General features: G+C 37.2%; 1 protein-coding gene across 3 annotated transcripts; it reads right to left on the bottom strand.

The window, feature by feature from the left end:
• Positions 1–24,842: 24,842 nt before the first annotated feature.
• KATNBL1 (katanin regulatory subunit B1 like 1) lies at positions 24,843–46,903 on the bottom strand. Of its 3 annotated transcripts, none has more exons than XM_077771674.1 (10): positions 46,743–46,903; positions 38,450–38,580; positions 37,484–37,524; positions 35,995–36,175; positions 31,291–31,409; positions 30,345–30,395; positions 30,165–30,254; positions 29,742–29,831; positions 28,827–28,920; positions 24,843–26,847 (listed from the first exon to the last, which is right to left on the bottom strand). In XM_077771674.1, the coding sequence occupies exons 2-10, from the start codon at positions 38,564–38,566 to the stop codon at positions 26,815–26,817; spliced, it is 816 nt and encodes a 271-aa protein (XP_077627800.1). In that variant the 5' UTR covers positions 38,567–38,580; positions 46,743–46,903; the 3' UTR covers positions 24,843–26,814. The 3 variants fall into 3 exon arrangements, with proteins under 3 accessions (XP_077627800.1, XP_077627798.1, XP_077627799.1); XM_077771672.1 differs by having other exon boundaries at positions 35,995–36,271; positions 46,743–46,901; XM_077771673.1 differs by lacking the exon at positions 46,743–46,903 and adding an exon at positions 42,599–42,709 and having other exon boundaries at positions 35,995–36,271.
• Between the last annotated feature and the right edge of the window lie 25,186 nt (positions 46,904–72,089).

Below are 72,089 nucleotides of genomic sequence, written 5' to 3'. Positions count from 1 at the left end.
GGTAAGATTGTAGAGAAGCTGAAACCTTTATGTATTGCTGATAGGAATATAAAGTGGTGTGGCCACTCTGAAAATAGACTTCCAGTTTTTTGAAATACTCAACATAGAGTTGCCACAGGACTCAGCAGTTCTCCCCCTAAGTATATACCCAAAGGAATGAAAACGTATGTTCAAACAAAAATTTGTTCACAAGTGTTCATAGCACCATAATTTATAATAGTCAAAAAGTGTAAACAACTCAAAGTGCATCTACTGATGAATGGATAAATAAATGTGGTATATCCATAAAATGAAATATTATTTGGCTACAAAAAGGAATGAAGTAGTGACACAAGCTCTAATATGAATGACTTTGGAAACATTATGCTAAGAGAAAGAAACTAGTCAAATAGAACCACAGATTATATGATTTCAGTTATATAAAATATCCACAGTAGGTGAATCCACAGACAGAAAATAGATTAATGCCAGGATCTGAGGGGAAGTGAGGAAGAGTGATTCCTGATGGATATGAGGTTTCATTTTGAAATGGCAAAAATGTTTTAAAATCGTAGTGATGGTTGCATAGTTCTGTGAATACACTAAAAGCTTTAAGTGGATGAATACAATGGTACATGGCATAACTCAGGAAAGCTTTTAAAATTCTTTGATGTCATACAATTTGTCTATTTTTACTTTTGTTGCCCATGCTTTGGTGTCATCTCCAAGAAATCATTGCCTAATCCAATGTTATCAAACTTTTCCCCTGCATTTTGTTCTAAGAGTTTTATAATTTTTTTACTGTCTTTTTATGACCACCTCTTCATTTGTTGGAAGATGCCTCTGCTTCTTGTGGGATCAGAACTACTCATTTTTTTGATGGGTAGAGGTGTTGATCAAGAATTTCTTTGGGGCGCCTGGGTGGCTTAGTCGGTTAAGCGTTCGACTTTCGCTTAGGTCATGATCTCACGGTTCTTGGGTTCGAGCCCCGCATCGGGCTCTGTGCTGACTGCCAGCTCAGAGCCTGGAGCCTGTTTCAGTCTGTGACTCCCTCTCTCTCTGACCCTCCCCTGCTCACGCTATCTCTCTCTCTCTCTCTCCTAGAAATAAATAAAACATTAAAAAAAAAAAACAAAGAATTTCTTTTTTTTCTTCACTCAATCATGTCACTTTTGGAGAATTCCTCCTTATGAGAGGTTCCTAGATATAGATTCTAAAATGGACAGTGCCTCTCGACAAGGATTTTGTAAAAAAAATGTATATTCTGATTGTGAAGCTCTGGGTTGGGTTTAATGTTCTGCATTTCTAACAAACTCCTTTATGCTCTGGACTGCATTTTGAGTAGGGAGGTTATGGGGGAGAGCTGTAATAACAAAAAATGGCCCTCCTTTCATGGGTAGACTAGAAGTATCCTCCAGAGTAGAGGCTAAAATACAAGTTCTTTCTTTAGTTCTTATGATCACACAGCAAGCAATTCCACAAAGTTTCATAGAGTACTGAATGCTATATTTTGTAAGTTAGTAAGAGCCATTAAAATTTGGTATCCATGGGCTACATTAGCCAAGTATTAGAGTTTGCCACAGGGCCTTATCATTTGGGGAGGTCCTAGTCACTTTTGCCTTTGTTGACCCCTTCTTCCACACACAAAAAAATTAATTTTGGGGTGCCTGTGTGGCTGAGTCGGTTAAGCAGCCAACTTTGCCTCAGGTCATGATCTCACCGCTCATGGGTTTGAGCCCCGTGTCGGGCTCTGTGCTGACAGCTCAGAGCCTGGCACCTGCTTCGGATTATGTGTCTCCCTCTCTCTCTGCCCCTTTCCCACTTGCACTCTATCTCTCAAACATGAATACTTGTTGAAAAAAAATTTTTTTACATTTTATTTTATAACTGCACTGGTATAAAGACAAATATAATTTAGGTAGATTCATTGTTGTTTTATTTTCTTATTTTAAAAGAAATTAAGGGGGGATAAAAAAATAAAAAGAAATTGAGATATTGTTGTGGGCTCCTAAAAGTATTCCGGGCCCTAGGCATTTTGCCTACTGTGCTTAATACATAAGTTGGCGTTTGGTTTGCCAAAGACTCTAAATCAGAATTCCATGAGGACTCCTGGCAGTCATACAATACTTGGCAGGCTGCCGAGCTCCCACAGTTAATGAGCAGTCAGATAGTTAGAATTCCTACAATATTCAGACAGGATGCTGTCTGAAACAGAGCATCGGTGGTGCTGTGAGTTGGTCATAATTTTCAGCTGCTGCTCTTCTTTTTAATTATAAATCACAGCTAGTGTGCTCTGTTAATTTGTGTGAGAGTTAACCCTAGAAGATTCAGTGGTATGAATCAATCTGGTTTTTCCAAAAACCAGACGTTAAGCCATGTGTTAGATTTTGGTCGTTCCAAATGTCATTCAGTCCCTTTTGCTAAAGCAGGTATGTAATTTCCCACAGTATAATTTTCAGTTGTCAGGGAATGTCTACAAGTTCATATTGTTCCTTGTAAAATAAAGACAAATGACTCAAAAGTGGCCTTTTGTTATTGCTGCTGTTCATTTTACATTTGCATAATCAACTAGCACGCTTAAGAGGTCATTGATGATGGTTGGAGTGTGGGTACAACCAGATGCTGACAAGGTGGTGGCAAAATATCTTGGTTGGCTAAGAGACACAAAAAGATCACAGTAATTTCAGGAAAGAAGATCCATGTTAGAAGGTCAAAAGTCTGGAATATCAGGAGAGACAGAGGAGAATGGTGGTCTCTCATTCTGGCCCCAGGAAAAGGGTGTTGGAAAAAGGACTATCTCAAGTTCTGGTTTGTAGAAAGGATGAGGAAATGTATTCCTCGAAGAAGGAATGTTAGAGACGGAAGTTCTTGGGCCCTAAACACATAAATGTTCTTTTCCTTTCGAGCTTCAGAGGAGCAAATCAATCACAGGAAGCTGGAGTACATTTTATTTCTCATTTAGAAGAGACCTATTAACAACCACCGGGTTTTTAGAGGATTCTGAACATCTCACAGAAAAAGGAAACATCTTAAGCTTCAAGTCTGGATGATACATCTAACATATCATGCTAATGATATTAATGTAAAATGAAATGCTTAGAATGCTTGGAGAAAATGTAAGATCACATTCCTTTTTCTGTCCTTTGGACCTCTATATTTAAACACCCCCCCATACATTTCTTTATAGGGAAGTACAACAATTTTTATTTATTTATGCATGCATGCATGCATGCAAAGGAAAAGATTAGCTTTTTTTTTTTAATTCTCAAGTTAGTTAACATATAATGCAGTCTTGGCTTCAGGAGTAGAACCCAGTGATTCCTCTCTTACATATGACACCCAGTGCTCATCCTGAAGAGTGTCCTCTAAAACTTTTTTTTTTAAATAGTATGAATCATTAATTTAGTCTAAGTCCTAGCATTCTAAGTGCCTCTATCAGAAAATAGCCTGACAGATGACCTGGCTGTGGAGCAAACAACTTATGTCATATCATAAGGCGTCCTGTGAACTTCCAGAAAACAGCAATCAGAGAGTTACTTTCCTGAGGAAAGGTTTTGGCTGATTTGGGTGAAACATTCTGATAGATAGGTTAGAACTAGGACAAAGTATGAAAGCTCTAGTGAAATAGGTTTCACCTAATTAAAGGGAAGAATTTTTTTTTATACTTTGTCAAGTTGGTTTCCATATAACACCCAGGGCTCATCCCAACAAGTGCCCTCCTGCATGCCCATCACCCCCCTTCCCCTCTCCCCCACCCCCATCAGCCCTCAGTTTGTTCTCAGCATTCAAGAGTCTCTCAAGGTTGGCCTCCCTCCCTCTCCCCCACTATTTTTCCCCTTCTTCTCCCCCATGGTCCTCGGTTAAGTTCCTCCTAATCCTCCTATAGGTGCAAACATATGGCATCTGTCCTTCTCTGCCTGACTTATTTCGCTCAGCATAACACCCTCAAGGTCCATCCATGTTGCTACATATGGCCAGATTTCATTCTTTCTCATTGTCATGCAGTATTCCATTGTATAAATATACCAAATCTTCTTGACCCATTCATCAGTTGATGGACACTTAGGTTCTTTCCATGTTTTGGCTATTGTTGAGAGTGCTGCTATGAACATTGGGGTACATGTGCCCCTATGCATCAGCACCCCTGTATAAAGGGAAGAATTTCTAAGTCAGAAGGAATAGACTGTTCCCAGGAAGTCCCAGCTCTGCAGCAGGAATAGGCCACTTAGGCACTGGGTAGAGATGTCGTAAAGGAGATTTCAAGTAACATATGGCTTCACATGCTAACTTTAATCTTGGGGTTTTGTGATACTTTATTTGGAGTCTGCACAGTTGTTGTGTTAAACTGCTTGAGATTTTATTCATAGTGGTTACCCAAACACACACAAAACAGAGTGTTAGCTATTATTAACAATTTTTCAACAGGGAAAAGAAAAATGAGGTGACAATCAGTTCCATTGTGATAGGTCATACCATAGACGTTGCCAAATGACAATTATTCTACAAATTTAGATAGGATGAAGGTTTGAAATTTATGCATAATTTAGCCATTTCCAAGCTTTTCCAGTGAAGCCCTCAGTAAAGCTATGAACCTGAGAATGATCATTCCTGAAAAAAGCCCTCCTACCATTCACAGATCTCAGTGATTCTCAATCTTCTATGTGTGTCAGAATCAGCTGGGAAGCTTATTAAACATCAGGTGCTGGTCTCCACCCATGGGGATTCTGACTCAGTGGGTCTGGGATGGGGGCCCTGGGGTATCTCCAGGTTTATAAGCTCCTCAGGTGATTGTGATGCACCCCAAGTTTGAAAGCTGCTGACCTAGCTCAGAAGAAAGCATTTGCATTAAATAAGTAAATTTAATCTACTAAAGCTCTTAGAAAACAAAGTATAATATAAATACTGAGCTCTATTTTTAAGCAGAATGTTTCCTGTGTGGCTATTGTTAGCAAATTCCCAGGAGCTAAAATTATTATGTCCATATATCAGGTTAGTAGCAAATTTCTCTTTAGCTCCAATTCAACCCTTAAAAGTATAGGGGTGGAGAATACACAAACAGGCTTTGGAGTTAAACCAGGTTTGAATCTTGGCTGTGTCAATTACTAACAGTGAGACCTTGGCCAAGTGGCTTCACTTTGCCAAGCTTCCATTTCCTCAGGTGGAAGAAAAAGATATTAGAGTATTTATTTCACAAGGTTGTTTACGAGGATTAAATGAGCCAATATGAGGAGTGCCTGGGTGGCTCAGTTGGTTAAACGTCCGACTTTGGCTCAAGTCATGATCTTGCAGCTCGTGAGTTTGAGCCCTGTGTCAGGTTCTATGCTGACAGCTTGGAGCCTGGAGTCTGCTTTGGATTCTGCGTCTGCCCCTTCCCCAGCTCACACTCTGTCTCTCTCCTTCAAAAATAAAAAAAAAATATTTAAAAAATTTTTTTAAATAAAATAAATGAGCTAATATGAGTGAGACATTTAGTATGGCTACAGGTATGTGGAAAGCACTCGATAAATGGAAGCACTATTATTATGACTAATCACTACATGATTTCAGCGTGACCTTACTGTGATTAATGCAGGATTGGAAATAGGATCAATTTAATGAGCTTTCTGTGACCACAGATTTGTTCCATGGGAGGATGAAACATATGTATTTCCATTATATACACACTACAATGTTTTATCTATTTTAAAGTAAGTCATTTTATCTAATCCTTTCCATTCTTCATTCTATCATTTCAGAGTTAACGCCTCTATTATCACAGGGATATGATTTTAAAGAAAGAAATTAATGCCCTAAAAGGGCTGCCTGTGTCATATCCCAGACCACATGGCAGACACAAGCTATGGAAATCCAAAATTTGGATGACTGATTTCATATTCCACACCAGAGCTTTCCCTCAAAACAGGATGTTTTCCTAAAACAAAAAATAAATTAGTCTTTCAGTAGTGAGAAGCATATGTCCTAAAACCAGGCAGAAAAGCAGTAACATAATCAGCAAACAACACTAATCATTGTTCTTTTTGCTGGAGTTCTCTGACCCATTAAATTACAATGAATATGAATAGTTTTTGGATAAATAACCTTCAACAACTTTATTTCCAATAGAGCAGTTCAATCTCCCTATCCCAGACTTACCCATCTCTTATTCTCAAAGATCCCTAATCTTTTTTTCTAAAATTTTTAATGTTTATTTTTGAAGGAGAGAGACAGAGCGTGAGTGGGGGAGGGGCAGAGAGAGAGAGAGAGAGAGAGAGAGAGAGAGAGAGAGAGAGAGAATCTGAAGCAGGCTCCAGGCTGTCAGCACAGAGCCCATGTGGGGCTGGAACCCACGAGCTGTGAGATCATGGCCTAAGCTGAAGTCAGATGCTTAACCAACGGAGCCACCCTGGTGCCCCTCCCTAATCTTTTTCTATAGGAAAAACTTTTTCATATCCCAGATCCTATGATTTTGTATGCGTAGGGATGAGGGTGAGGAAAGGGCAGAAAAAGGCTCAGAATCTGACAGTGAAGACCCTGAACAAAGGCAGATAGTGCTGGAAGTAGCGGCGCTGAGCTCCCTACTCACATTCCTCCCTGGGAACCAGTCAGAGGAGCAACCAATGTGGTGAGGGAATAACCTTCACGCCAGATCCTGATCAGCTGCTGGCAGCCCCCTCGGTTTTATCACAGTGATCAGCACACATCTATCAAACAATGAAACTGTAAAAGGTACTGTGTTGGGTACCTTACTGAGCAACCACCTGCCATTAAATCTGCAACAAAATAGTCCCACAATCAATGATCCAGGTGTAAAGCGGCAAATCCCAATGGCAATAACAAAGGGTTTGAATATGTGCTCATTGACAGCCCAGCTAGGTCCTGTTACAGGCGTTCTATTACTGGGTGAATTGTCTCTTGATAGAAAAACAGGTGTTAGCTGGTAGCTATAGCCAAGAATGAATGACTGATAAGTACAGGCACCTGGGTCTTATCTAAATATTCGAGTTTAATAAAAACACCCAGGAGCCCTTTGTTCCTCTGTTTACTCATTTATTCAACAAACTTGTATTGACCATTTATTTTCTCTTTCTTTAAAAGATTTTATTTTTAAGTAATCTCTACACCCAACGTGGGGCTTGAACTCACAGCCCCATGATCAAGAGTTAAATGCTCTTCCGACTGAGCCAGTCAGGCGCCCCTCTATTAGATGTTTCTTATTTAGAACATACAAAGCTGGGAGGTGGGGATAAATGATAAACTGATCCTGCCTGAGAAGCTGCTGACAAGTAAATAGGTAAAAATACAGTATACTCAATTATTCTATGTCCCACAACAGGGGGAGTACAGAGTACCCTGATGTATACCAAATTGGAAGCAAAGAATACGCTAAGACTCAAAGATTCAAGGGAGAATTTTTTTTTTAATTTATTTCTGAGAGAGAGAGAGAGAGAGAGACAGCATGAGCAGGGGAAGGTCAGAGAGAGAGGGAGACACAGAATCTGAAATAGGCTCCAGGCTCTGATCTAGCAGTCAGCACAGAGCCCAACGCCGAAGTCAGACGCTTAACAGTCTGAGCCACCCAGGCGCCCCAAGGGAAAATTATTTTAAGAGAAGTTGGGAAGGATGACTGGAGGGAAAAGGCAGAGAGGGAGGGAGACGAGTTCTTTGCAGAGGGAACAGAATGTTTGAAAGCTTGGAACTGAAATTGCAAGTGGTTCAGACATACTGTCTGAAGAGTGCACTGGCTCCCAGTGGTGCTTGTGTGAGTATGTGTATGTGATGTCAAGATGAGATGAAGCTGGAGAGGAAAGCAAAGCAAAGAACATGAGGCATCAAGTAAGTCAAGGTACTTTATCCTGAGACAATAGACAACTACTGAAGAATTTCAAATCAGGAAATGAATGATTGCATGTTGGAAAGATCCCCCTAGTTTTCTGTTACAAAAGATAGGGGAAAAGATTTAGTCATTCTCTTAAACCCTGTCTCAAAGAAACCTGCCAAATAGGTTCATAAAGTTTTGCCATCCACAAAGAAGTCAAACTTTCACTCTTCGCAGATGACATGATAGTCTACATGGAAAATCTGAAAGACTCCACCAGAAATTGCTAGAGCTGATACATGAATTCAGCAAAGTCGCAGGATATAAAATCAATGTACAGAAATGGTTGCATTTCTATATACCAATAATGAAGCAACAGAAAGAGGTATCAAGGAATCAATCTTAATTGTACCAAGAACCATAAAATACTTGAGAATAAACCTAACCAAAGAGATAAAAGATCTGTACACTGCAAACTATAGAAAGTTTATGAAGGAAACTGAAGAAGACACAATGAAATGAAAAAACATTCCATGCTCATGGATTAGAAAACAAACATTGTTGCTCAAATAAGATGTTATAGGGGAATGACATGTAAAGGACGACATATTAATTTGATGGAGAACCACCCAGCCATTTAAAATAATTTATGACAGGGACGCCTGAGTGGCTCAGTCAGTTAAGCATCCGATTTTGGCTCAGGTCATGATCTTGCGGTGTGTGATTTCAAGCCCTGCATCAGGCTCTGTGCTGACAGCTCAGAGCCTGGAGCCTGCTTTGGATTCTGTGTGTGTGTGTGTGTCTCTCTCTGCCCCTCCCCTCCTCATTCTCTGTCTCTCTCTGTCTCTCAAAAATAAACGTTAAACAAAATTTTTTAATAATATGTGACACAAGTCTATGAAATAACCTGCAAACATGCCTGTATGATATCTTAAATAAAAAAAAAAAGTTTAGGAAACTGAATAAATGTTAGGACAACAGCTGCCAAAAAAAAAAAAAGAAAACACTGTTAAACTCTCGATAATATCCAAAGCAATCTACACATTCAATACAATCCCAATCAAAATAGCACCAGCATTCTTACAGAGCTACAACAAACAATCCTAAAATTTGTATGGAACCACAAAAAAACCCAAATAGCCAAAGTAATGTTGAAAAAGAAAACTAAAGCTGGAGGTATCACAATCCTGGGCTTTAGCTTATACTACAAAGCTATAATCATCAAGACAGTATGATGCTGGCACAAAACAGACACATAGACCAATGGAATAGAATAGAGAACCCAGAATTGGACCCACAAGTGTATAGCCAACTAATCTTTGACAAAGCAAGAAAGAGTATCCAATGGAAAAAAGACAGTCTGTCTAGCAAATGGTGTTGGGAGATCTGGACAGCAACATGCTTAAGAATGAAACTGGACCATTTTCTTACAACATACACAAAACGAAACTCAAAATGAATGAATGACCTAATGTGAGACAGGAAACCATCAAAATCCTGGAAGAGAAAATAAGCAACAACCTCTTTGACCTTGGCCACAACAACTTCTTACTTGATACATCTCCAAAGGCAAGGGAAATAAAAGCAAAAATGAACTACTGGGACCTCATCAAGATAAAAAGCTTCTGCACAGTAAAGGAAACAGTCAACGAAACTAAAAGGCAACCAACAGAATGGGAGAAGATATTTGCAAATGACATGTTAGATAAAGGGTTAGTATCCAAAATCTATAAAGAACTTACCAAACTCAACACCCCAAAAACAATCCAGTGAAGAAATGGGCAGAACACATAAATAGACAACTTTTGCAAAGAAGACATCCAAATAGCTAATAGACACATGAAAAGATGCTCAACATTGCTCATCATCAGGGAAATACAAAGATCCTATGGAGATACCACCTCACACCTGTCAGAATGGCTACCATTAACAACTCAGGAAACAACAGATGTTAGTGATGATGTAGAGAAAGGAGAACCCTCAGACACTGTTGGTGAGAATGCAAACTGGTGCAGCCACTCTGGAAAACAGTGTGGAGTTTCCTCAAAAAATTAAAAATAGAATTACCCTATGACCAAGCAATAGCATAACTGGGAATTTATCCAAAGGATACAAGAGTGCTGATTAATAGGGGCACATGTACCCCAATGTTTATAGCAGCACTGTCAACAATAGGCAAATTATGGAAAGAGCCCAAATGTCCATTAACTGATGAATGGATAAAGAAGATGTGGTGGGGCACCTGGGTGGCTCAGTTGGTTGCACATCCGACTTCAACTCAGGTCATGATCTCACAGTTTGTGAGTTCGAGCTCTGCATGTGCCTCTCTGCTGACAGCTCAGAGCCTGGAGCCTGCTTCGGATTCTGTGTTTTCCTCTCTCTCTCTCTCCCCTTTCCTTGCTTGTGATCTGTCTCTCTGCCTCTCAAAAATGAACAAATGTTAAAAAAATACTTAAAAAAGAAAAGATGATGTGGTATAAAAAAAAGATGTGGTATATATGTACAATGGAATACTACTTGGCAATGAAAAAGAAATGAAATGTTGCCATTTGCAACAACAACAACATGGATGGAACTGGAGGGTATTATGCCAAGTGAAATAAGTCAGTCAGAGAAAGACAGCCATCATACATTCATATGTGGAAGTTGGGAAACTTAACATAAGACCATAGGGTAAGGGAAAAGGGAAAAAATAGTTATAAACAGAGAGGAAAGCAAACCGTAAGAGACTCTTAAGTACAGAAACAAACTGAGGGTTAGGGGGGTGATGGGACAGGGAAAATGGGTGATGGGCACCGAGGAGGGCACTTGTTGGGATGAGCACTGGGTGTTGTATGTAAGTAATGAATCATCAGAATCTACCCTTGAAGCCAAGAGCACACCTTATACACTGTATGTTAGCTAATTTGACAATAAATTATATATAAAAATAAAAAAATTAAAAATATAAAGTTTTGCCATCCAAAATAGTAGCCTGTAGTATTTTCTAAATTTGCTAAAACCATATTAAGGTTGCCACTAAGGTCCAATTGGGTCACTAGCAGCACTGGGGTGAAGTGATTAAATCTGAGCAGATTCTGAGTCAAATTAAAGAGGATTAGGCCTTTTCTGTTTCTACTGCAGGTGTTGGTGTTTTCACTCCATATCTTTCTAAAGCCTATCTAACCCCAATTAACTGTAAAACTGAAGAACACAATACTTTGATTTATATCAGTAATAAAACTATTCCAATTAGAAGACAAAGGTGAAGATATTCTATCCACAATAAGCTTATGAAGTATTTGAACAAATTTGGTATTTGATATATACTGCCTGCAATTGCTAATGTGAGTGCAGACTGAGATTCCCAGGTTCTCTCAGGCGAAAGTAATCAAGGTCTATCTAACCACAACCACCAGAGGAAAATAGAAATGAAAACAGTAACACACAAACACTCTGCTCCCTCCACTTGCTTTATGCCACTTAGATTTTTCTCCTGGGTGCTTCCTTCTAGAGCCCACAAAACTTGTACACAGCAGATACATTTAACAGGGTCTTTTTTCAAGAGACGTGTTTTTACACCTGTGCTTTTATGTGCATAACAATCCGTTGGTCACAACACACACACCTGAAAACTTAATTCAGAGTTCATACTCTCCCAAACTTTGGTGTTGAATTGGACAGGATAAGTAAAGTAGTAGGAACTTCTAAACAGAACAATTCAAAAGATTTCATTCCCAACATGGACAAGAGTGTGGCCAAAGGGACCCTAACTGTGCTGGTTTCATGTGTCCCTCCCATTAGAAAACTGTACATTTTAAATTAATTTTCGTAGGTGATATGAAGAGTTCAAATTCATTTTTTTGCATGTAGATATTTGATTGTACCAGCAACATTTATTGAAACGATTATTCTTTCCCCATTTGTTTTGCTATCCTTGTGGAAGATTAACTGACCATAAAAGTGCCCTCGTGGAAGATTAACTGACCATCAAAGTGAGGGCTATTTTCGTGGAGCCTCAATTTCATTTCATTGATCTACATGTCTATTCTTGTGCCAGCACCACCTGTCTTTTTAAAAAAATTTGTAAGTTTTATTTAAGTAATCTCTACACTCAGCATGGGGCTCGAACTCACAACTCTGAGATCGAGTCATGTGCTTCTCTGATTGAGTCAGCCAGGTGCCCCATCACCTGTCTTGATTACTGTAGTTTTGTGGTAAGTTTTGAAATTACAAAGCATGAGTCTTCCAATTTTATTCTTCTTTCTCCAGGATTGCTTTGGCTCTTCTAATTCCCTTGCAATTCCATATGAATTTTAGGATCAGCTTATCAATTTCTGCAAAGTTAGCTGGGATTCTGATAGCGATTGCATTGAATGCATAGACCCAGTTCGGGCGCATGGCTATCGTAACAATATGTACTCCAAACCATTAACCTGGGACATTTTTCCATTTTTCTAGGTCTTCTTTGATTTCTTTCAACAATGTTTTGTAGTTTTCAGAGTTTCTTAGGTTACATTTTTTTTTTTTTAGTTTATTTATTTTTGATACAGAGACTGTGTGAGTGGGGGAGGAGCAGAGAGAGAGAGAGGAAGGGAGGGAGAGAAAATCCCAAGCAAACTCTGAACTGTCAGCACAGACTCGAAGTGGGAGTTGAACTCACAAAACCATGAGATCATGACCTGAGCTGAAGCCAAGAGTTGGACACTTAACCCACTGAGTCACTCAGGAGCTCCAGGTTACATTTATTTCTAAGTATTTTATTCTTTTTGTGTATTATAAATGGAAGAGTTCTCATAATTGCGTTTTCAATTTTTTCATTGCTATCCTACGTTGACTTTGTATTCTGCAACGTTGCTGATATGCCAATGTTTCAGGGCAATGGATAACTGGAACACCACTCATTTACTTACTCCAAAAATGTCTATGTTAATCTCACTCTCATTCTGTTCTTAGTCCATTACCTCTGCTTTAGTCCAGAGCCTCTCCCTGATCCACCTGGGTCATTCCCTAGTGTTTTAACAGAGCTTCCTGCTTCTGTTGAGCCCCCTGAAATTACTCTTTTATATCACTGCCAGAGTAAGATGCCTGAAACATAAACTTGCATGCATTTACTTGCTTTGAATCATGAATATTAACTCAAATCTAAGAAACTGGAATGTTACTCTCAAAGCTCACAAAACGTCTTTTATCTGGCCTCTCCTGTCACCTTCCAGTGTACCTTTTGCTTCAAATCACAGTGTCTTCAAACACCCCGCTTCTTTTGCCCAGACTACCTTTCTTCAGCTAGCTAGTCACCCCTGCTCCTCTTCCTTCAACTTGGGGGAGATATTTCTATGAATTATTTATTTATTTATTTATTTATTTATTTATTTATTTATTTTCTGTGAGTGAGTGAGGGGGGAGAGGGTCAGGGGAAAGAGAAAAAAAAATTTTTTTTTTTTTGAGAGAGAAAATCTTAAGCAGGCTCTACACTCAGTGTGGAGCCCAACTTGGGCCTCAATCCCACAATCCTGGGTTCATGACCTGTGCTGAAATCAACTGGCTGAGCCACCCAGGCACCCCCAAATCTTTCCCATAGTCTGTTGAGATGTTTTTGCTCTGTGAGCCCATAAAGTTCTAGAGTTCCCTCCACTGTTAGCACACTATGCTGAAGTTGGAAACTGCTTGAGGGCAGAGAACAAGTCTGATCTTTGTATTCCTAACACCTAGCACACCGGTAAGTAGTGTCCAAATGAAACAGAAGACAGTAATAAATTGAAGCTTGAAAAGGTTGTTTTAACTTCAGAATTCAGTCTCCGGATTCATGTTTAGGTTAAGAGGCAGAAAATGGAACCATCGATTCCTCATCCTGGGGCTTTCTGTGATCAAAAGAGGCAGCCTTTTGTGAAACTGATTTTCAGTCAAGAAACGTGTACTTGGCAATAGATACCCCAGGGAAATTAGCTTCCTCTTCATTGTAAGGATATTGGGGGGGATGGGGTTGATGAGGGGAGAGGTAGACAGAGTCTGTAAATTCTTTGTACTTCCATTCCCTCATAAGAGCAATTATAGTACTTACCATGCTGTTGAGGACAAAATGAGTTGATACCTAAAAAGTGTTCAGATCACCGCCTGGCACACAATTAGTATTCAGTAAGTGTTAGCTATATTCATCATCGTTAGAAACTTTCTCTTCTGAGGTCCTTCAATTACAGCAAGGACTTCTAAACAGTGAAATATTTGTGTTATCATGATCTTTGATCTTCAATAACACAGATATGTTCAATGTCAGCATAGGTCAAATGATAAGAAAAATATTTATTAACGTAAAACTGCAATCAAACACTAACAACCCTTGGGAGAAAAACTAGGGAGCAGGAAGGAGAAAAAAAAAAAAACCCACCAGATTTTCATAAGTCTCTGAATTGGGCAAATAGTCTTCGGTAAATAGGTATAAAATGTTGGAAGCTCTCATGAGTGGGCATCAAGATTTAAATGTAGGAGTCAAAAATGTGCTTGTGGGATAGGATTACAGCTTTGCTGCTGCTTCACAGGAATGTTTATGTTCCCTAAAAGNACAAAGTGAATCCAGTGACCCAGCAAATCCTGTTAGGCGAAGGCAATGAATTTACAGAGTCCTCTTCAAATAAAGTGTAATGTTTCTATAATTACAGAAACTCAAAGCTTAGAACCAACTAACTGTTGTCTATGTATTGAGACCTTTAATATCTTAAGTATACAAAAAATGGGTAGGTCAGACTATGGTGAAAGAGCTATGTTTATTCAGGATTTAGCTTTGCTTTTGGCTCAGCCTTCATAATTATAAAAAGGTCTCATTTGATATATTGCCTAACTCTTACCTTCCAAACCAAATCTGACACTGCTTTATCAAGAGACTCTGTAGTGTCAAAGCCCAAGTTTTGTATAGTATGCTGAGAACTTATTACCATAGATCAGAGTTAAATATTATTTTGGGGTACTGAGCTGAAGTCAGACTCATTTATCCTAATCCACATGAATAAAACCTACCTCACCTGATAATCTCTCTGAGCTCGTTTTTAGGAGTTTAAAACTCAGGATTCCCTGATTGTCATCCAGCCTTCTTTCCCCCTCTTTCACACTACTTATGACTCAGCATGTGGTAAGGAACAGCTTCCTCCTGAATTTTTAAAAGGAAAAACTCAAATTACCAGAACATAAGCAACTTTGGAATTAGAAGTTCAGCAATTTCATTTGAGAAAGTTCAGGGAAGGAATTTTTTTAGGCTAACCACACCCCTACAAAGGGCATGCTTTTGACATATGGTTTTATCTCTGCATTAGGAATGTAATCTGCAGGCATTGCACAACCACTGTACAATGCCAGTTTCACCAAGCAATGGTATTTTAGCTAAAATGGTATCTCAGGGAGGAGGTATATTTAAAGGCTATGATTTTACATAATTTTTTTCTGTAAAAGATAATGACATCAGAAACCCTAAGGAGATCTACAGTTTTGCTCTTGAATATAATTTATAATTAAACTGTGATTTTTCCCTGAAAAGCCAAAATTAGCAATTTAGAATGTTGCATTAACAATTCAGGAAAGAAAAAGTGAAAAACAGATACTTAGAATTTACCAAACAGCCGTTTACTCAGTATGGTGTGGGACACGAGAATCGAGAGCATTTGTAGTCTAGCAGATTTACAATCTAAATTAAACACAAACAAGGGTGTACATGGCACGTAGAAGAAAACAAAGAGAAAGTATCAAAAAGGAAGGTGAAAAAAGCCCAATTTTATTGTTAGTAAACATATACATTAATTTATTTAATGGAGCCTTCACCTCAGCTTCCAAAGGTATTACTGATGGTTAAACAAGATAGTCATTATGAACTACAGACATCAAGTTGTACTGCAGGTCTCCAGAACTCACTCATCTTGTATAAATGTAACTTTATAGCCCTCGAGCTCCCCAGTTTCCTCCTCCCAACATCCCCTGGCAACCACCATTCTATTATTTACTTCTATAAACTTATTTTAGATACCTCAAGAAAGTGGAATAATGTAGTGTCTGTCCTTCTGTGACTTATTTCACTTATTGTATCTCCCAAATCCATTCATGCTGTCACAAATGGTAAGATTTCTTTTTCTCCCCAAGGCCTCATATTCCATTGTATGTATATAAAACATTTAAAAAGAGCCATTCATCGGTCAATGGACCTTTGGGTTGCTTTCTTATCTTGGTTATTGTGAATAATGCCATATTAAACACAATTTTGATGAGTGTAGACACAGTAAGTGTTCTTTCCACACACACAGAAAAGGACACAAGGAAACCTTGGAGGTGATGGATATGTGTATTGCTTTGTGATCATAGTATCAGGGGTAAACATCTGTGCATATAAGCAAACCCATCAAATTGTGTGCATTAAAAATGTGCAGTTTTTATATATCATTTTTACCTTAATAAAGCTGTAAAAAACATTGAAACAAGCTTAAGATGATCTGGAAATGGTATAATCAGAATTCTTCTGGCTCAAGTTCTTGTAAGGAAAACTTCCTAGCAACTACCCATTACACAAGTCAGAACATGCAAGGAAAGCGTGGAAACACCAATGTCCTTGAAAATTGTACCTTAACCCACTTGACGCCACTATTCTCAAAAGACATCAGTGTGGATAATAGACATAATCTATGAGTATCATGTATCTAATTGAAAAATAAACAGGGTATACAAAACTCCCTATTGAGCTTATTGAATTTTGATTATAAATTCTGGAGGGACTTATCAACACCAGGGCAAATAGCTCCCCCTCTTCTGCAACCAATCATCTAGTAAATAGAGGAACATGTACTACATAAAGAAAAAACCTTTAAAATGTTTAGTATAGTACCTTATGCATTTAAGTATGAAACTGCCTAGATTTCAGTCTTCCTAAAAGTATAAATAAGAACTTAAGCTTTCAAAGTCTTCCCAATAGTATGGTTTTAGAACTCCAGTACATTTTTTTTTACAACAACTTTTTGAGGACTGTACCTAACCTTTGAGTGTAAGATCAACAAGTATATAGCAAGTAACCTACTGATTATGGACAGACAGTCTTCCTAACTCAACCAGTTAACACCTTATTACCTACTGTGTATTTAGTAGCTTAATGCCTCCATTTAGCAGGAAATAATGACAGGCCGTAAACAGAGAACTTTAGACATAGCCTCAGTCATACCTGTTAGCATTTACTGGGACACAAAACCATGTCCTTAATTTTCCAATAAAAGTTTTGGGAAACTTACCTTGAAATATGACTTTTAAAGAGTTGTATAATCAAGATGATTAACTGGGGAAATTTCTATTAGTCTCACTTGAAGAGGGGGAAAAAAATCCACAGATCGAACTTTAATTTTGAGGCTCTGTTTTTAAAATACAACACTTGTTAATGACGTAACTGTTAAAACATTGAACCTAATATTTCCTTGGGATCTGTCAACATTTGGCTGTTTACATATGTTTCTAAACTATCAGCGTTAGAAATCTTTTACTTAGATCACTGCTAATAAATGTAACTGGGATGTACTTGAGGAAGCTCTTCCTTCTATATAGTCAGCTGTCACTTTTTTCTACAAAGATTAATCAAGAGACACAAGTAGTAGACATGAAACTTACACCACATGTGACAAGTGGGAGTGTACCAGCTGCTACTAGCAGCTCATGGAGGCCGTGTATATTTTATAAATACCTTTTAATTGAAGTATTTGATTTCAAGGATACAATGCAGTTCCTCAAATATCACACTGGTTGACAGCTGAATTAACATTTAAAAGAAAAAGCACTATGTTTTATGTCATTTAAACACAAAACTTGTAACTGACTCCTCCCAATACAATTTATATTTTCAAAGAAGTAGTAGGTCCTACTACCTAATAACAATAACAGAAAAAGAAAGTCATGTTATTTTCAGTTAGTTCAAATTACAAAAGTATATCATTTGTCCAAGAAAACTTTAAGAAGATAAACGGTGTAATACTACTATTCTAAAACATAGGCTACTATTTTGAAAACTGCAGCAAACACACATCAGTTATCATAACTGCTATACAGCTTTCATTATTTAATTCCAAACTTATGTAGGTATTTAAATATACAAAATTGCTTCAGATGAATAATTTTACCAAAGTATAGTTTCTAATTATCATCAAAAACTTTTTTTTAAAAATATTTTTATTTATTTCTAGGAGAGAGAGAGAGAGACAGCAGGGGGGGGTCAGAGAGAGAGGGAGATACAGACTCTGAAATAGGCTCCAGGCTCTGAGCTGACAGTCAGCACAGAGCCTGACGCGGGGCTCGAACCCACGAACCGCAAGATCATGACCTAAGTGAAAGACGCTTAACCGACTAAGCCACCCAGGCGCCCCACTCATCAAAAACTTTTTAATTAAAGCAAACTTTTGCTATTTCATGTTTTGAAGATTTGTAGAATGAAGTCATTATACACATTAACCACATAAATTCTGAAAAACAGAAATGATTATTAGACTAAGGCAACAACTGATCATGGCCCTGGATCAATACTATCAGATGTTCTTAAAAACCTAACATGTTAGGTTTGTTTTGTTTCAACTGCTATATAGTCACTTTTAATTAAATTTATCTCTAAAGTTTGTAAGTAAGTCATTTTAAAATTATTAACTACAAGGGTACTAACAATTTTCTGTTGCTCTGTTTCGCTGTTGTCTTAATAAATTCAAATAGAACAAAACTATATCTGGCTAAATCACCATCAATTTTTACAAATAATGTGAAGAATAAAGTTTTATTGCTGTTCTTTAAAACAAATATTTAGGGGCGCCTGGGTGGCTCAGTTAGTTAAGTGTCTGACTTTTGGTTTTGGCTCAGGTCATGACCTCATGGTTCATGTGTTTGAGTCCCCGTTGGGTGCTGTGGAGCCTGCATGGGATTCTCTCTCTCTGCCCCTTCCCTACTTGGGGGGTGGGGTGGGGGGTGTGTGTGTGCGCGCGCGCGCGCCGCTCTCAAAAAAAGAAAAAAAAAGGTAAAAATAAACACTTAAATGGTTGTAAAAGCAGGCTGATGTAAAATGTGCTCTTAGGAGCTGAGAAAGACTAAGGAATTTTACCTAGTTAGTAGTATAAAAACACTAATATGTTATAGGAGAATTCAGTAAAAGTCATTAATACACCCATTTATAAGAAAATCCTCCTCCCTTTATTCCACATAAAGATATAATAATTGTTATGGGTAATTACAGCAGAGGATAACAGGTTGATCGCAGGCACAGGAGAAGATTCACATTTTTAATATGTGAGTATGTGTGTATAATTATTAGTTTTACCTACCTCTCTTCCTATTATTCACCTATTATTTACCATTTTTCTCCACTTCCAGTATTATGTGACTTATACTGATTCAATATTCATAGTATTAACATGAGTTTGAGAAATAAAGGGTGACCTCATTTAGAAAATTGTTTGATAGCTAGAAGAAGTATACTACAAGGAAAGTTGAAGTTTTATTACTAATTATTTAAGATCATTTAAACACACCTATTTCTTTTTCAAAATAGAGAAACTGTTTTGTCTTCTAAGCCCTCGTGCTAGCATTTTTAAATGTTAACATTAAAAAATTTAAAAACTGTTAACATTTAAAAAATGTTGACTATTTTAAAAATTAGGTAAAACAGAAAGAAAACAGAATCCTATACTAAGAATACCTCAAAAGTAATTCTCAAAATTCTTTGACTACTTCCAATTTCTCCACAGAAATTAATAACTGCTCAGAACATAGAGCTTAAATGGGCAAAAAAAATTCTTCAGTTACCTTCAAGCTTTTTCAGTGGATGGAAAACAAAAACAATATACCAGATATCAATATGTGCATTAAAAATATACATGCATACAGAAGAAAATATGGAAGGACAGACACATTGGTTCCTCTCGGTTGATGAGATTATGGATATTTTCAAAACTAAATATGAAGTACTTCTGTCATTAAAAAAAAGAAACTTAGAGGAGAAAAATACTGTACTTCATATGATTCTCAATTATTTTAAAAGTGGAAGAGAAACACAAAACACCAAAGAGATGCCCTAAATTTCAAGAAAATGTATGTTTTTATATATTACATGAAAATACCTTCACTATATACTTTATAGATGGTCCTCTCCCTCTCTTTTAAATGTTAATTTATTTGGAGAGACAGACAGAGCCTGCATGAGAGGGAGGAGTGTCAGAGGGAGAGGGAGAGGATCCAAGCAGTTTCCATGTTGTCAGCACAGAGCCCACTAAGGGGCCTGATCCAAGAACTGTGAGACAAAAATCAAGAGTCTGATGCTAAAACGATTGAGCCACCCAGGCGCCCCACAGATGGTCCTCTCTTCCATGGATCTTGTGTGAAATGTAGAAGCTATACAGCAGAAAAAAAAAAGTTACAACCTTTAGGAATGAAACACATTTTAGCTAAGGTTGTATCCTACTGAAGCATGAACATCTGCAAACCAATTTCCTAAAACAAAAAGTGAGAGAAGAAAACTGGATATTCTAAAAGTACATTTAGCTGCTATCACAAATAGCCTTGGATTATTTAGATTAGTGGGCATACAATGTATGCCCAAAGATGTCACATCTTTGCATTTGTTCATAGGAATTAATGCCTACTGCTTGCCAGGCTTTGTGTTGGGTACTGGAGAGATAACAGAGAACCCAGTCTCTGGCCTTGTGAAGTTATCAATATAGCTGGAAGACAGATAAGCCATCGGAAAACACTGATCCATGAATAGTGTTAGAAGAGGGTTAAGATGAGTGTGTAGCAGAGTCCTTTAACAGTTTTAAGAGGCTTTAAACTGTGTTTAAGCTGAGACCTGAAGGTTAAGAAATGAGAAATGGGTGAATTTGGGGAATAATGTTCAGGCAAACCATGCATGTGCAAAAAAAATGTTTTTGGCATTCACGGTTTTCCTAGAAACTCAAACAAGTTCATTCTAGCTGGAGCCTTGGAAAGGGAGAGGAGGTGTGGTCAATAGATTGTAAATCATACCATTTGGACTTAGAGGCCTTTAAGGTGTTCAGTTTGTACTTTTAGACTATTCTGGGGCAGCATGTGTGGAGGGGAGCATACAGAGATATAGGACCAATGCGAGAGACTAGTCAGGAGGCTGCTGGAATAATATAGACTAAGATAATGGCAGGAGAAATGAAGACAGGGAGAAAGATGAGAGAAATTGAGGGAGTTGCACCAACAGGATTTGAAGAGTGATTTGGAGAGGATTCAGAGTTCTGTGGCTTGAGAATTGTTGATATGAGGGCTATTCAGTGAGAATAGAAACCCAGGACCCAACCAGAATAACTTCTGTCCATGGAGAGTGGAGTTGAGGATGAGTGGGGGAAAAGGGAGGGGAGCAGAAGTGGAGAGTGAGGTCAATTCTGGATATACTGAATTTAATACGCCTACAAGATGTCTCAACGGATGTTCCCAGTAAGCAACTGCATATGTGATTTATGAGCTAAGAGATTTAGGGCAAGATATGTATTTCAGAATGATAAACAGTTCAGTGTTTTCACAACCTTAAAAAAAAATATCCATTTGATCAACCAAAAACTGATCTCCCTTCTAATCCTAAAGTGAGAATAATTAATGTAGTTGGTAAAGGAAGCCACGGAAATAAAAATGTTTTTCAGGGAACTGGTAGAGTTAGAGTTAGAAGAGACAAAACCTTGAACACCAACGTCTAAAGGACAGGCAGCCTTCAGAAAAAGAGACTGAAAAGGAGTTGGTTGTCCCTTTTACTGATTTCTTATCTATTCTAACTAGAGGAAAAGGAATCTGGACAGCTAAGGGAAAAGATAGGCCTCTTCTAAACCTTTTGTAAGCTTTAGAATCTGCCTAAAGGAAAAAGATCAACCTTCATTTCTACTGCTGTTGAGCCTAAGATATAGTTGTACAGAAAGGAACTGGTAAGTATACTTCAGGACAAGTGAGAGGTGAGTTAGGTCCTCATTCACCTAGTTTAACTAATTTTATACAAAGGCCCAATAAATGTTTATTTTTTTCCTTTTCTCTTGCTCTTTTAAAATCAAGGCAGAAAAGTAAATGAATGCTAACTTTCATCCTGACTTCTGGAAGGCAAGGTTTAATTCTAATTCAGGCTCCATGTTGCAGGTTTGGTTGATACATGCAACACAACTAATTCTAGAAGTAATTCTGGCAATTCAGTATATTCCAGGACTCCCACTGACAACTTTCTTATCCTAGAATATACTTTGATAATTCTTCTCAGCCTTGGTGTAAATTCGTAGTGCCAAAACAGTCTTGGCCAGGTTCAGAACATTAAAGAAAAAAAAATTCCTGGTTTAAATCTGAAAGAAAATACAGAATATTGTAAAGGGAAAGGAAGAATCAATACTATTTCAAGTGTATTGGGGTGCTGGATCCTCATCTAGAGTCCTGGCATCTATTATTTGAAAACTTTGTAGTTTAGAGAATAGTAATTCTGTTTATCAAAAAAATAATATATAACAATTTTTGCTTTAAAAAATACTGGCAGGTCTGGGGCTGCCCTTTCATACAATTACTGGTACACAGTAATTGTCTGTGTTTTACAATTAATTACAGTCTATAAGAGAAAATACTGTGGTATATACTACGTTTCATTTGTTTGTTTTAATTTTTTTTTTAATGTTTTATTTATTTCTAGGAGAGAGAGACAGCGTGAGCAGGGGAGGGTCAGAGAGAGAGGAGTCACAAACTCTGAAACAGGCTCCAGGCTCTGAGCTGGCAGTCAGCACAGAGCCCGACGCGGGCGGGGCTCGAACCCACGAACCGTGAGATCATGACCTAAGCGAAAGTCGGACGCTTAACCGACTAAGCCACCCAGGCGTCCCTACTTCGTTTCATTTGTAGTTGTACTTAATTTTTACTGAATTTTGATTTTAGCAGATGCTGTTAGGTCAGTGATCTGACCCAGAGAACAATATAGTGACTACAATACATATTTTTTTAATGTTTATTTACTTTTGAGATAGAGAGAGAGAGAGAGAGGAGAAGGGGGGGTAGGGGTAGAGAGAGAGGGAGACACAGAATCCAAAACAGGCTCCAGGCTCTGAGTTGTCAGCACAGAGTCCTATTTGGGGCTGGAACTCATAGACTGCAAGATCATGATCTGAGCCAAAGATGGACGCTTAACTGAGACACCCAGGCGCCCCATGACTACAATATTTTAAATATTATTTTAAGGACCACCTTGGTGGCTCAGTTGGTTAAGCATCTGACTTCCGCTCAGGTCAGGATCTCAAAGCTTATGAGTTTGAGCCCCATTTCAGGCTCCGTGCTGAAGCTCAGAGACTGGAGCCTGCTTCAGAATCTGTGTCTCTGCCTCTCTCTGCCTCTTCCCGCTCATACTCTGTCTCTCTCAAAAATAATCATTTAAAAAAGTTTTAAATATTATTTTAACTGCAGCACTGGAAAATATACTCCCTATACTGGGAATATAATATGCAGTGTTTGTTTTTTATTGTTATACTTGGTGCTGTTATTGAATCAATCAAGCTATCTTACAAATTAGAAGCATACAGTGTTTAGGGATGAAGTTTTTATTCTATATTCTTATTACAGAATAAGAAATGAGAGGGAACAGTGGTCACAAAGTTTTATGACATTTTTCATAATCAGACTTAGAAATTAAGGGAGGAAGAATAGGAGTAAATACCTACCAAGAAATGTCCAGCAATACTAATTCCATTTAAAGTAATCAAGAAAGTCAAAGTTAGTACTGAAAGATAAATAGTGCATCCAAATGATCAATCAAGTCAGCTGCTTAGGATTTTTTTTTCCTTCTTTAAATCAACAAAGACAACTGACATTACCATCTTGTTCTTAAGTAGGAAGAAAGATAGCTAGGAATGACTGCTAAAATATTAACTTAAAATTTTCAAAGCTCCTTGATTAATTTAAGAAACTAAATATTTAAATGATTCCTATTATCAGCATTTTATAGTGAGTAATCATTACTCAAATTACTTTTCCATTAATGTTAATTAAGTTAACTTGCCAAATATAGAAACATTTTAAGTTTGAGAAAATTACTATTTCAAGGCCAGAAATGTAACTCTGAATCCACATGACCATTTTTAAGATTAGAACAAACAAGTAGAAACAATGTTTAAGGGCATTAAGGTTTAATTCCTCAGTAGCCCTTAGGGTTTAGTCTAATATTATTGATTCCCCAAAGTGATTACATTATTTATGTTCAAATCCTCACATCTCTGGTTTCAAGTAAATAATCTGTGTCAATTACTTTTGAAATTACCACCAAAAGATTAATTTTAAAAACTATCTGACAAGCTTGTTTCCTAAATTTTAACCCTTATTCTGATCACGACCACACATTACAAAATCCACTCACTTTATCCCTAGTAGAAGCAAATTTTACTTGATTATAACCCTCTATCACTGCAATAAACTTCGTGTCCCTAGACCTACAAAGTTAGCAACGTCAAGTACAGAATAGCTAAGAAGGGTAGAAGAAGAGGTAAAAAGGCGTAGAGACCTTGGGTAGTCCCTCAGTTCTGTATAATTCTTAGCAGCACAATAACAAATGAGCAATGACAGGACAGCAATTGTCCTAATCTAGGTCAAAACAACAGCCAAAATACTTTGTAAACACTTTCTTTGGCTCTTTCTGGAGATCAACACTGTTCTGATTAAATAGCATGAGAAAAACTGAACAGCAATCAAAGTGTTCAACAATATTTACTTATCTAACATCTTTTATACAAAAATCTAAAAATCATACTAAAAATAATACTAATCATAACTCAGGAACTGAGAAAGGTAGGTACTAATGTAAACTGCAAAGGCCAAGAACAGAAGTTAGGAGTGTGTGCTACTGAATATTTGTGAGCTAAAGACTCTCCTGCCTTAAAAAGCTCCGAGTACATAAAATGAGGTATTACCTATTCTCCATTAACAAACCCAAACTTAGGCAAAGGAACTCAGTGTCAACAGGATATTACCTATTCTTACTATGTTTTAATTTATTGAAATTTTTGATTTTTAAAAGATAGTGTTTAGAAAATGATCTTACCCAGAGAAAATTACAGTGACACAATATTTTAGATACTGCATTATTAACATTATGTTTATTTTAAATATTAGAAGTGTATAGTATCACATATACCAATTATTTGAGTTGTCTTTCCATTTGAGGTGAAAGGTTTATGCTAAGCTATACACACCATCTGCCTTGCAACTAAGAACTGAATTTGAAAGATATACACCTAAAGAAATTGCAGTAAGTAGCCATGAATGGTTCTGTTTAAGTGTGCAAAGTTAATGAACCTACAAAAGGATGAACTCCTGTCTTTAGTCTCCTTAGCACCATGCTCCAACTGAGTTAACTGGTTCAAACTGTTAGATAAGATGGTGATAACTAAAGGAATAGGAACAAAGAAAGGTTATATTTCATCATCTTAAGGTTTCACAGAGATGACGCAGGTTTACGATTCAAATTCCCACCTCCTGAAAAACAATATTCTTCTTAAATAACTCAACTCTCAAATCACAGAAATGCAGTCATCTTAAATTATTCTAAAGATTTAAGAAAATAACCAAAAATTAATGTTCACTGTGAGGAATACATAGCTATATGAAATATAGCTACACAAAAAATAGAATTCAGTAAAAGATAACATTTTTAAAGCAAAAAAGTCGTTTGTTTGGAATTCACATCAGTAGTGGCTAACTGGATAAATGCTAAAGATTTACATTCAAGTGCTTGGAAGATTACTGCAGAGAAATTAAATTACTAAAAACTCTTTGTTCAGATGCCTCTCAGGCTTATAAAGATGAGATGATGCATGAACCACCAACAATGGTATTTAAACCCCAAACACTTTCAAGATAAGATGTACAGCTGTTAAGACATTCCAGAAGTGGGTTCACTGACACTAAAAATGGTATATATAAAAAAAAGACCTCATACAGTCTGCTGGCATTTCATACCAATCATTGGAGGAGGTAGTAATGTAAAGTGTTGGAATTTAAAACACAAGGTCAGCACTAACTGTAAACATTTCTAAAGCACTGTATGTAATTCTTTAAAACATTAGTGAAAAAGAATTAGAATTCATATAAAAGAATTTAAAAAAGCAAAAAAATAGAAATATTTAGTGAATTTACTCAAATGAAGAAAGCTTAAATGATACAGAACTGAAAATATTAGAAATCTATATACAATAAGTGAATATAAATTAGCCAACTCCATGGACATTTCTAGTTAAGCATTCATACAAATACATATTCACCTTTTTCTTTTATATAGGAATAACACATACATACATGACAGAATGATTCTGGCAAAAAAAAAAATCAGAGATACTAAAAATATTCTCAAGTTTTAAAAATGGTACAGAGTAAGTTTTAACAACATTCTACATGAATGGAAACCCCTGATTTAATTCCATGATTTTATCATGCCAGAAGCATGGTTGGTTTTAATTTTTTAAACATATTCATATCATACATATTGGCTTATTAATAATTAAGGCATTTTTTATATAGTATCTCAGTGTGGACAACACATTTTTAGTACTGATTACTTGCTATGACATTTTAAACTTGCAAAGTCACTTCAAAATAAGAAAATAGCTGCACACATTTAAGTGTTTTCTTATAAAACACAATCTTCAAAAAAGTAATGATGATTGGTCTTTGTGATTCCTAGTACTAAGTCCTTTCTTCTTTCTGATATAGTATAAATTATATTCTTATGCAGGATTGCATTAAGACCCAGTAGTTCTTAAACGTTACCAGATAATCATTTAAGTCCCAAATGCAGCAAAGGCGAACAGTCTTCATAGTGCACTTTCACCTCATTGAAGCTGAAGCTGCTCCTTTTGTATACTTTTCCACTTCAATGTGAAGTAGATTGTTAGGATTTCATTAGTGGTTTCATATGTGGCTTTTTAAGGGAAAAAAAGGTTTCAATTTCTTCCACAGTTCACAGTTCTCAGATGAGATTTTTTTTTCTTTTGGAAATCTTAGTCTGAGGACGTTTTGAATAATCAAATGTGCTCTTTTTAGTAGACAGTCTCTCAATGCAACTGTAATAAATAAGCATCTACATCCTTAGAAAACAAAACAAAAGCATTTCATTAGCTGGTACAGTAAATACACATGTATACATCCCATTTTCTTCTTTTTGTCACTTAGTTTGCTTTTGCTTCCTTCTGTGATCTTTTGAGGGTGAAAAATGGGTCTTGCTCAACTTTTAGCTGCATTTACTTAGCTCAGGGCCTGGCACACAGCACATGTTCAATAAATGTCAAGTGCTAATGAGTGTTTGGCTCCTGTGATCAAAAAACTCTGCTTTTATAGCTAAACAAGATCATTAGATCATTCCCAGCAATTCCTTCAGTGCCATATAAACCACAAGCCAGCCTGATAACAGCCTTTCTGATTTCTACCCTTGACAAATTACAATGGAGGGTTTAATATTGTAAAAGAGGTTTTATCATGGCTTAAGCAGCTTCACAGAACTTTCAATCACTCCATACTGTCTTCAATAATAAAATCATACTGTAAAGTCATATTTACAGTAAATCTTCTCACTTTATAAAAAATCATAATTGAAAGCAAATTTCTAAGGAGACAATATTTTTTCAGTACTACTCCCAAGACTGCAGAGTGTCTCCAGACAAGGTGATATATGATGCATGCTCTGTAAATACTCCATTCTGTATCAACTTTTACTTCATTCTTCCATTATCAAAAGAACAGACTAAAACAACAACAAACTGGAAAACTGATTTTTGTTTATGATATTTTTATCATTAAGAATTCTACAGAGTAAAATTACACAGTGGTAACACACTTGTGTGATACATCATTTTCCTTCTTTTCTTGAGAGTATCCAAGGAGAATTTCACAAGTAAATCCACAACATACTTCCTCTTATTTAGAAAACTGTATATTTTTTTAAACTAAACAATGCTTGTCTATTTTTGACTAGTGCCCATTTATGATAGCACTATGCCTAGTAAAAGGTGCAAATATTTCTTTTCTTTTTAATGTTTTATTTATTTCTAGGAGAGAGAGAGAGAGAGAGAGAGACAGCGCGAGCAGGGGAGGGTCAGAGAGAGAGAGTCACAGACTCCGAAACAGGCTCCAGGCTCTGAGCTGGCAGCCAGCACAGAGCCTGACACGGGGCTCGAACCCACAAACCGCGAGATCATGTCCCGAGCGAAAGTCCGACGCTCAACCGACTAAGCCACCCGGGCGCCCCAAGGTGCAAATATTTCTTAACGGTGATTTCTTTTCTGCACTTATATTTTAATTACTAATGTTTTCTGAAGTTTAAATATTAAAACCCAAACTAGCAACATTAACTTTTCCTTTAAGAGACAAGCAAATAAATAAATTACAATGTCAAAGTCATTGTGACTTGAACATTTACTTCCCAAAAAGCATGACATTCGCAAAAACCAAGTAAAAAAATAATAGCCTAAAACCATATGACTACATTCCTCACCCCTTGCTTCCTGTGTGTCACTCTTTTAGACGCCTTCCTAACTTGGGTTCTTAACTTTTCCTCTAATTGGAACTAGTTCATTAAATTCCCTCTAGCACATCATTTCCACAGCTGTATCTGAAACACACTGAATGGCTAATTCCTGTGTTCCTTTCCAAAGTTATATTCATATCCAAATGACCTCAAGCATTTGCAGATATGAAATTAACTTTAGATCTTATTTGAATAGTACTGTATTGGATATATTTAATTTATGAATGCATAATACAAATATATCATTTCTAATATTTAATTAAGATTAAATAGAGATTTTAAGCTTAACTTTTTTCTTTTTCTTTTTTTTTTTTTTTTAAGTTTATCCATTTTGACAGAGAGAGACCATAGGAAGGAGAAGGGCAGAGAGGAAGTGAGAGGATTCCAAGCAGGCTTTGCACGGTCAGTGCAGAGTCCAATGCAGGGCTCAAACCCACAAACTGTGAGATCATGACCTGAGCTAAAATCAAGAGTTGGACACTCAAATGGCTGAGCCACCTAGTCGCCCCTAAGCTTAACTTTATAAGCTTAAATGTCGATTACCTTGGCTATGTTACCAGTATATCCCGGAACCAAAGTAAGATGATTTTCCTGTTCCCATAATCCACTTAATTGTTGCTTTAAAATCTGAATATTTCTATGAGAAAAAAAGAAAAAATGCAAATATGAGAATATGGATCTAGTAAATATACTTAATGAACACAGTTTTAAAATTTCAAGTATTTATCGGAGAAACCTGTACCGTTTGAACTCAAGTAACTCTTTAAAATAGTACTTGCCAACTATGGAAATTAAAAGATTACTTATTTGTTAAAGCAGGAAAGAAAACTAGGTACTTGGAGCATTTGGACAACTGTTCCTGGGTATCAAGAAGGAAATTTTTGAGAGCCTAAAGAGAAAATTATGGACTTTAATGAAACTGTTGGGGAGGTATTTTTCTTGCAGCTTCATGATGATCTGGCTCATCTGGTAGAACACCCACACATTTTTACATCAAGGCAATATTCAAATTATGATGATTATAGTACAGTTTTTAGAACTGTAATCATCCAATTGGATTTTCAGGTTAATGTCTAGGTAGTCAAAAGACCCTAAAGATGCAGGATGCTTCCATCTCTGTGCCTCAATACTTAATCCACCAAAGCCATCTCTCTTTTCCTCCCTGACTCATTTTAACAGATATGAGGGTTAAACCAACTGCTTTGCTTTTTCCTCCTAAAATCAAATGTAAGGCTCTGTCAGAAAAAGAGATATAGGGGGTTACTGGGCTCTGGAATTCAACTGTCATGTGTAGTTTTCACATGTCAACACTATTCCAATTTAATATTTCTCTGAAAATGAAGAAAATAAATTATTGTTTAAAGGTGATCATGGAATAGAATTATCACGTAGTTTAATCAAACAGCTTTTCTGAAAAAAATTGTATGAGCCAGAGTTTATTTTTAAAGATATACTCACCCATCATTTATAATTTCTGTTTTGGATGATAGTTCTGACCACCACCTTTTTATGACTGCTTGAAGCCAGTTTAAACCAACTATTATGTATCTGAAATGACATTTTGTTACAAAATTCAAGTGCTTTCACCCAAGAAGCTTTTACCAAAAAAGATACACTCCTCCCTCTTCAAAACACATACACGCTTTCCCCTTTAAAAAATGTACTTTGCTGCTTTCAAAAGCTGTATTTTATGTAAGTTGTTTATAGATGCTTTTGTAATTATTCTTTAGTCATCATGTTCTTTCCCTAATTGGATTATAAACTCTGAAAACAGACACCGTTTGTGTCTCCTGGAGCTCAATCTATCACTATACACACACAAGAAACAAAATCAAGGACAGTGAAAGAGAATAATGAACTGAGAGTCGGATTAGCACTTACTCTTCAAATTTGCTTTTAAGTAGGGACTTGACTAGAGGCAACAGATCTACACAGCAGCCAAGTGAGATGTATTGTTTTTCCTCCTGTAAACTAAAAAAACCACTTAAGTTGTAAAAATATGAACAGGTCACCTGCCCTTCCATTTAAACTTACTTTTTTTCTGAAAAATAATCTTTTTACCTATTGGTGAGCACAGGAAGACAATCCACAACAACTCCAAGGTCTTCTATCCTGTGGGTACAAAACTGCTTAGAGAACAGATTTCCTTATTTATACCCTTCACACTCTTTTGAGAAACTCACTCATTCAACAAATGATCTGAGTCTCTATGATGAGCCAGGAACTGGGGATACAACAGTAAACAAAGAGATAGGACATGTATTTCAGAGTGGGATGTGGAAGAAGGCAGAGACAGACAATAAACAAACAAGTAAAATATATAGAGCATGTTGACAGTAATAAGTGCTATGGAAAAAAATAGAATAGGAAAGATTGGGAGTGAAGAAATATTTTTTTTAGTGTTTACTTTTGAGAGAGAGAGAAAGAGCGAGAGGACGAGAGCGTGCACATGTGGGCCAGGGAGGGGTAGAGAGGGACACAGGATCCAAAACAGGTTCTAGGCTCTGAACTGTCAGCACTGAGCCTGACACGGGGCTCGAACCCACAAACTGTGAGATCATGACCTGAGCTGAAGTCAGACACTCAACTGAGTGAGCCTTTAGGCACCGCAAGAAACCCATATTTTTAAATAAGATGGTCAGGAAAGACCTCATTAAGGTACTGTTTGAGAAGATATTTTAATACAGTGAAGAAGGCCATGATTAAAGTTTTCACTCAAAGGGAATTTTTAAAAGGTTACTATCCCCATACTGGTATCTCTTAGTTTTATTTTGTAAGAGTTTTAGAGAAGGTAATAGTTTTGTTCAACATGATAAAAGCGATGGTTTCCTGTATTTTTTTTTCTCTCAGACTGGTGATGAATGTAAACTATATTGTTACTTTTGAAGCTAAATATAAGAAGTTTAAAATTGTAGCCAGTATAACAGAAATAAGTCTTAAGAGGCACTTCAAGACAAAACACTGGAAACTACTTTAACTGAATGAAAGCACAAAAGACCACACTTACCTCACCAAATATGCTACAAGTTCACTTATACTTCTCTTTCTCCAGAACGTTAAAGCTACATTCAATCTCAAATTCCTGCTGAACAAAACCTGTGCCATTGTTTCATGGTCCTGAGAAACCTGAAAGACAGTAATCTAATTTGTTAAAAAGCACATTGAAACATGACACAAACCCATTTTTTCCAGTTAAATTATTCTGGTAGACATATTTTTAAATTATGTAGAAGTGGGGTGTCTGGGTGGCTCAGTCGGTCAAGTGCCCGACTCTGGCTCAGGTCATGATCTCACAGTTCGTGGGTTCAAGTCCCGCGTCGGGCTCTGTGCTGACAGCTAGCTCAGAGCCTGGAGCCTGCTTCAGATTCTGTGTCTCCCTCTCTCTCTGACCCTACCCTGTTCACGCTGTGTTTCTCTCTCTCACTCTCAGAAGTAAAAACATTTTTAAAAATTTAAATAAATAAATTATGCAGAGGTGACTCCTTTTAATGGTCCCCAAAAAGCAACGTTGCAGCTGAACATAGTAAATGAACTGAATAAATTTAGAACCTGTTTACTTTTTACCAATACTTTTTATTTGCTATTTTCTTTTTAAATCTCACTCATTTATAAATTATATTTAGCTCATCTATAAACTTGGGATTTATTTTATAATGTGGATTAAAGGATAAAATAAATATGTATAGGCTAGTCACTATCAACTGAATAACATGAGAAGGAAACCACAAAAATTTAGTCATGACCAGTATTAATTTTTTACTATCTAATGAAGTAATATATTCCTGTCATAAAAAAGGTCAAATAGCACACAGGACTATATCAAATAAAAAGTGAATAATTTCTATCTGCCCACAAAAAAATCTAGTATCACTTCCTAGAAGTAATCACAGTTAACAGATAGGTATATATCTTAAAAAAAAAAACACTTTCTAGACAGAGATGAATTAGAAAGATATAAAATTAAAATATTACAATATCTGTGTTTCTGAAAACCTTGTTTTTCACTTATCTATTATAATGCTTTTAATGTCAAAACATAGATCAACTTCAGTTTTAAAAAACAATTATAGATTCTTCAGTTGTTCTATAACCTAGTTTATTTAGGTTGATTCTGGTCTTTCTCTATTAAAACTTATGCATCAATGAACATCCTTATGTTTGTAAATATATGCATTTGTACAAATATTTCTGTAAGATTAGTTTTAGAACTGGAACAACTAGATCCATTTTTTAAAAATAACAGATTAAGATATGATTCACACACCATAAAACTTAACCACCTAAAGCATACAATTCAGTAGTTTTTACTACATGCGTGGAGTTGTGCAACCGTTATCACAATCAATTTTAACCAATATTTTCATCATCTCTAAAAGAAACCCTGGACTCCAGTCTTCCTTCTTGCCAGCCTCTGGCAACCATTAATATACTTTTTGACTTTATGACTTTACCTAATCTAGACAGTTCATATAAATTGAATTATACAATACGTAGCCTTTTGGGGCACCTGAGTGGCTTAGTTGGTTAAGCATCCGACTTTAGCTCACATCATGATCTCGCAGTTTGTGAGTTCAAGCCCTGCATCAGGCTCTGTGCTGACAGCTCAGAGCCTGGAACCTGCTTCAGATTCTGTGTCTCCCCCTCTCTCCGGCCCTCCCTTGCTCACAGTCTCTGTCTCTCAAAAATAAATAAACGTTAAAAAATTTAAAAAAAATAGGTAGCCTTTTTTGGCATGGCTTCTTTCACATAGCATAATGTTTTCAAGGTTTATATATAGCATAGTATATATTGGTACTTTAGTCCTTTAAAATGGTCAAATAATATTCCAATGTATGAATATACAACATTCATTTATCCATACTTCAGGTGATGGACATTTGGAATGTTTCCACTTTGGACTGTTATGAATATTATGAACATTTGTTTGTAAGTGTCTGCGTGTACACGTTTTCAATTCTCTTGGGTATATACCTAGGTATAGAACTGTTGGGTCAAAAGGTTATATGTATTTGAACTTTGCCAAACAGTATGTTATCACTTTTAGATTTACGTTTTTAGAGCAGGCATTAGTGAATTAGGAAAACAGGCATGAAATAAGAGAAGATCAATAAACCTGAGTTAAGTGTGAGGTTAAGGCAGGCTTGTGCAAAGTAATCAAAGGGAGAGCAAAGTAAAAAGAGGACCTTTAAAGAAATTACTCACCATGGCACTAATTCAAATGCACAACTGGAGCTTTCTTTTTTTTAAGGTATTTGCACTCAGAATGTTCATTCGCTCAACTCAACTGAAGAAGAACCAACCTAGATCCCAATCTAGGCCAGATTTCTGGGTTATATAATTGCATGCTCTTCTCCTTCAGGGTATGTAGTTTCTTTGATTATCTGATTATTGTTGGCCCTGTTGCTTCTATAACAACTTAAAAGTAGAAGCAGTGTCTGTTCTTCACCTACCAGTCTAAGTCCTCAGAGCCTCAGAATGCATTACACAGTTGGGAACCCTCAGTTAAGTACTTGGGAACAAATTAGTATGACAGGTGATTCTCTTTAACATAAATTGCCCCTGATAATTCACTGTTATATTCTCCTTGCTTCCTCTTTTCTCATAGATACTATAAGCACTTCTTTCATTCTTCCTAGAATTACTTTCTTTTTTAAAATAAAAAAAATATTTTAAAGAGAGAGAGAGTACACGCATGCAAGCAGAGGAGGGGGGAAAGGGATAGGTGGAGAGAAAGAGAATCCTAAGTAGGCTCCATGCTCAGCATGGAGCCCCATGCAGGGCTCCAGCCCATGATCCTCATGACCTGAGCCAAAATCAAGAGACAGATGCTCAACCGACTAAGCCACCCAGATGCCCCTGGGATCTTATTTTTATAGGTAACAATGTATTCATTGGCAAAACCATCTTTTTTTGCATCATTTCATTATGGTTTTACTTAACAATATTTAATTTTCTATCTTTCCTTTATCTTATTATTACTATTTTTTATTTGAGAGAAAAAGAGCAAGAGGGTGTGTACTAGCGGGGAAGAGGGAGAGAAGGAAGAGGGGGCAAGAGGGAGAGGGAGGAAGAGAGTCTTAAACAAGCTCCATGCTCAGCAAAGACCCTGACAGGGCTTGATCCCACGACTCTGGGATCATGACCCAAGCTGAAATCAACCCACTGAGCCACCTAGGCACCCCTCTTCTTACTTACCTGTAATTATCATCCTAAATGCGATGCTCAATTCATTAACCTACAAGCTTAAGATCATTTTAATTTAAAAAGATTTTCTGCTTCTGTGCCACAGAATTAAACAACAGAATTAAATCAACATTAAAAAACATTAAACAACAGATTTTTTAATGATGATTTAAGTGTACCAACTCATAGTAAAAGAAGTTAATGTTATGTATCCATCAAAAAAATTGTAGAATTATTATTTAATTACATGGAAAATATCCAAATTTATTAAACATAAAAATCAAGTAATCAAGCAACATGTATAATATGAAGAGAAAAAGATACATCAAAAATTTAATATGATTATTTCCAAATGTTGAGATTATGAATAAGTTTTTCCTTTGAGTTTATTTTCTACAATATATACAATAAACATGTAATAATAATTATCAAACTATTTCTTCAAATGATACTTTTAAAAAATTTATTTGTATGGTCCCTGGGTGGCCCGGTTGGTTAAGCAACTAACTTTGGCTCAGGTCATGCTCTCACAGTCTGTGAGTTCAAGCCCTGTGTTGAGCTCTCTGCTGACAGCTCAGAGCCTGGAGCCTGCTTCAGATTCTGTGTCTCCCTCTCTCTCTGCCCCTCCCCTGCTCATACTCTGTGTCTCTCTCTGTCAAAAATTAAATCAACATTAAAAAAAATTAAAATTAATTTGTGAAATTTCTTTTTTTTTTTTTTTAAGTCTATTTTGAGAGAGAGAGCACAGGAGCAGGGGAGAGACAGAAAGAGAGGGAGAGAGAGAATCCCAAGCAGGCTCTGCACTGTCAGTGTGGAGCCCAATGCAGAGCTCAAGCTCACAAACCATGAGATTATGACCTAAGCGAAAAAGAATAATCAGATGCTCATCTGATTAAGCCACCTAGTGCTCCTCAAATGATCATTTTTAAAAGAAATTTGCTTTGTTTCTGGTTTTTTTGAGGCGTTTTTGCATAAAACTCATCCACTGAAAGTATGTGATACAATTTTTAATAAGCTTATAGAATTATACAAACATCATCATGGGGGGGAATATTTCTATCACCCCCCCATTCCCTTGTGCCTGTTCAGACAACTGATTTGACCAGAGCTAGAAGTGCAGCACATGGGGGGGAGGGGTAGGTAGGGCTGGGGTGCTGCCTGAACAGAACTTCCAATGGCAAGGTGGAGAGCCAAGCAAAACGGTCCTGGAGAACTGGCTTTGGTGGTCTACTGTTTAGGCAAGATTTCTTCTCTTCCTTTCCTTTAAATCTCTACTGGTCAACTGGCCATTGTGAATACTTACTGCAGCTTGTCAACCACTTCATTCTATCTCATCTATCATTGACTTAATGAAACAGAGTATCTATGGACTCAAATTAGGTTCATCTAGAAAACTGGCTCAAGGAGTTACACTCACTCAAAGAAGTCTGAATTTGATGCGCAGTGAATGACTGTGCTGGCAGAATATATCAAAGGAAAAAGCCAACAGTATAATAGGAATAAGGTGAACCTCATATAAATGACTTACCTCAGAAAAAAAACTATATTTTGATGATGGGCTTTCTGTCTGTGAAGAACCAGAATCACTGGAGTTAAGCAAATATGTTCGACTGTCATGGCGTAATTTTTCAGGCAGGTGGCCTGCACAAGCCAGTTCATTTTCTTTATTTGCCATGTCACAGCCCCCACTCCTAGGGGACTGTTTTTTTCTGTAACAAGGATTTGGAAAAGGATGATGTACTTTCTTTCTGCGATAAATCACCTTACGTAGTTTATCTGGGCTTTTCACAGCTTGTCCAACTGTTCTGTAAAAATAATTGATTTTTTTAAATGAAAAAGAATCACATAAAAACCTTTGCAACTTTTAAGCAGAAAGATTTAATAGGCCACATTTTGTGATTACAATCTACTAATATGAGAAGTAAATAGAATAAAAGAATATCTTAACTCTTAGATTGCTGAGGAAAATAAAAGGGAAATTACAAACCATCTAGAAAGCAATGAAAAGGAGGATACTTTATACCAAATAAAACAGAAAGGCATAATAACTGTTTTTAAAATGAAATTATTATGAAAAAATAATAAAATAGAATGAAATATTACAGTTTGAATTGTGCAAATTTGAATATATTTTAATGGATTATAAAAGAGAATACTTACTCTGATTAAACTTAAGTATATTTAAGTTGTTTAAGATAAAACACAATAGAGCAAATCTCACAGTTTTGTATGGTGATTCTCAAACATCTTGGTCTTGGGATACCTTGCAACTCTTAGAATTATTGAAGTTTCAAAAGAATGTTTTTATGTGGCCAATATTTACTGATATTTACTATATCAGACTCTTAAAATTGAGAATTTATTGATTCATTTAAGAAATAATAAGCTTAAAACTTATTAACATAGAATATTTTACCCCCCCAAAATCCTATATTTTCCAAAACAAAACATAGTGAGAAGAATGGCATTGTTCTTTATATTTATGCAAAAATCATTACTATCTGGCCTAACAGAAGACAGCTGGGTTCTCATATCTGACTCTGCATTCAGTCTATGGTGGTATCAAATATCATGAAAACTACTGTGCCCTGTAGGAGTGAAAATGAAAATCATGAATTATTGTTATTGTTATGAATATAGTTTTGACTTCATAAATTCCCTAACAGAGCTTCAGGGACCTCCACTGTCATCAGATCACATTCTGAGAACCAGTAGTTTAGTAGAAAGCACCTTTAGAGAATGAATGCCATTTTTACCACTATCTGCTGTATGATCCTGAACTAATCACAAATCTTTAGTTTTTCTCATCAACTGTTAGGGACAATGATACCTCTCTAGTAGGACTGCTGTAAGGATTAGAGATAATATTGATGTGTTTTGCACAGTGACTGGCACAAAGGAGATGTTTGACAATAAGTTACTTATAACAATAAAAGAATAATTAATGTTTTCCCTATTTTCACTATTACCCAGCTTTCACTATTTCGGTTTCCCACAAACTTTAAAGAAGTTCTTACCTATTTATGTAAGCAGCCAACTGTTTTGGAGATTTCTTAACCTGAAAAATAAAGTAGATATAGTTAACAGCATATTTAAGTTCTTTTGTGAAGCTATGTAAACTCTGTGATTGATATCAACAAATCTGAAATCCAACAGTTAGGTTTTCCAGATTAAAGCTGTAGTCTCAATCTTTAGTTACAATACTCTATGCAGGTATATTTGACAATGCAATATATTCATCCCCCTATTTTCCAGGCCACTAGTCACATATTATATTTACATGGTACTTGAAGTACACTGACTTTTAATATCATTTAAAAAATTCTATTAGCATGAATGAGCCTTGCAATGGTGAACAAAAAGCACCCCTAGAATTCCTCTTTAAAATTAAGCTACAATATATAAATGAAATCTTATCAAAAATAGCATACTGTCCATAAAGTTTTTAGATCTTTTGGAATATAAACAATTTTCAGTATTTCATTAATTCTACCTAATTCTGGGAGAGTAAACAAATGATCACCTTCCTGTTGTTTAAATAGTTTAATCAAAACTATCCATAGACTTAACAGTTTAAACTATCTGTGATGTACTAAGTGACAATGTCTGCCCAGAATTCATGTTGAAATCCTAATGTCCAATATGACGGATATTAGGAGGTGTAGCCTTTTGGAGGTGATTAGGTCATGAGGGTGATACCCTCATGAATGGGATCAGTGCCCTTAAAAAAGAGATCCCAGAGAGCTCTTTTGCCCCTTCTACCATGTGAAGACAGCAGAGAAGACAGACAACTATGAACCAGGAAACGAGCTCTAACCAGATACCAAATTGGCCAGGGCCTTTGTCTTGGACTTCCCAGTCTCCAGAATCGTGAGAAATAAATTACCACTGTTTATAAGTCACCTTGTCTATGGTATTCTGCTATACCACCATGAACACATTAAGATACTGTCTCACCCATTTCCTAGAAACCATGCACTTACCTCCTTCATGTTCTTATTAGTAAAATTAGAGATCCTTTTTCTAGGAAGATCAGTGGAATGATCCTCAATATTATTACAAAAGGTTCGTTTTTTAACATTGTGGGCTTCAGATGCCATAATCTCTTAAATACCTAAACAAGAAAACAAAAATAATAAATAGAAAATACAAAAAAGCAACAGAGCCTGATCACTTCCTTAACAGAAATATAAAAATACAACATTATGTAAAAGAGGTTTATGAGTAAAGCAGAGGACACAGTTCTAATTTAATACACTTTTTAACCTTAGAGGAAACACAAGGCAGGGCAGTCTAGGACTTTAGGCTCTTTGTGTTCTCATTCTTTAGTTGCAGTCAGTTAACAATAACAATGACAGGGTTTTTTTTGCCAATGCAGCATGGCAATCTCCCTATTTTCTATATCACTAGTCATATATTAAATTTAAATTTACAGGTTATGAAATCAGGTCTATATAGTAAGTATCAATGACATCAAAACGTATAGAGGTCTAGCTTTACTTTTTTTAATTTTTTAAATGTTTTTTATTTATCTCTGAGTGAGAGAGAGAGACAGAGAGAGAGCGTGAGCAGGGAAGGGTCAGAGAGAGAGGGAGACACAGAATCTGAAGCAGGCTCCAGGCTCTAAGCTAGCTGTCAGCACAGAGCCTGACGCAGGGCTCGAAGCCACAAACCATGAGATCATGACCTGAGCAGAAGTTGGACGCTTAACCGACTGAGCCACCCAGGCACCCCTAGAGGTCTAGCTTTAGAATCAAATCACTGAGTTAAATATAACTATAAGCAGCCAGAGGAACAAAAATCAAACTATATATATCTGACTTGTTTTATGTCTAATCCTTAAATTTTTCTTTCATTCTTGCAGTTAGCTCTCCAGAGCTTTCCTCTACCTTTGAAAGGACAATCCACAATTTCCCAGTCCTTCAATTATATCCAAAGAGGGGGAGGAATTAGATGCTATTTCTTTCTATATATAAATATAGGAATATATATATATATATTTATATATATATATAAATTGATGATTTCCTGACTTGCACCCAGGTTTCACACAGGAAATTTATTTCAGGCCATTACCTGAATACAAGTTGCTCTCTCATTCCTTTTTTAAGCATTTATTGAGCATTCATTATATATGCCAGGCCCTGGAATTAATGTAGATGATGGGCCAGAGACGCTGTTCTCAAGGATCACTTGAGAAGCTTTCAGAAAATACATCTTTCTGGGCCCCAACTTCAGACTGTAACTCAGCAAGTTTCTGGAGTGAAGCCCAAAGCAATTATATTTTTAAAAAGCTCCACAGCATTTCTGATGCACCTCTCAGAAGAAAATTTGCCTTAGAAAATTTTCCAAAAATCTGCACAAACACATGAAAATATGCAAATAATTTCAGGGTAGTCTATGATTTCCTGCCACTAATCCCTGGGCATCCCTTCTACCTATAACCTCTGATTAAAAAACCTCTAGAATGAGACTTTTTAAAAAATAAATAATTGCAGTAACACAATAAACACTCTGACAGAGGGACACTCATATGAGGCAGCAAAGCTTTCCTAAGGAGAGACTTAAAGGACAAACAGCACACTGAAAAAATAGCATGTACAGAACTGAAAGACATGAAGCAACATGGTTTGTTTGGCAATCTCTTAAGTAGATGCATGTGACTGGAGCTTAGGCTGGAAGTGGGTTGCAGCAGAGTGAAAAATGAGACTGGAGAGATAGAAGCTAGATCATAAAGGATCTTTTTGCACAAGGTAAACTTTTCTTTTTGAAGAAAGAGAGATATATTAAAGTTAATGGACTAACCATAGGCAATAACTTCTACCCTTCCCTGAAATCCCATTACAATGATAGCAAAGGGTTTTTAAAGGCATAAAACTCATAACAACAAAGAAGAGTCGTCTAGTCGATGGCAACAACATTTTGCAAACTGCAAAAACAGAAGTGATAAAAGACAGACCTGAGAAAGCCAAATGCTAAATCAGCAGTGAGTAAAGGTGAAAAGCAGAATCCCCCAAAGGTTTAGGAGTTGGCAATATTGAGGACCTCAAGGAGTGAGGATAAATGCAGGCTTAAGAATAGGTAGAATGATTAAATATCCATTTAGGAAACATTTAGATCTCTAGATCCCTTTCCACATTCTAATAAAAGTTTTACAGTACAGATAAAAGAGTCCCTGGGATGGAAAACACCAGGCATAAATGAAGGAGAAAAATATATTCTAACAGGGAATCAAGTCAAAGTTTACATACTAAATATTGAGATCTAACCTTCTTTCCACCATTTGCTGCTTGCAGCCAGCCTTACACGCTCCAGGAGGAAAGAGCACAGAAAATCCTTCTTTGGGAATTCTCATCAATGCCAGAGGAAAATACACATATCTACATATTCATACATCTAAAAATATTGACATAAGTTTTGGTCAAAGTCCGGAAAGAACGGTTTTACCTTTTGATTTTGGTAGTAGTTACCTGTTAAAACTAACAGAACTGTGCACTAAAAAGGATGAATTTTTATCTTATGTAAATTATCAACAAATCCAACTATCAGAAATCCTCAAGAGACAAGAACAAATTGCATACATGAAACACAAACAAAACAGAAAAGAAACCAACAAATAAATTAAAATTTAATTTGGAAGTTAAAAATAGGGTAAAATAAAAATCTTTATTATTTAAATAGCAAAAAAAAAAATCAACAGAAAGTTGGAAAAGAAACTTGAGGGTATCTCCTAAAATATAGGGAAAACAGGGGCGCCTGGGTGGCTTAGTCGGTTAAGCGTCCGACTTTCGCTTAGGTCATGATCTCGCGGTTCGTGGGTTCGAGCCCCGTGTCGGGCTCTGTGCTGACTGCCAGCTCAGAGCCTGGAGCCTGTTTCAGTCTGTGACTCCCTCTCTCTCTGACCCTCCCCTGCTCACGCTGTCTCTCTCTCTCTCCTAGAAATAAATAAAACATTTAATAAAATAAAATAAAATATAGGAAAAACATAGGTAAGACTGGCTTAAGAGAAAGCAACATCTAAATAAATGGAATTTCATAAAGAATTCAGAGAAAAAGAAAAAATCAAGACATAAGTGTAAATTATATAGAATTGAAGGACATGAATTTCCACATTGAAAAACACAGTGAGAGGGGCGCCTAGGTGGCTCAGTCAGTTAAGCATCTGACTTTGGCTCAGGTCATGATCTCTCCACTGGTGGGTTCGAGCACCTCACTGGGCTCTGTGCTGACAGCTGAGTCTGGAGCCTGCTTCAGATTCTGTGTCTCCTCCTCTCTCTGCCCCTCCCCACCCCACACACACACACTCTGTCTCTCTCTCAAAAATGAATAAGCGTTTAAAAAATAATTAAAAAAAAAAAATGAGGTTCAGCATGGCCCATGAAAACAGACCTACAAGGCACATAACTGTCACATTTCAGAGCACTAGAGAAGATGAAAACAAGCAAACAAACAAGTAAGCAAGCAAGCAAACAAAAGTAAACCCTAAAACCCCAATCAGGTCACACATTATCATGACATAAAATAATGCCTTCAAAATTCTTAGGGAACCTAAGATTTATAGGTAGCCAAATTACCAATTCAGTATAAGTGTAACAGAGATATCTTCAGACATTCAAAGTTCCAAAATCATTCTTTGCCATAGCTATCAGAGAAGTGAAAAACAAAATTAGAAATAAAAGAAATGGAGATCCAGCAGGAAAGAGAAGGGAATTCCCAAGATGATCATGAAGGAAGATCCTAGGATGAAGGCTGTGCACCAGGAACAGAGGACAACCAATGAAGCAGGGGAACAGGCTAAGGGAAGATGTTTCCACATAAATGAAATCAAACCTGGTGCTCATGAGAGAGGAGATTCAGGGAAGTAAAGGGCAGTCACAAGACAATGGCACATTTTTCAAGTGTTAAAAGAACTGTCAACCCAGAATCCTATGTGCAGTGTCCTTCAGGAATGAAGGGGAAACCAAGATCTTCTCGGAGAAAAGGAAGTTAAAGAAGAAACCTTACAAGATCAGACAGACAAAAAGAAAATGCTAAACATGTCTGACGGTCAAAACAAAAATTATAACACAATCTGATGTGGTTCAAAATACATACAGAGGAAATATTTAAGATAATTGTACTATAAAGGGCACCTGGGTTGCTTAGTTGAGCCTCCAACTTCAACTCGGGTGATGATCTTGCAGTTTGTGAATTCGAGCCCGGTGTTGTGTTCTGTGCTGACAGCTCAGAGCTTGGAGCCTGCTTTGGATACTTTCTCCCTTTCTCTCTACCCCTTTCCCTACTTGTTCTGTCTGTCTCTCTCTCTCAAATATAAATAAACATTTAAAAAATTTTTTAAAAGATAATTATACTATAAGTGGGAAAAGACAAAGGGACTTAAAGGTTTCCACACTTCACTCAAACTGGTAGACTACCAATAGACTGTAAGTTATGTATTTATAATGTAATAGAGTTACTGCTAAAAAAACTGTATCTAGAGATATACTCAAATATACTACAGATAAATCAAAATGTAATGTTTAAAAATGTTCCCATAGGAAGTAACCCTTAGGAAGGCAAGAATACTAAAACAAAAACAAAACAATGGAGAGAACAGAAACAAAAAATAAAATGGCAGAAACATATCAATAATTATATTATATATTAATGGTCTAAACGTATCAGTTAAAATCCAAAGATTGGTAGAGTACATTAAAAAATATGACCTAATGAGCCTGGTGACTCAGTCGGTTATGAGTCCAGCTCTTGGCTCAGGTCATGATCTCACAGTTCTCCAGACTGCTAGCATGGAGCCTGTTTGGGATTCTTTATCTATCTGTCCCACACTCCTGCTCTCTCTTTCTCTCTCAAAATAAATAAATAAACTTAAAAAAAATTACCTAAGGATATGTTGTCTACAAGAAATTCACTTCAAATATAATTATATAGGCAGGGAGAAAGGAAGATTTTAATGGGTCTTCAAAGTCCTCATCACAGGGGAAAAAGATTAAAATTAGAAAGAGATGTACGATGCAAATATTGTAAAAAGCAGAAGTTACTATATTAGTATAGGGTATAGATAGAGATGTAAAAGCAGCAAAGGAAAAATTACCAGAGTTAAAGAACATTACATAAAGATAAAAGGACCAATCCATTAAGAAAATAAAGCAATTTGGGGCACCTGGCTGGCTTAGTTGATGGAATGTGTGACTCTTGATCTCACTGTTGTCGGTTCACCCCCCATGGTGGGTGCAGAGATTACTTAAAAATAAAAAAAATCTTGGGGTGCCTGGGTGGCTCAGTTGGTTAAGCAACTAACTGACTCTTGGTTTCAGCTCGGGTCATGATCTCAGTTTGTGAGTTTTGTAGCTGGCAGTCTGTCCTTCCCCTGCTCCCACTGTCTCTGTCTCTCTCAATAAGTAAACTTAAACATAAATAAATAAATGGCCTGCTTTAAAAAATAAATTTAAAAAATTTTTTAATCTTAAAAAAAGGAAAAAAGAAATCTTAAATATGTATATGCCAAACAACACAGCGAAAAATACATGAATCAAAAATACATGAATCAAAAACTGAAAGGGCTGAAAGGAGAAACAGAAAATTCTACAATAATCACAGAGACTTCAATATCCCCTCTGGATAACTGATGGAACAAACAGACAAATTCAACAAGGCTGTAATTATGTAAAAATTACCATCAACCAACAGGATAAAATCAACAATGACAAAAAACTCCAACCAACAACAACAGAACAAGGACATGCCATTTTAACTAATGATGCAAGTTTAAACCACAATGACGTACTATTTCACAACTACAAGATGGGCTATAATAAAAATGACATACAATAACAAATGTTGAGAAGGATGGAGAACCTGGAACCCTCACATTATTGTACGAATGTATAATGGTAAACTGACTCTGGAAAACAGTTTGACAGTTTCCTGATATGTTAAATATGGATTTACCATATGATCCAGCAATTCTACCGGTAAAAACATTATTCAGAATAGCTAAAAAGTGTAAACAACCCATGGGGCACCAGGGTGGCTCATCTGGTTAAGTGTCTCATTCTTGATTTTGGCTTAAGTCATGATCTCATGGTTTGTGAGTTCAACCCCATGTCAGGCTCTGTGCTGGCAGCATGGAGCCTGCTTGGGATTCTCTCTCCCTCTCTCTCTCTGCCCCTCCCCGGCTTATGCACCCATGTTCTCTCTCTCTCTCTTTCTCTCTCAAAATAAATAAATTTAAAAAAATTTTTGTGAAAACTGGAAACAATCCAAATGTCTACCAGCTGGTAAATGGATAAACAAAACGTAATATATCTGTTGGGAACAGTACTCAAGAACAAAAATGAAAATATTAATACATGCTATACAATATGTTAAGTGTAATACTGCCATACAATATGTAATATTAATACATGCTATACAATATACTGTAAATGAAAGAAGCCAAACATAAAAGATATTATGTAATTTCATTGATATGAAATGTACATAAAAGTAAAGAGCACAGAGCACAGAGTAAGGTAGATTAATGGTTGCCTAGGGCTGAGGTGGGAGTGAGAGTAACTGCAAATGGAGACAAGGCTTCTTTGGGAGTGACAGTGACAATGGAATGTTCTAAAAATAGATTGTGGTCAATAACTGTATAATTCTGCATATACTTAAAATCAGTGAACTCTACATTTAAAACAGGTATACTTTATGGCATATAAATTATACTTCAATAAAGCTTTAAAAAGTAAATTATCAAAAGTGTAATTGGTAAAGCCTCATTACAAAGGATTTTTACACTACAGATTCCATTTTGCTTTATTATCTGATGCATTTGCTAGTGCCCTTCTTGGGCAATAATATAAGATTATCCTTTCCCCTCCAGAGCAGTTTATAATGCTAATAAAACAGTTTAAAGAGGGGCGCCTGGGTGGCTCAGTCGGTTAAGCATCTGATTCTGGCTCAGGTCATGATCTTATGGTTTCTGAGTTCGAGTCCCATGTCAGCCCTGTGCTGACAGCTTGGGATTCTGTGTCTCCCTCTCTCTCTGCCCCTCCCCTGCTCACACTCTATCTCTGTCTTTCAAAAAATAAAATAAATGTTAAAAAAAGTTTTTTAAGTAAATAAAACAGTTGAAAGCAATTGTTGAGCCTCCTAGGTGTTTCCACAGTGGGATTTGATAATATACAAAGAGAATAATCTGAAATAGGGTTAAGAGTGGATGAAGACGATGATTACAGAAACTAGAAAGGATAATCTTTCAATTCAAGAAGAATAAAAGGAAACAAGCCCTAAAAAGAATAAAAGCAAGGGTTAGAAGATACTGAGACCAAAATACTAACTTTACCCATAATAGTTCAGAACATTGAATATGGCACATATTTTCTAAAATAAAGATAAAAGAGTGATTGTTATGGGTATTTTCTTGAGAAGGTAGGAAAAAAGTGGCCGGCAGAAGGAGTTGAAGGGTTGAATTCCCTTTATACAGCAGCTATCTCTTATCAGAAAGATGAAAAGGGATCTATCCATATAATCTTACTACAATGGCTGCCAAATTAAGAGATTAAACAGCTCTAAGTATTCACATACTCCCTACCTACTCACAACGATGAGAAAAACTCATCATACAGGAATGAAACACGTGAGAAAAACTCATCATACAGGAATGAAACACGTCTGGACTTTTGACTCTAATAACTTGTTACAGCTCAAGATCAAATTAATTCAAGCTTTCTTTTTACATTAATACACTACAGTATATCAATTACTTATATTGTATTTAACTCTGCAATATGACTAGGCAATTTTAACCTCTTCTTAGAAAGCAAAGCATGGTTGTGAAAAAAAATTACAATAATTAACATTCTTGGTATGAAGTATTCTCCAGTCACCACCACAGACTTCATCTCACAAAGGGCTTGATGGTATTCCCCAAGTCTTGAGGTTGAAAACTGTTTATAACCATTATTGTATAATAATAAGATACATAAATTAAAAATATAAAGAGGTTTTAGAATGTAAAGCTTTAGCCTTTTTTTTTTTTTTTTTAACCCAGGAGATCAAGTAACCCAAAGGCACTACGCTAGTGACCGTATAGGGCAGAGAACCCATGCCTTTCCACATTATTGTTTTCACTAACTGAATGAAATTCATTGGTAACCACATAAGAGTCAACACTTTCAATCCTGAATAGGCAAATAAGCAAATAAGATGGGGGTACTAATTCTTTTGAGACAATAAGACAGAGACAAATGAACATAAACCAAAACATAGTCCTACTTCCCATCCTTTTCTTACCCTGTAATGGTAACCTTTTCTTCTCTCTCTTAAGCCCCACCAGGGGACTTTACGGGGCTCAAAGAAAAATCACAGGTTTCTTCATAAAGCAGCTGCCACATACAAAAATGAATGGGAAGGATGAAGATGGGCTTTTTTCTACAAGAATTTCAACGAAGGGGAGAGGAAAAGAAGGTAAAGATGAGATTTTTCTGGCATAAACTTTAGAACCTGGGGATATGGATTCCCTCTACCTAAATTCAGCTAATGGACATTTAATAACTGTTTTGGTATCTGCAGCACAAACATTTAAAAATGAAATTTGGATTAGGTTTAAAAACAAGGTGATAAAAAGGGAATTGATAATGAAAGGTGATCCAAATGGGATCAGGGTCTACAACGAAATATTAAAAACACTATTTTCAAAGACTGTTTTGTGAGTGGAAGGTTAAAAAAATAATGGCAATGGGGCGCCTGAGTGTCTCAGTCAGTTGAACGTCTGACTTCAGCCCAGGTCGTGATCTCGCATTTCATGAGTTTGAGAGCCGCATCAGGCTCTGTGCTGACACCTCAGGGCCTGGAGTCTGCTTCATTTTCTGTTTCCCTCTCTCTCTGCCCCTTCCCAGCTCATGCTCTCTCTCTCGTGCACGCGCTCTCTCTCTGTGTCTCTCAAAAATAAATAAAAACATTAAAAATTTTTAAGGAAAAAAAACACAAAAAAATAATGGTATTATTAAAAAGTTCAAGAATCTGTAGTGTAGGGGCGCCTGGGTGTCTCAGTTGGTTAAGCGTCCAACTTCGGCTCAGGTCATGATTTCACTACTCGTGGGTTCCAGCCCAGTGTTGGGCTCTGTGCTGACAGCTCAGAGCCTGGAGCCTGCTTTGGATTCTGTGTCTCTTCCTCTCTCTCAACCCTCCCCTGCTGTCTCTCTCTCTCAAAAATAAATAAAACATTTAAAAAAAATTTTAATGTGTAGTATAATCCTGATTTTTCAAAAGCTATATATGTATATGTGTGTGCATGTATATAAATGATCGATGTATTCATAAGAACTCTATCAAAACACTGACAAAAGTTACTGCTAGTGAAAATTACAGGTGATTTTTCCCTTTCATTTACAGGGTTCTCTATTTTCTTCAAGGAACATGAATTATTTCATCATCTGAGTAAATATTTTAAGTTAATGAGGTCACGGTCTTATAAAAAACAGCTTAATGATACAACTCCCTTATAGTAAAAAAGTGAAAAAGGCATAAATACCAACACAGAGAGGTAACATTTCATAGGAAGGATCTATTTTAACTTTTCCAAAATTAGAGCAATTCTATCTAATTTTCTCAGTTCTTGCCTTCTCACCTCATTTGGGACTTAGCTCCCCCCCCCCTTCTATATCTTCAATTTCTCCCTTTGAACTGATTCCTCCCCTTCTGCTTTCAAACATGCTCAGGTTTCCTCTATCAACTCCTATACTCTTTCTCTACTTCTCTTTCCTGCCAAATTTCTACAATGAGTGCTTTTAGTTTCCATAGTTTCCATTTTCTCTTTAACCCTTTACAACCTTAATTTTGTCTTCTCCTCTGACAAAAATTACATCTTCAAAGTCACTTGAAGCTATGAGGAAGTCTTTTATGACTCTGATGATGCTCATATCAAGGTCAGCCCAGCCAACTCTAAAGACTTCTGCTCATTCTTCCTCACCATTTAGCTTTTTCATCCCTTCACTGCACCCCTAGCACACACACACACACGCACACACACACAATCTTTCTCTTCACAGGACACAGCACTACAGTATCTTAACCCTCCTTGTTCCCTTACTAACCCTTTTGGTTCCTTTTCCTTCAACATCTCTTGTATCTCTACTAAAATTACGGGAAAAACATGTTTTCATGGCTTCAGTTATTTCTCTAAACCCAGTCTCTCCTTTAACTTCTATTTATTTGGCTTCCTGATCTGGCATTGATATAGGTCCAAGTCAACACATCTAAAACAAACGTCTTCAGTCTCTACCAACGTCAAACCAACTAACTGTCCTTCCTAGCTACTACATTTTAAATTGCTGGCATCTAACTTATCCCAACTAAAAACCTAGGATTTATTTTGACTTCTCTCTCCGTTCTCCTGATTATTAGTTTTCTTGAATCTTTCTTCAAAATATTTCATGGATCCATTCTGACTTTACTTTTTCCACGGTCAGCCCTTTCACTTCAAGCCTAAAAATTATTGTAAGAATGTTCTTATTTTCCTGCCACCCTCCTCGTCCTTGGTCCCTACAAATCATTCTTTACAACCTATAGTGCCCATGGCAAAATCCCAATTATCTCCAGTAGTTCCCTACGGTTTACTACAGGATTTCCTGAAATATGTTTAGAGTATCCACATAGATTTAATAGATGTTTTACTCTGTTCACATAAGTCTGTATAAGGTGCATATTAAGTATTCCTTGGGAATTATTTAAATACATTAACAAGGCTCTGAGAAGCCTGTATAATCTTATTTTAGTCTGCTTCCCAATCTTGGCCACCATCCTACTTTTGAAAATGTTCACAGATACATATAAAATTTGAAAGATGCAGGAGTTCCAAGGAACATAGTTTGTGGAATTGAAAACTAAACTACTTACCTAAATGTTGAAGATCTTTATAATCGGGTACCATATTATTGAAGATTAATAATTTTTTTTAATTAGAAGGAGAAAAGAGCAAAATTTTCCCCACTTTTTTTTTTTTTTGACTGACAGAGGTTTTTGTTGACAGACAAAAGTTCCATTGCAACAGTGTTAATCAAATGATATCATTAAAAAATAATAGGTAGCCTTTAGCAAAAGCTTACCATATGTTAGCCGTAGGCAATGCAGATATCATATTATGCCCTTTTAACAGATGATAAAACTGAGGCACAAGAAGATTACATAATTTGCCCAAAGTGAAACCGCATAAAAGGGGAAAGACTTGGGACTGGAACTGAGCCTTCTGCCACCACTGCCTCCAATCTTAACTAATACAATGTACTGCATCTCAAGTAACAGGAGAGATTAATGCTGAATATGTAGATGAGACAATTCAGGTTTTACCACTTTCTAGCTCATGACTTTTGGCAGGTCATTTATTCTATTCTGAATCTGTTTTTTTCAAATGCAAAATGGGGATGTTATTAAGATCAAAATGAGATTACATTTATGTTATTACTGCTATTATCACTCAGAATATTTCTAAAAAATATAAATATATACAATTCTGGTATTTTGGAAGGCAAATTTGATAACACTGCAGAGGAAGTAAACTATGATCATATCTTGTCACTCAGTTTATACCAACCATATAATTTATCAACCAAACCAGGACACACTTGAGAATGAAAGGAAATACTATTAAAAATTATGTTGGATCTTTCATCCATTTTGAATTTATTTTTGTAAATGGTGTAAGAAAATGATCCAGTTTCATTCTTCTGCATGTCAATGTCCAGTTCTTCCAGCACTATTTGCTAAAGAGACTATCTTTTTGCCACTGGATACTTTTTCTTGCTTCGTCAAAGATTAGTTGGCAGGTGGGTCCATTTCTGAGTTCTCTATTTTATTCCATTGATCTATAGGTCTTTTTTTTTGTGCCTATTCCATACTGTCTTGATTATTACAGCTTTGTAATATAGCTTAAAGTCTGGAACTGTGATGCCTCCAGCTTTGGTTTTCCTTTTCAACATTACTTTGTTTATTTGAGGTCTTTTCTTGTTCCCTACAAATTTCAGGATTGTTTGTTCTAGCTCTGTGAAGAATGCGGGATTGGATGACCCAGCAAATGCACTACAAGGAATTTATCCAAAGGAGACAAAAATGCTGATTCAATGGGGCACATTCACCCCAATGTTTATAGCAGCACTATCAACAATAGCCACATTATGAAAAGAGCCCAAATGTCCATCGACTGATGAATGGATACAGAGATGAGGTGTGTATGTACACACACACACACACACACACACACACACACACACACACACACACTGGAATACTACTCGGTGATGAAAAAGAATGAAATCTTGCCATTTGCAACAACATGGATGGAACTAGAGTGCATTAAGCTAAGCGAAATAAGTCAGAAAAAGGCAGATATCATGTGATTTCACTCATGTGGAATATAAGAAACACAACAGGTGAATGTAAGGGAAGGGAAAGGAAAATGACATAAAAAGAGAGAGGGAGGCAAACCATAAGAGACTCTTTATATACAGAGAACTGAGTTGCTGGAGGGGAGGTGGGTGGGAGGAAGGTTTAAATGGGTGATGGGCATTAAAGAGGGCACTCTTCAGGATGAGCACCGGGTGTCATATGTAAGAGATGAATCACTGGCTTCTACTGCTGAAGCCAAGACTTGTATGTTAACTAACTTGAATTTAAATTTTTTAAAAATTATGCTGGGTCCATATACATAAACCAAGTTTGTCAAGCAAACTGGGATATACGGTCACTCCACCTCAGTTAAAAGGTTTACATTCCTAGACTGATTTTTCTGTATTTCTATAAAAATTATCAACTACTCAGCAACAAAAAGAAACAAGTTATTAATACTCACGACAACACAAATGTCTCAATCTCATTATGATAAATGAGAGATGCAAGACTCCAAACAGTATATACAGCCTCATTTTTATGATATTCAAGAAAAGGCAAAATTATAGGAAAAGAAAAACAGCAATGGTTGCCAGAGTCTCAAAGGGAGAAGCTGACCACAAAGGGCTAAGAGGGAACTTTATGTAGTGAGGGACATGTTCTATTTCCTTTTTTTTTTTTTTTTTAAGTTTATTTATTTTGAGAGGAGGGGGAGAGGCAGAGAGACAGGGAGAGAGAGAGTTCACAAGGAGGTTTCATACTGGCAGCACAAGGCCCGATGCAGGGATTGAACTCATGAACCATGAGATCATGATCTGAGCTGAAATCAAGAGTTGGATGCTTAACTGACTGAGCCATCCAGGAGCAACTACGTGTTCTACTTCTTGACTGTGGTAGCAACTATACACATATAATGCTGCATATATCAAAACTCATGTCAATGATACCTCAATAACCTGACTTTAAAAAATTGGGGTAGAGGCACCTGGGTGGCTCAGTGGATTGAGTGTCCAACTTTAGCTCAGGTCATGATCTCATGATTTGTGAGTTCAAGTCCTGCATTGGGCTTGCTGTCAGCACAGAGTCTGTTTCAGATCCTCTGCCCCCAAATCTCTACCCCTCCCCCACTTACACCCTCTCTCAAAAACATTTAAAAAATAAGAAAAAAATTGGGGTGCAGAGCACAAGTCATTCATAGCTTTTCATTAGGCTCCTTGGACACTCAATACTCCCTTGACAAAAGTGAGAAATGTGGTTCCACTGGGCCCATATCCATTCTTTTTTTTTTTAGCTTTATTTATTTATTTACCTCAAGAGAGAGCACACATGTGCTAACAGGGGAGGGGCGGAGAGAGAGGAAAAGAGAGAGAATCACAAGCAGGCTGCCAGCGCAAAGCCTGAAGTAGGGGTTGAACCCACAAACCCTGAGTTCATGATCCGAGCTGAAATTCAGAGTCAGACATTTAAGTGCTTAAGGACTGAGCCACCCAGGGGCCCCTATCCATTTTTTTCCTCCAGGAAACTGATCCAGATTTCAGTGGTGAATGTTCCAGAAACATTCCTCAAAGCATCTGAAATATGTATCTCTTCTGAGATTGGTGATTACTAAGGCCCACCCTTCTGGCTCTCTCCATGTTCTACTCACCTATGTGGGTTATCTGGCCCCCGAGTATGGGAAATGCCTTCAATGCCCTCTGTGTACAATGATAAGGGGTGAGTGCTCTCATAAGGAGGCCAGTGGGATTTAAAGGTTAACCTGCAAAGGCTCCCAGACTCCTCTGGCCACTATTAGCTCTCTGGAAAGCTTTTTTGCTCACCATGCAGTAGTTAACAAAACTCACTACTTGGGTGAAAAATTAAAGACTCATCCAACCTTAAAGTCTAGTGTAGCGAGGTCAAATAGTCCCATGTTCAAATCTCTAGCTTTCCTACTTAATTAGCTATGTGACCTCGGAAACAACCGAGTCTCATTTTCCTCATCTTTAAAAGCGAAGATGTTTGCATATTCACCCTGTCTCACCCCAAAAGTAAAAGAAAACCTGCAGAAAATAAAACAGAGTTTGGTTTTTGGTGTTTTTTAAATGTTTGTTTATTTTTGAGAAAGAGTGAGACAGAGCGTGACTGGGGTAGGGGCAGAGAGAGAGGGAGACACAGAATCCAAAGCAGGCGCCAGGTTCTTGAGCATAGAGCCTGACGTTGGGCTCAACCATAAGATCATGACCTGAGCCGCAATCAGACTCTTAACTGACTAAGCCACCCAGGCACTCTGGTTTTGTTTTTAAATAAAGGAAGAACTAGGAATAAAGAGAATGGAGGATAAATAAGTTAATTACCTGTCAAAACTTAAGAAAAGAATATTTGAACTGATTAAAGTGATTTCAGAGCAGTAGGCCCACTTTGGAGACAGAAAGCAGAGCACTAACACTGGAACTTCCCAGAAGAATCAGGGCTGTAAGTGTATGAGAAGACAATGAAAATGTAAGAAACTAACCACATTAAAGCTTTAACAAAAAGAGGGGCACCTGGATGGCTCAGTAGGTTAATCGTCTGCCTTCAGCTCAGGTCATGATCCCGAGCCCCACCTCAGGCTCTGTGTTGACAACTCAGAGCCTGGAACTTGTTCCAGATTCAGTGCTTCCCTCTCTGCGCCTCCCCACTCACATTCTGTCTCTCTCTCTCAAAAATAAACAAACATTTAAAAAGTTAAAAAAACAAACAAACAAAAAAGCTTTCACAAAAGGAAACAGAGAAAAGAATATGGACTTCTAAACTCATTATAAGCATCCTTAAACACAGAAAACACACTTTATAACATTAAGCCTCATTTGTTTTGCTATTATTACTTCCTGCCTCGCCTGATGTTTCATTAAACAAAATTTTAATGTTTTATTTATTTCTGAGAGAGAGAGAGAGAGAGAGAGAGAGAGAGAGAGAGAGAGCGAGAGCAGGGGAGGGTCAGAGAGAGAAGGAGACACAGAATCTGAAAAAGGCTCCAGGCTCTGAGCTGGCTGTCAGCACAGAGCCCGACGCAGGGCTGGAACCCACGAACCATGAGATCATGATCTGAGCCGAAGTCTGAGGCTCAACCAACTGAGCCACCCAGGCGCCCCATGATGTTTCATTTTTATGGAAACAAAATGTTTCTTTTATGGAAACAGAAATGTCCCTTTCCAATCCATCACTTCCTCCCTGACCATAAATGACTGAATTCAAAGCTTCTTCTCTGTATCATTTCTTGATTCCTATCTTCATTGATTTCTTCCTTCACTATCTTTTTATGGCATTTAGTAAATTAACATCACAAAGTTTAGGACTTTAACAATCAATAAATAATTGAGTGTTTAAAATGTAAGACATGACTGAACACTAACTTATCCAGGTGTGTCTCCTCTTGCCAACAAGACTGCCAAACTTCTCTTGATCCGTGGCTACATTTCACACCTTTAGACACAAATCTAAAAAAATTTTGTTTTAATGTTTATTCATTTTTTGAAAGAAAGAGACACAGAGCCAAGTAAAGGAAGGGCAGACAAGAGTGGGGGACAGAGAATCTGAAGCAGGTTCCAATCTCTGAGCTATCAGCAAAGAGCCTAACAAAGGGCTTGGACTCACAAACCACAAGATCATGACCTGAGCCAAAGGTGGACACTTACTCAACTGAGCCACCCAGGCACCACTTAGTTACACAATCTAAATGGTAATTCAACAACTTTTAATTTAAATATATACAAAGACGTATGTGTGTATGTGTGTGTGTGTATCCTCCAGAACAAATGAATATCATCACAAAGTATGAGTATTTTAAAATTCATTTTTTAGGGGCGCCTGAGTGGCTCAGTCGGTTAAGCATCCAACTTCGGCTCAGGTCATGATCTCACCATTCATGGGTTCGAGCCCCGCGTCGGACTCTGTGCTGACAGCCAGTTCAGAGCCTGGAGCCTGCTTCGGATTCTGTGTCTCCCTCTCTCTCCGACCCTCCCCCTGCTCATGCTGTCTCTCTCTCTCTCAGAAATAAAACATTAAAAATTTTATTAAAAATAAAATTCATTTTTTAAACGATTAAAGCACATGTATTCAATTCATGCATTTGATGAGCACCTACTATGTGTCAAGAGATGAGTAAGAAGTATGTCTTATTTCTCAAGAAGCTCATGGCCTAGTGGGGAAGAAGAGAAAGTAAGGAAGTCAATAGTATAAAACAGTAAGTGCTATAAAAGAGGAATACAGATACAGGTTGCTAAAAGAGCAGCAGCAGTGACTCTAATCTGAGGGGCAGTGAAGTATCCGTAAATGTATCATCTTATGTCACACCAGATCTGATTCCTGAAGACACACAGGAAACTGTAAAAATGCAATGAGGGAAAGCTCTCTATTTAAGCAACCACAGCAAAAACTCTTAGGTACTAAAAAATCAGAATCTAGAGCTTTCCTTATTACTATATTTTCAGTTCTCCAGAAATGGTTGTTCAATTTGAACATAAATACAAAGCAAAAACATACAGAAGGTGATGGAGAACTCTATAAAGAATAGATCAGACTGACAACATCTAAACCACTTATCAAATTTAGCATCATAAATGAGACAATCAGACATTACATGCCTCCTGGTGTTATACAACAGGAAATACACTTCACAACACTATTTAATATTCTTGCCAAAAAATCTAGCCTGAACATAACCAAGTTTCAACTGCCTGCTACAAACTATCAGTTTAAAGGAAATACAGAAGACAAAGAGGGCCTGTTAAGCACTATCATGGAGGATATAATTAGAAAAATCCAGAAAACAGAAATTCTTTGGGACACAAAACTCAGTTTCCTTAACAAGTACTTCACAAGAAAGAAAAATAAAGAAGAGAAAACTATATATTAAAAGACACTGCATCAACTGAATACAATGTATGAACACTGCTTAAGATTCTAGTTTAAAACACTGGTAAAATGTGTAATTAGGGAAATCTGAATATTGACTGAATATGTGAAATTAAGGAATTGTTTACAACTCTAAAGTATAACAATATACTGTACATATTTAAAGTGTATTTACGTATACTTACATACACACACACCCATTAAACCAATATAGGGAACCTATCCATAATTTTCAAAAATTTCCTGTGCCCCTTTATAATTCCTCCCTAACCACTTGATTTGCTTTCTGTCACTATGCATTAGTTTGCATTTTCTAGTATTTTATATAAACAGAATCATATAGTATATTCTCTCTCTCTCTTTGGAGCAGGTATGGTTTCTCTCACTCCACATAATTATTTTGGTAATCATCTATGCTGTTGCATGTATCAATATTCCATTCCTTTTTACTGCAGAGCAGTATTCTATTGCATGAATACATAAAAATTTCTTTATCCATTCATCTGTTGATGAACATTTGGGTTGCTTACAATTTGGGCTATTACTAATAAAGCTGCTATGAAGAGTCCTGTATGAGTCTTAGCATGAACAGATATTTCTCTTGAGTAAATACTTAGGAGTGGGATGATGGTAAGTATATGTTTAACTTTTTAGAAAGCTGTCAAAAGTTGTACCATTTTGCATTTCTATCAGTAGTATATGAGAGTAAGGAATTATTATTAATCATTATTAATTACTTCTCGTTGAATGGTATATTTTCCCTTGTTGTTTTAAGTCTTTTAGAGATACATATGCATACATACATCATACAGATAAAAAGAGATACTTAGAGTATGCCTAGAGTATGGGAAAATCATTGAAACAAGAAAAACTGATAATGGCGGAAGCTGGGTAACTGGGATGTTCATTATACCATGCTCTCTGTTTCTCCATATGGTTAAGCATTTCCTTAAGTTAAAAGAAATAGATAAGATACAAGATACGAGAGTGTTTCAATGAGCAAAGCTTATTTGTGGGCTATATAAAAACATAAACAGAAATGTTCTGCAATGAAATAGTTTAAGTGGCATGTCCCTGCTCTTTGGGTTAGAGGCAGTGTTCCCCTTAATGATTATAGATGCAGTAAACTTTGTCTCAAAAAGAGTAATGTGAAAGTTGGGGAGGGGGAAAAAGACAGAAACAAAAACAGATGTGGGCAGGAAGTCTGTGTCCTGTCCCTCCCTCTCTAGCTCCATATCCCTGGATTTGGGAACAGTAGTGTGTTCCATAAAAGGGGGAAATTAACATGAATAAAAATGATCTCTCCCATGTTAGAATATCCCAACAAACACTGAATGCTTCTACAGAGGTAAACCACAAAGCTGGGGAACAGCAGAGAAACTTTTTTACTTTATGCTCCCTTTATACAAAATTTGCATTTCATGTAAGTATTAATTTTAAAATAAGTCAAATTAAAAAAATCACCAGTAATTCAACTACCAATACTATTCTGGTGCTTTTCCTGCCATGCAGTTTAGTTTTATATGCTGCACTGTGTCATCAACATTATATTTTCCTACATATTAGAAAGTCTTTTTGAAAACAATTTAAATGTATACTATTTTATCAAATGAACTTCATTTTTGCTATTACAGAAAATACTTGGATATATATATACAAATATATATATATTTGTACAAAATTGGATTACTTCCTCTAGATAAGCACATGACTGGGTCAAAAAGTATGATGCGCTCTTGAAATACATGATAAAAATATTTCATATAATGTGACTGGGAGTAGTGGTTAGTCAAAAAAACCATTTAAAATGAGATTTAAAAGAGAGATGTACACATGTACGTTAAAATAATGCATATGCATCATCAATGATTTCTACTTTGGGTTTCTTTCAAGTGGCTCAAGAACTAATGACACTCACAAAGCATTATCAGTACAAAATTCTAAATTGTTACGGTTTTACTTCATTTATCTTTAGCTTTCTAACCTACACCCAGGTTGATATGAAGTTTTTGAATCACTTGCCTTCATGCAGTCTATCTAAAGCATTCCAATTAGTGCTCATTGAAACACTGTTTTTAAACTCCTATTTTAACCTGAAACATATTTACTAAACTGGGCAACCGTGTAAGCCTGGCAAACAGGCAGATTGACAATCGGCACCCTTAATGACAGAAGATTCTGTATTACCAACTTCTGCCTTTGCACATGTGGCAGCCATTAAACAAGATCAGGTTTTAGTTTGCATGTGAAAGCAGTAGCATGCACTTGTACTTTCCTTAGGTGACTGAACTGAAGGATGAAGGCGTTGTGTCCTGACAGGGAAACACAAGTCCTAGAGTCAGACTTCCTGGGTTTGAGTCCTGCCTGAACCACTTATTAGTTATGTGATCTTGGGCATATTACTTAGCCTTCTATTTTCAGAGCAGTGTTGTGAGGATTAAATACAATAATCCACTTGTCACAATGTCTGGCACATGGTTAAGCACCCTATAAATGTTACCTACCATAGTTACCTATGTCTATACATAGACATCACTGACGAAGCATGTCGCCTTTGGTATAACAACCAAGCTTTATGATGTCAGCAAACTTTAATACCAGCTCCTACCTGTGTTATATGTTTCTGTGTATGTGGACGTGTAACATGGGAAAAAAACAAAAGAGACTGAAAGGACAAAAATTCTTTCTAAAGAGTGGTATTACAGTTGAATCCTTGTTTCCTGTTTTTTTCCTACAGTATTAAGGTTGAACCATTTTCTTCAGCTTATTTTCTGTATCAATTTTCTACAGTAAAAAACCTTAGATTTTAAATAAAAGAATTAAGTTTCTTTTTAACAGAAGACAATATAGTAATAAGGAGTGATAAATTAGTTTCTTAAGCCTTAAAACACACAAGTCTTTGTTATGTAAAGGAACACAAAAAAAAAATCTGTAAAATTACAAAACTCAGTGACCCGAATCACTTCAAAGTTGAAGAATTTTCATGTTATGCATAGCTACATCATGGCAACTAGTAGTTTCCTGCCTCATTTCTGCTCATACCCTTAAACTTCCCAACTTTTCGTATTATAAAATTCTCACTGTCACAATATTTATAGTGGGAGAGACACAGAGAAGCCGTTACAATAAAACATGTTAAGCATGGCAATATCTCCAATGACTTATCAAAGAGTTTAAGGGGAAAAACTGCTGCACTAAATTATTAAATAGGAAAGAATGGCTTAGGGGTGCCTGGGTGGATCAGCGGTTAAACATCCAACTTCAGCTCAGCTCATTATCTCACAGTTCGTGGGTTTGAAACCGCTCTCTCTCTCCCTCTGACTCTTCTCCGTATGCACAGTATTTATTTTTATTATGAGAGTGAGAGAGTGAGCACACAAGCTGGAGAGGAGCAGAGAGAAGGAAACACAGAATCCCAAGCAGGCTCCATGACATCAGTGCTGAGCCAGATGCAGGGCTTGAACTCACGGATCTATGGGATCATGACCTGAGCTAAGATCAAGAGTCTGAGGCTTCACTGACTGTGCCACTCAGATGCCCATTAAAGCAAGCATGTTTAAAGAATCATTTTACAGGGGCGCCTGGGTGGCTTAGTCGGTTAAGCGTCCGACTTTCGCTTAGGTCATGATCTCGCGGTTCGTGGGTTCGAGCCCCGCGTCGGGCTCTGTGCTGACTGCCAGCTCAGAGCTTGGAGCCTATTTCAGAGTCTGTATCTCCCTCTCTCTCNGGTTTAAAGAATCATTTTACAGAGTAACAACAGCTTCTAGTCCAAGAGAACTCATCCACTGATTATCAATGAGAGTTTCACTAAATTTTAATGTGTAAAATTTATTTTCATAACTATTACAGGAGTGTCCAAAAAATGTTGGCTGAACAGATTATGTGACCTAGTGTAGAGCAGTCACAACTTCTCATAAGAACTAAAAACATATACTTTAATATCAAGCCGGATTTAAAAAAAAATCCATGATTTCTTAAAGGCATGGGGGGGGATTCTTTACAAAGACTGCAAACATTTGTACTCAAAAAGTGACAAAGTGAATGGCATGTTCACAAGTACACTGGTAGGAAAATGATACATTCTGTTGACTAGTTTTGTTTGGGGCCTTTTAATCCCTTCTAGATTCTACTCTGATTGAGGGTTAACATTCTAAAAGAATGTCTCAATTACATAGGGCATGGATTGGTGGCTAGGAGGTGAAGAATAATGGAGAAGAAGAAAAAGAAGCACAGAAATAAATACAGGCAGTACTTATTCATGCATGCACCATCCAGGGAAATTACCATCAAATTACCTGGATGTCTAATGCACTTGCTAGGTTTATTCCTATTGAGGAAAAGATTTACCAAGTATCAGAGCCTGATATTAAATATTCAAATCATAAAACTAAGTACTCTTATTCTGGTTCCATGTTCAAAACAACACAAAACTCCTAGGACCTGGAAAAAAAAACCCTAAGAGCTTTTTATTTGCTGAATCAATGATTTATCACACCACCTTCTATTATTCTACTAGTTCAGTTTACCATGCATGGAAGGCTGGTATGAGAAATAACAAATTCAGGAAAGCAGATCAAGCATGAAAATACAGATTTCTGCAGATTCAATGGGTACAAGATGAAAATATATCATTTCAGTCAATTAGACTAAATTCCAGTTCTCTTATGGCAAAGTTACCCTGAAATGAAAATAAAAAAATTGATGCTAAGTGTCAATTACCATTCCAACTACCCCAACCTTATTTTTTATAATTAAGTCCACAGAGTAGTCTACATTAAGGAACTGGTATTAATAATGGGAAAAAGAAGTTAACTAAATTCAGAGAACTGGGTAGTTGCTTATCATCATCTTTACCAATAGTTCTGGACCCAGAGACTTATTTTTTTTCAATGCCTTACACTGGAAAGTGGGCGGGTGGGGGGAGGTAGGTGCAGAGAAGTATGCTACCACTTACACACAGATTAAATGTGTATGTGAGTGACTGCCTGTATATTCCTTGAACTACCTTTGGAAGGATATATAAGAAAATGGGGACGAAAAGTCACTTCTAGAGAGAGGATATGTGTGGCTGGGGGATGAAGTGAAAAGGAGACTTTTTCCTTCTGGGCTTCTGAATTCTGTATCAAATGCAAGTATTTTTTTAAGTTTGTTTATTTTGAGGGGGGTAGAGGGAGGGAGGGAGGGAGAGGGGAAGGGAGGGGGGAGGGAGAAGCAGGGAGAGGACCTCAAGCAGACTCCATGTTGTCACAGCTGAACCCAACATGGGGCTCGAACTCACAATGAGATCATGACCTGAGCAGAAACCAAGAGTCTGACACTTAATTGAGCCACCCAGGTGCCCCAAATGCAAGTATTATTTTTTAACTAAGTTAAAATGTATTGTTAATGGGGCTCCTGTCTAGCTCAGTTGGTAAAGCATGTGACTCTTGATCTCAGGGTTGAGTTTGAGGCCGCATTGAGTGTACACATTACTTAAAAATAGGGGCGCCTAGGTGGCTTAGTCGGTTAAGCGTCCGACTTTCGCTTAGGTCATGATCTCGCGGTTAGTGGGTTCGAGCCCCGCGTCGGGCTCTGTGCTGACTGCCAGCTCAGAGCCTGGAGCCTGCTTCAGATTCTGTGTCTCCCTCTCTCTCTGACCCTCCCCTGCTCGCGCTGTCTCTCTCTCTCCTAGAAATAAATAAAACATTAAAAAAATAAAGAATAAAAATAAAATAAAATAAAATCTTTGGGGCACCTGGGTGGCTCAGTCAGTTAAGCATCTGACTTCGGCTCAGGTCATGATCTCACAGTTTGTGAGTTTGAGCCCTATGTCAGGTTCTGTGCTGACAGCTCGGAGCCTGGAGTCTGCGTCGGATTCTGTGTCTCTCTCTCTGGCCCTCCCCCACTTGTGCTCTGTCTCTCTCTGTCTCTCAAAAATAAATAAATGTAAAAAAATAAAATTAAAAAAAAATCTTTACCCACCTCCCCTCTGCCCCCCAACAGACTTTTAACTATAGAGAACAAACAGGGTTGCTGGAGGGCAGGTGCATGAGGGGATGGGTTAAATGGGTGATGGGCATTAAAGAGGGCACTTGTGATAAGCACGGGGTGTTATATGTAAGTGAAGAATCACTAAATGCTATACCTGAAACTAATATTACATTGTATGTTAACTATAATTTAAACAAAAACATGAGAAGAAAATATTTTCAAAAATAGTAAAATGTATTGATAATAAAATATACATCTCTTCTTCAATGGCTACACAAATACCTGAATCTTTAGGAAGACTTAGGGTTTCTAAACCCAAGTAGATGATTATCTTAGCATGTTTTAGTGAATAGCTGTATACTCCCTCTTAAAATATTCAAACTTTTTCTGGAAATATTCATAGGGAGGAAAAATATTCCTTTCTAATTGTCCTCTTAAACTCAGAGATTTTTATAAACACATACATATATAAAACAATGTCACCTTAAGGATCCTTTCTAACCCCTTGTTTAGCTACTAAAAGTATTTCTGATGCTTTCAAGATAGACAGACTCTATGTAAGAAAAGATATTGCAATAAGATATACAATTCCAAAAAAGATCAGCTAATATAAGCTAATTTTAATGTTCTACCTTCATAATTTGGACTAAGGTTACAAATCTATAACACTTGTGCCTAATTTTGCAGTAAACAGGGTATGTACTCCCTAAGCACAGATTGCCCTTTAAGAATCAAACAAAGAAATCAACAAAAGATGATGTTAGAGCCCTTTTATAACAATGGTTCTTAATCCTTCTTACACGCCAACACATGCAAGGATTACCACATATCCCTGTCCATTACAGCGGTTTGTTACCACTATCTCTCCTATGCTGAAATTGGAATATACACTGAAATCTGAAAATGCCCCCATCTCTTAGGAAGCACCCTTCTCCAGCACAAAAGTCCCACACTGCCATAATGAGGTATAATGAAACCCAAGTCCAAAACTTAACTGTAACCAAATTTAACCTATTAACCTCATTTAAAAAAAAAATTGCTCCTCTCAATGTTTCCCCTCAACTCTGAACTTAGATCTCCAACTGCCTGCGAGCAGCTCCACATGGATGTCAGTTCTACAGTCAACTATTCTTGAACTTAACATATTGAAAAATCTGATTCTTTCAACTGGTCCTTTTTTTTTTCTTTTAAATAATTGTTTAAATTTAAATTCTAGTTAATTAACATATATGTAATATTGGTTTCAGGAGAACTTAGTGATTCCTCTCTTACATATAACACCAAGTGCTCAACAGAAGTGCCCTCCTTAATGTCCATCACATTCAACTGTTCCTAATCCAATAAACTGAACCATCTTCCTCCCAGTTGCTGAAAGCCCCAAATGATTCATTCTTATTTTCTCTTTCATGTCAAGTGATTCCCTACTTCTAATTCATTGATTCTGCCTATATAACATATTCCCAAACTATTTCATTTCTCTTCATTTCTGGTACCATCATCCTAGACCAAACTACCATTACCCTTGGACTATATTCATTTCCTCCTAAATGCTCCAGCCTCATTGGCCTTTTTTCCTTAAACACGCCCAAGATCATTCCCATCTTCTGGCCAACCCATTCTGTCTGCTTCAAATATTCCTCCCATCTACTCTCAGGGCTACTGCTTCTCAAATCAAATGTTACCCACCCCAAAGGATTTCCTGACCACGCAATCAAAAATAACACCAACCTCACCTTCATTCTCTATACCAGTACCTTGTATTTGTCCCCCTACACAGCACTTATCACTATTTGAAATTAGCTTATCTGCTTACTGTCCACATCTTTGCACTAAACTGTGAGTTCCATGAATGCAGGAATTATGTTCACTGTATCTAGAATAGTGCCTGGCATATAGTGAGTATGTGCTTAATGAACAGCTTCTGAATGAAGGTACCTATCTAAAGAAAGACTGTGTCAGGGCACCTGGGTGGCTCAGTCGGTTGAGTGTCTGACTTTGGCTCAGGTCATGACCTCATGGTTTGTGGGTTCGAGCCCCGCATCAGGCTCTGTGCTGACAGCTAGCTCAGAGCCTGAAGCCTGCTTCAAATTATGTATCTCCCTCTTTCTCTGACCCTCCCCTGTTCACGCTGTCTCTCTCTCTCAGAAATAAAATGAAAACATTAAAAAAATTTTTTTAAATAAAATAAAATAAAGACTATGTCAATCATGAAAGATAATGGTAGGCTGGGATGAGTCACAAAATATTAAAAAACGTCAAGGGGAGAGTGGCTGTCGTAAACATTAAATAGTGCCATGACACTCCAATTCTCCTTCCAGATACAGGGTTGGTTTATATTTACCCATCACCTTGAAGTTAGGTAATGGTCATATGACTTGTTCTTGCCAATGAAATACAAGAGCCGCTTTGTGTGATTCACTCCTATTACCATTCCTCTATTACGGCAACCAGCAATAGGACAGAGATTAAAGTTTCATCTGTCCACATTCCTTAACAAGGACAACATAGAGCAGAGCCCCCAGATAACTAACATGTAAGATGAGTTAAAGAGAAACAAACCTTTCTTACTTGAAACCACTGAGATTTGGGGGTTGTTACTGTAAAACAACCCATCCAGACCGATAAACTATCCAAACAATATCGGGGGCACAGAATAATGTCAGTCACACTAAGTAGTCAAGTGATACCACTAAATATACATAAGTAATTTCCTTCTAATTATTACTTAGTTTCCAAACAGGTCTGCTAACAAGAAGAGAACAAAAATTATTTATGTGGAGTTTAAGAATTCTTGCCTCTGATACTATTTTTCAGTAAATATTCCCCCAAATAATGAATGTCACCCTGGTAGGCATATCTACCAGCCTTTTCTTACCTGAAAACATTCTTCCTAGGTGAGAATACCCATGCCTTTTGTTTCATTATTATCTACACCAATGATTCAATAACTAGTTACTCAATCCAGGTCACTATGAAGGAAGCAGACTACAAAAGTAGATTGGATAAAATGAATAAGTCCTTGGATACTAGGTCAGGAATCCGGACTTAATTTTGTAGACAAAATAGACTTACTGAGAAGCTTTGTGTATGAATCACATCATTAAAAACTATTCTTGGGGCATCTGGCTGGCTCAGTCAGTACTGAGGAGCTCTTGGTCTTGGGGTCATGAGTTTGAGCCTCATGTTGGTTGCAGCAATTACTTAAATAAACTTAAAATTTGTTTAACTTTTCTTGAAGATTATTAAAAAAAATTTTTATTGTTTATTCAATTTTGAGAGAGAGACACACAGAGACAGAAAGTGTGAGCTGGAGAGGGGCAGAGAGAGAGGGAGACACAGAATTGGAAGCAGGCTCCAGGCTCCACGTGGTCAGCACAGAGCCCAATGCAGGGCTCAAATCCATGAACTGTGAGATCATGACCTGAGCAAAGTTGGGCACTTAACCACCCCAGGTGCCCCCTCTTGAAGATTATTCTATATGACAGTTACAGAATTAGGATGAATGGAACAGGAATACCAAGAGTCCTAATTTTCAACGGCTATGTCACGAATCCTCCATGGATGAGAGGCCAAATTTTAATCAATCTATTGATTTTTGCAACAACACTAAACATACTGTTACTGGTGGTATAGGGAATAAGCAAGGCAAAGGTCTTTGCAAATAAGAGTAAAAGGCACACTTAAAAGTCAAGCTGGCGCTAAAATAAGATCTGGTAATGGAAAAAGCTGCACTTTATGAGTATGAAGAGCAATCAGGGCAGTATTACTTAATAGTCCTGAAAGGTAACTGAGTAGACAGTAGATGCTATACCACCACTTGGAGGTATTTTTATATTCTAGGAATGACTGGGTTGTAATCTTGTTGGTTTGTATTCTGAGTTCTTTCAAGATACTCAGAACATCTTCGCAGTCCTCCTCAACACCAATCCATTCTTTCATTCCTTCAACAAATAGTAAGCACATGTTACAGTCTAATTACCATTCTTGGGACTAAGGAAACATCAATGAACAATAATCCCTGCCCTCCTGAAGCTTATATGCCAGAGGCACTTAAATTCCATTGTAAAATTTCCCCCCCAATCCTATTACACGTGAGTAGCTTTTACAGATGCTTTTGGAAGATATCATCTGATTAATGCACACTAAGATGTGAAAAACATCTTAGAATGTCTCTAGAATGGTCTCACCAGAGGTAATTACCTTTGAAAAGTAAATACTTCACAGATTCACAGACTCTTAGAGCTGGAAAGAACCTTGGAGATAATTTCAATTTACAAATGAGATTATAGGATCTGCCCAAGAACATGCAGTCACCAGCAGGAGAGAGAAGCTTAGAACTGTGACTTCCAGTGTTAATGCCTTTCCCATATAACACCAAGCTGCCTATTTTAAGATTAGATTAGTGAGAAGAGACGCTAGAGTGGGCATTCGTGACTTATACACAGGTAATAGGTTTCTGGATGACTGTTCGAGGCAAAAAGGATTTCAGGCAGTGTGTAAAATTGAAAGAGAGAGGGGCGCTTGGGTGGCTCAGATGGTTAAACATCTGACTTCGACTCAGGTCTTGCAGTTTGTGAGTTAGTTTGAGCCCCACATCGGACTCTGTGCTGACGGTTCAGAGCCTGGAGCTTTCTTCAGATTCTGTGTCTCCTTTTCTCTCTGCCTCTCGCTTGCTCACACTCTGTTTCTGTTTCTCTCTCAAAAGTAAGAATAAACAAGGGCACCTAGGTGGCTCAGTCAGTTAAGGATGTAACTTTGGCTCAGGTCAGGATCTCACGGTTTGTAAGTTTGTGCCCCACATCAGGCTCTACGCTGAAAGCTCAGAGCCTGGAACCTGCTTTGGATTGTGTCTCCCTCTCTCTCTCTCTGTCCATCTCCCACTCTCACTCTTTCTCAAAAATAAACATAAAAAAACCCTAAAAATAAACATTAAAAATTATTTTTAAAAATTCAAAGTAAGGCAATTATAGGGGAAACAAAGTTAGGGTACTTTCAGAAGATTCTCCCATCTCTACCTTCATTATATCCCAAGAATAAAGATAAGAATACAAAACCTTTCCAAAGTTAATGGATATTAGAGAAGATACTCAGACATAAGCACATAGTAGTAAACATAGTATCTGAACCCAGCAAAATCAAACTATACCTTATCCAATTTGAAAAGTATATGCTGGCAGTAAAGGTACCATTTGTATCAGGTTTAAAATTTTTTTAAATTATTTTTCTAAAATACATTTTCCAGAAAGCACCAAATTAACTGATGTAGATCAACAATATAATAACTGATAAAACAGTAATGTAATATTGACTGGGTTGATGGTGTAAGGCACTGGGCAAGCAATTTTTTAAAAACATTTTATTTTGAGAGACAGAGGCAGAAAGAGAGAGAGAGGAAGAGAGAGAATCCCAAGCAAGTTCCATGCTTCTCACCACAGAGCCCAATGCAGGGGTAATCTCAAGACTGCGAAATCATGACCTGAGCCAAAATCAAGAGTTGGACACTTAACCCAGTGAGCCACCCAGGCACCTCAGGGAAGCATTTTTTTTTTTTTTTTAATGTTCATTTATTTTTGTGAGGGAGAAAGCGAGGAGGGGGAGGGGCAGAGAGACAGACACACACACAGAATCCAAAGCAGGCTCCAGGCTTGCAGCTGTCAAGCACAGGGCCTGGTGTGGGACTCAAACTTACAAACGGTGAGATCATGACCTGAATCAGAAGTCAGACCTCAACTGACTGAGCCACCCAGGCGCCTCCGGGCAAGCATTTTTAAAGATAATTCCTCTTCCTCCAGAAAAGAGTTATACTCACCTCTTGCTTATAAACTGTACCAATCTATACATTCAAAAAACCCAACTAGTCCTTTAATCTCTCAAAGATTCATGACCATCAAACTCAAGACTTATTTAGTATTCTTATAGAAAGTAAATTATTAAAAACTTTTCAAGAAGAGGAAAAAAGAAAACCTTGCTAGGAACTGAAAAATTAGCACAAAAAACAAAAGATAAAAAAAAGTGGGGGATAACAACAACAACAACAAAAAAAACAAAGACTATTAATTGTTAAGAGTTTTAGGAAGAATGTGAGCTGACAGGCAGCAAGGGTCCTTATTTAAATCTCTTTATGGGTCTCTGTGATGGCAGTTTACATCCCTAAGATGAATCCCCTCCCCAAATTATTATGAGAAACCCAATTTATTTCAGTAGCCCTGCATTCTTTCAGCTTCCTAGACTTAAAACCTTGGAATACCATAGACTTTTACCCCTATTGTTTTCTATAGTTAATTAGTCATCATATTCTATTTCTTCCTTCAAAATGTCTGTTTTGAATATAAGCAAGATTTCCAATTTCAAAAGAACACACACAGAACAAAAAAGATCGCGGCCATTAAAAAGGGCATTTTTCAGGGAATGGGAAATACTCATGACATGCTGAGTCAAACAGACAGACAAAAACACCAAACAATAAAAACCCACAGGGAGAAAAATATATAACCCTAGTTTTTAAAAAGGAAAACAATTATCAGCACAGAAAGATTTGAAAAAAAATCACCACATGAAAATATTTAACAGTTGTTCTTTCTGCCTGGGGTAGTGGGTGGGAGGGTTAGAAGTGCTTTTTAATTTTTCACTCTCTACATGTCCAAAATTTCCTACAATGAACATGCATTATTTTCAGTGGACATACATTATTTTCAAACTTAGGAAAAAAATGTTATTTAAATAATTGTCCCATTTTACCACTGCTTGTCATTCTCATTGCCCTCATCCTATTTGCTTAAAATCTCCTCCTTCTTCCAGGACTCCAACAAGGGCCTCATTCTTGAGGTCTCTGAGCCAGCTTCCCCAGCTTTCATACTGCCCTACTCAGGCTCCTAAAATTCATCATTCATACTTGTTTCCAGCACATGGAGGCAGTAGCTGGCCATATAAACAATCAACTCACAACAGGGTCTCAACCTCAGCACCACTGACATTTGGGGTAATTATTTCTAATGGATGGTCTGTCCTATCATAGTAAGATCCTTAGCAGCAGCACTCTAGCCTCTATCCACTCGAAGTTCGTAGCACCTCTCCCCGTCCCAGCCACCATGCTGCCAAATGTCCTAAAGCGGGCAAAAATTATCCCCAGTTGAGAGCCACTGATAGAGAAGTTTTAAAACTTCCAAAATCATCTCAGTGTGTGTGTGTGCGTGTATATACATATACATCAAACTTAAACTTCTTTGCCATATGTGTCTTATACAACACTCTTCAGTCCTTCCCACATAATCTCATTTTTTTTCAACAGAAAACTTTCCGAATAGATCAGTTCACTGTTCCCTAGAAAAATCACTTTTATTCTCACTTCCAAATCTTTTTTTTCTTCCAAGATTTTATTTAAATTTCAATTAGCTACAATATAGTGTAATATTGGCTTCAGGAGTAGAATTTATGATTCACCACTTACATACACCACTCAGTGCTCATCACAAGGTCCCTCCTTTTTAGTCATCATCACCCATTATCCCATTCCCTCACCATCTCTCACTCTGTTCTCTATAGTTAAAAGTCTCTTACAGTTTGCCTCCCTCACTGTTTTTATTTTATTTTTCTTTCCCTTCCTCCATGTTCATCTCTTTTGTTTCTTAAATTCCACATGAGTGAAATCACATGGTATTGGTCTTTCTGACTTATTTCTCTTAGCATAATACACTCTAGCTGTATCCACATTGTTGCAAATTTGCCAACATTCTTTTTGATGGCTGTGTAATATTTCACCACATACATACATACATACATCACATCCTCTTTATCCATTCATCAGTCAATGTACATTTGGGCTCTTTCCATAATTTAGCTATCGTCAATAATGCTGCTATAAACATTGCAGTGCATGTGCCCCTCTGAATCAGTATTTTTTATCCTTTTCACTTCCAAGTCTTTGAACACACTGTTTCCTCACTAAAATTCCCCATTCACACCCCGTAGATCCAGTGGCCTAGATCCATCCTGTATGTGTTGGTTCTCTGCAGAAGCATTACCGATCAGCCCAGTTCAGTTGACCACACACCCTCTGCACTAAAGAACAGTATTTTATATTGTTGTTGTTAATCCCACATCCCAAACTAAGGTTTGTTGCCCTGGTACTTTTTTTTTTTTTTGTATAACCAACTGCATCCAACACTGCTGGGCATAGAGATAATCACAAGCTTGATAACCGATGAATGAAATTTAAATGCTCTGCTGTAAATCACTGTAAACTGATTTCTTATGAAATGATTTTGTTTGAACCTTTCTTTTTTTTTTTAATTTAAAAAAAAATTTTTTTTAATTTATTTCTGAGAGAGAGACAGCGTGAGCAGGGGAGGGTCAGAGAGAGAGGGAGACACAGAATCTGAAGCAGGCTCCAGGCTCTGAGCTAGCTGTCAGCACAGAGCCCTTATGTGGGGCTCGAACACACGAACCCTGAGATCATGACCTGAGCTGAAGTGGAACACTTAACCGACTGAGCCACCCAGGTGCCCCTGAACCTTTATTTGTCATGGAGCTATAAGTATGATCGTTCCAAGTACAGAGTAACAACTCAATTAAGTTCTCAGAATTAAAATATATAATGGTATGTTTTAAGGAATATGTAGTTTCAAACTGTTGTCTACACTCTCAGGGAATGATACAAAACAACTAACACTATAAACCACAACACAAATATCAACTTTGTGAACTCCATTTATCTTAAAATGCCCAAGAGAATTTTTGCTCAGTGCACAAAACTTAAGTACACCAAGGGCAGAGAACTCAATAGTGTGTAAATGCATATATACACGAACCCACTTCACATACATTATAGCCCCAGTTAAGACAAATAAGGGAAAGGGGTGCCTGGGTGGCTCAGTCTGTTAAGCGTCCGACTTCGGCTCAGGTCATGATCTCACAGTTCGTGGGTTTGAGCCCTGCATCAGGCTCTGTGCTGACAGCTAATTCAGAACCTGGAGTCTGCTTCAGATTCTGTGTCTCCCTCTCTCTCTCTCTGACCCTCCTCTGCTCATGGTGTCTCTTTCTGTCAGAAATAAATAAAAAAAACATTAAAAAAAAAAAAGACAAGTAAGGGAAAGAGCTTTGTAAACTAAAAAAAGCCACATGTAAAGCCGGCAGTAAAGAAGCACAGTTAAAAGTATGAAGCCAGCCTGCCTGGGTCCCAAATATATTAGCTGTGTAACCTTGTACAAGTTACTCCACTTCTCTGTGTCAGTTTCCCCTTTGTCAAAATGGGGATGATAATAATAGCACCCACCCCAAAGCAAAGCTCTCTAAACAGTGCTTAACTAGAGAAGCCCCAAAATAAATAGTTACCACTGCTAATACTACAGTGCTGGTTATTAGCCCAGTACAAGCCTCACTGTATGAAATTCTGATTCAAGTCTGAAGCAGGTTCAAACAAAAACAAACAAAAAACCCAGAATAAGCCATTTACACAAATTTAAGCTAATAGGTGGTATAGTTTCTCAATTTTTCCTGGTAATTACACAGCTAATTTTTGTTACGATTGTTTGGGGTTTTTTTTTCTTTTACTCTGTAAAGAAACTGACATAGACACCTCTGTTTTCAAAGAACTTTACAAGCCACAAGAAAACAACTGAACTCTTTGTTATCTCCATATTTAAGCCAATTTAAGAGCGTGGTAAAAGCCTAGGTACTGTTACAGAACAACTCTTCAGAAAGCACAATGAGGTTTTTAAAGTTGCAGTCAGCAATTCGTATGCGGTTATGTCAAGTTTCTGTCCTGCTAAACAAAAGCTTATCTGTCAGGGAACCAAGGACCCGTCAGAAAATAAGGAAATACCACGGCCCGGCCTAGGCGGCTCGGGAAAACCAGCCCTCAAACAGATCGCCGCAGACGCGTTCCGTCCTTCCCCCCTCCCCGACGTGCAGATGTCGGCTCCACCCGCAGATAAATAAGTGACAGCTGGTCGTGTCCACGCCTCTGTNGATAGCTCCCCCAGACGCTTCTCCCAGGCTCCGCCCAACGCTGGCTCCGCCCCACTCAGGTCGCGCAGGACTGGAGGGAGGAGGGAAGAGGACGTGAGTCTATAGTGCCCCCTGGTGGCCACGCGCTCGCGCGGTAGTCTTGCTAAGGCGCGGCAAGCAAGCAAGCTCTAAGAACTGAGGGTGGACAAAAGTCAAAGGATGACCCTGAGCTAGTGACAGTGTGGTGGGGGAGACGAAAACATCTGCTATAAACGTATGGTGCGGGGATTTATTCATTCACTCGCATTTAAATGCACTAAGGCAGAGTATTTTAAAAGCATGGACTCCAGCTATATGACCTTGGACAAATCACATAAATTGCTGTGTGCTTTGGTTTACCCATCTATAAAATGGGGATTATAATAGTATCTGTCCCATAGTTGTGAGGAGTAAATGAGTTCATATATACAA

The sequence above is a fragment of the Crocuta crocuta genome, unplaced genomic scaffold, assembly GCF_008692635.1.
Source record: "Crocuta crocuta isolate KB4526 unplaced genomic scaffold, BGI_CrCroc_1.0 scaffold156, whole genome shotgun sequence".
Lineage (NCBI taxonomy): Eukaryota > Metazoa > Chordata > Mammalia > Carnivora > Hyaenidae > Crocuta > Crocuta crocuta.
This window is presented reverse-complemented; position numbering and strand designations above follow the sequence as displayed.

Bases quoted from the DNA above. Each gene is read 5' to 3' on its own strand.
- KATNBL1 (XM_077771672.1), bottom strand. From the start codon at position 38,566: ATGGCATCTGAAGCCCACAATGTTAAAAAACGAACCTTTTGTAATAAT. The intron at 36,272-37,483 runs GTAAGAACTTCT...TTATTTTTACAG, and splicing joins TTGGCTGCTTACATAAATAG to AACAGTTGGACAAGCTGTGA. The intron at 29,832-30,164 runs GTAAGTGCTAAT...ATGTCATTTCAG, and splicing joins CTTAAAAGCAAATTTGAAGA to ATACATAATAGTTGGTTTAA.